This window comes from Trematomus bernacchii, unplaced genomic scaffold (genome assembly GCF_902827165.1).
Source record: "Trematomus bernacchii unplaced genomic scaffold, fTreBer1.1, whole genome shotgun sequence".
Taxonomy (NCBI): Eukaryota; Metazoa; Chordata; class Actinopteri; order Perciformes; family Nototheniidae; genus Trematomus; species Trematomus bernacchii.
In genome coordinates, this window is record NW_022987705.1 from 12,868,653 (window position 1) to 12,940,741 (window position 72,089).

Below are 72,089 nucleotides of genomic sequence, written 5' to 3' on the forward strand. Positions count from 1 at the left end.
TGTCAACTAGGTTACCTGTCAACTAAGTTACTACAGTTATTACAGTACTGGGTAACTCAGTTGACAGGTAACCTAGTTGACAATTTCCCTATTTTGACCCATCATTTCAATGGTAGGCCTTGCCTGGATGACCACATGTCATTTTCTTGAACAGATTAACATCACATTTGAACATATAATTGAATTAAAATCATTAAACAATTGTAAACCATAACAATGTACGTAACATTGTTGATTGTCAATGAGTATATTAATTGACCATGTGCTATTATACATAAAATATTGTAAAAATTTAGAGGACAATCACCACAGTGTGTTCAAAATGTCTGCCAAAGAGGAACATGGCATCATGTGATGCTGGTGACATGGTATTGGGACAAACAATTTTTGAGTTAAAGGGGGAAGTTCTGTTAGTAACATAGTTGACAGAACTTTTGCGGACATTCATATATTAAGATATTTAAATTATTTAAAGGGAGAAATCAATTAAAAATATGTTATTATTCTTTAGTATTTAGACTTTTGAAATAAATGAATCATTTTTTAAATTTACTTTAATGGTTTTTATTCATTATTTTGAATCCAAGACACCCTCAACTGAAAAACGGACATAGCAAAAACTGACAATTTAAGAACATCATGACACATTTCAAGCTAAATAAAGCATAGGATGCACATAATGTTTGTGTGATATTATAACATGCTTTCCAATAATAGGCAAAATATGATATTTTTGAAGAAAATAGTTAGAATAATTATAATTATCATCAATGGACATCAATGGACATGGAATGCACCCTAAATTGTAGAATCACTCGTGTACGGAGCTCCGCGCAGCACCGCAGCTGAGAAAAGATAAGGCTGAGTGAGTGTGTGTGTGTGTGTGCAGAGCTCCGCGGATTGGACCAATTGGTCCATTTGGACTTTGTTACGTCAATAGGACCCAGAAGGAAAATATGGAAGAAAAAAAAATCTCCAACGAGGCGTTCTGGGGCAGCATGGACACGTCTTTTCTGTGTTAGAGTTGTACTCGCTACAGGGTGTACTTTGAGGGTTTGTGACTCTGCAGACCGTTTACATGCAGAAAAAGCTACATAACACACAAGGGGACGGGTAATAACCAGAAAAGCATATGATGGGACCTTTAAATGATTGTGAGCATATTTGTGTGTGTTTTTTTATCTCTGGGATCTTACAGGTGTTGGTCATTTTTACAATAGGTGTGTTTATCGGTTGCTTATCTGGTATTTGTTTATTTCTGGTAAAGGTTGTTGTGCTTTCTGGTGCTGTCCCTGCTTCGCCTGTAAAACAACCAAGAAATATGGGCAGTGTCTCTGTCTCCCCCTGTTGGACATGTTTGGTTTTGTCCCTCCCGCCACCATGTCCATGAGGGTCTCCATGAGGCAGCGCTACGGCATCAAAGTAAGACACGATTCTCTTTTGTTGGTGTCAGATGTATGGGCATAGATATGTCTCATAATTATTTGTGTGAACATAAAAATTATTTGTGTGTAAATATGTGATTTGGAAATGTAAAACACCATCCACAAATGCATTTAAAAGATTTGCAAACTCACAAATAAATTTGCAAATGTAAAACGGATCTGCAAATACGCTAAATATGTTCACAAATAAAAAAAAGATCTGTGAATATCTCTTTAACATTTACAACTTTCGATCAGGCATTTGTGAATCCATTTTGTATTTGTCGACCAAAAATGCGCTTGTGGATCTCAACTCTCTGCTCGTGGATCTCACATTTCTGCTTGTGGATCGTCTTTTTACACACACGGAATTTTGAGACAAACTTTCCTCTGGTCTCAGCTAAAATCTACTCGTGTAACTCGGTTATTTTCGGAAACCACGTGATGGCCTGCTGATGACGACATTTCCGCATGATTTCAAAGTAAGAGCATGATGGCTTGTTTAATGCTCTGTTTTTTTATTATAATGAACAGCGAAACGTTAGATGCATTCTTTATCACCATCATCATCATCATGTTATGGTGATACAGTTAGTTTGTGTTAGTTTATTGGTTCAATACAGCATATATCGAGCACTTTCGTAGGCATTGATGTTGAAGTACAGGCTACGCCACTTCGGGTCCCGGGGGAGCAGCTGGCAGCGAAGCAGCCCAGAGGAAACTCGTTCTTCATTGTTTTTTGTGTATTCAGTCAAAGTTACAAAGCACTTCACATTTTATTAATCAGCCTAATTTTACCTTACCAGTGCAGTAATAAAGTAATCTGTAGAAAAGCACCGTATTTAGGTCAGCCTTCATAGTAAGGCTACATTAAATGTTATAATATTCATCGTGTCCTTTCTACTGTATATGCATATATTCCTGTCTATTGCTTTCATTTGTATTTCATGTTATTATGTTTATACTTGTTTCCACACATTTCACAATTTGGGATGAATGAAGTATCTATCTATCTATCTATCTATCTATCTGTCTGTCTGTCTGTCTGTCTGTCTATATCTATCTGTATATCTATCTATCTATCTATCTATCTATCCATGATATCCATCTATCTGTCTATCTATCTATGATATCCATCTATTTATCTGTCTGTCTGTCTGTCAACATCAATGCCTACGAAAGTGCTCGATATATGCTGTATTGAACCAATAAACTAACACAAACTAACTGTATCACCATAACATGATGATGATGATGGTGATAAAGAATGCATCTAACGTTTCGCTGTTCATTATAATAAAAAAACAGAGCATTAAACAAGCCATCATGCTCTTACTTTGAAATCATGCGGAAATGTCGTCATCAGCAGGCTATCACGTGGTTTCCGAAAATAACCGAGTTACACGAGTAGATTTTAGCTGAGACCAGAGGAAAGTTTGTCTCAAAATTCCGTGTGTGTAAAAAGACGATCCACAAGCAGAAATGTGAGATCCACGAGCAGAGAGTTGAGATCCACAAGCGCATTTTTGGTCGACAAATACAAAATGGATTCACAAATGCCTGATCGAAAGTTGTAAATGTTAAAGAGATATTCACAGATCTTTTTTTTATTTGTGAACATATTTAGCGTATTTGCAGATCCGTTTTACATTTGCAAATGTATTTGTGAGTTTGCAAATCTTTTAAATGCATTTGTGGATTGTGTTTTACATTTCCAAATCACATATTTACACACAAATAATTTTTATGTTCACACAAATAATTATGAGACATATCTATGCCCATACAGATGGCAGACATATGAGTTTTATTTGCGATTTCTGTTGATCCACTATCATTTTTTATTTCATTGAGACTTAGGGAGACATGTCAAGTTACATGATTTGAACTTGTAAAGCAAATGTCCAGAAGTGTTAACAATCACGAGTGTCTGATTCGACAAAAATATGAAAGTGATATTCAAGATTTTTAAGATTTTCAACACACAACAATTTCATTAAGGGTTGAAGACAATAAAGGTCCACACAATAAACTCTTTGTTAGAGTTGGGAGGAAATCATGGCTTGGGTTTAGAAAGCAACTTTTTGAAGGTTTTGTGAACCTTTGGTAAAAGAAAAAAAAAAACCTCAGTCCTGGAAGGAAAGCTATTTCAGGGTTTTGGTATCCCTACTTTTCAAAAAATTACTTTAGAATTACTTCTAAAAAATACTTTAGAAAGGTAAACCAAGTGTATGAATAATTATCAGAATCAATGATGCAGCCTGTAAATCCTATTTTCCACCTGACTGTATTTCCTGCAGGACACCATGTGTAGGGACTGTCTGTTTGCCACCTTCTGTACGACCTGCAGCTGGTGTCAGATGTCCAGAGAGATGAGGAGGAGAAACCTCCAAGTCGTCCTAGTCAGTGCCAAGAACACATGAGTTCTCTCCTGTCTCCTGACCACCACCAAGGCTGTAACATGTTCCATTAACACACAGCCTGCTGCGGCTTTTCTAACACATCTAAACATTATAAATACACTGTACACTGAAGCCTATGTGAAAGAGACGAGCCTACATTGAAAGAAAATAAACGTTGACTTTAATTGAATGTGTTATGTCAACAGATTGCACATAACTGCATCATGTTAGTTTGAAGCAATAATATTAAGTTAACTTAAAGAACATTAGGTTCAACTTAATATTATTGCTTTCAACTAACCTAATAGTCATGTCAATGACTGAAAAGCAATATGTGTGCCTGAAAAACTAATTTAATAAAATGAGCTAAGATGATTGATAACTCCCAAAGCATAATACGAGCTCTGGCAGCAGGGAATGTAGAAATAAGTTATTTTTGAAATGTATTACACCCCAATTGTTTTATACGTTTTATTTTTTCTGCCTGAGACGAAAAACGCTTACTTTTACTGAAAAAATGGTATCTGATCTTGGTTAAAGGGAACTGTCCGCTGACTTTAAGGCAACTATTCTTGAAGAGCCTTTTTATGAATTACATTTTGTTGTACTATGTTTAAGTTTTGTTTGTAAGCAAAACCCAAGCATGGGTTTATCATCATGACAAACGTTTTGTAAACTAGTATTGTTTTCACATACTAATATTATATCTGCCAAAGTTACAATGTATTAAACAGACTTCAAGCAATTTTAACAATGTGCCATATACATAATGCAAACAACAACATCAAATGGTATTGATTTGATATTATTGATAATAACTGAACTATTATTAAAGTAAGCTTGCTCAACATGAAACAAAGTCAAACCTGCTTACTGTATTTTAAAATGAATGGCTGTACCCTGATTTTCTATATACAAATATAATAGAAATACATCATTTAAGAGCAGGTCAAATCACATGCACCAAGTGTTCACAGATGGAAAACACACAAAGAGCATATTGCTTTAATTAAATGTACTTGAAATACTGATGTGACACCTTACCTAGCGGCTAGAGGGAGCCACATTCTTCACAATGAGCCAACACTTTGTATAGAGGGTTGAGGCCATGTGGGGTCACAGTGGATCAGAAGCATGGACCTGACAACCACCTGCACAGGAGAGGGAAAATAACCAAAAAACCTTACAATAAATGAAGCTTTCCTGCGCTCAATGTCAGTGTTTTAAAGAACGGTTCTGTATTAGCACAGATAGTGAATGTCTTTCTGCCTTTGTAAGTTGCATAATGCTGCTTTCAAACCTCACTCGTGAAAATTCTCTCAAACTCTCAGACCTCCTTTAAATCTGAGACATACTGCAAATTTCATTTCATTTCATATAAAATGCAAATGTGTCTACAGGAAAGACATTCACCATATATAGGTAGTTGCATTTCCAGTAATAAATACATAATGTATTAATAGTTTTATTTACAGGAACATTTTGTTTTTTTCAATAATTGGTTTTAAATTACATAGTTCTTAATTATAAAAACATTTGGAAATAATCTTAAATTAAAACACTTAAAATAATTAAGTTTTCAATAACAAATACTCTCAAGTTGCTGGTTATCATGCTGAAATCAAGAAAGTGTAAACAATATTTCTTTGGCCAATTGTTAACATTTTTAGCCTTTTGTTTTGGTTTTTGTAAAATAATTAAAGTAGTTTCGGCCACCAACGGAAATTGGCTTCCAGTTCAAACAAGCAGTTATAGAGCCAGCTTTTTTGAAAGGAATGGTTGGAGACAAAACCAAAGCTAAAACAGAGCAAATATTGGACTTTATATAGTTGTGGCTATGTATGTCTGCTTATTGTTGTGCTTGTATACCCTCTTGTGGCCATACAACAAACAACGGCTGCTTTCAATAACAACACCTGTACTGTGTGGTCAGCTACATGCTTGCCAATACCCATTATATTAAAAGAAGATGGAGAAGAACAGATGTATTATTTGTTGTTCAGTTCAAACAATACATTTACGGAGTCACTATCATGTGAAATGTTGTCAAATGATGCCCAATAAATGTTCCTATTAGTCCGGTTTGCACTCCAGCAAAGGCGATCCCTCCCCTCTGCTGGCACACTTGGCCCTGGTGTTCACTGTAAATTGCTCAGTGGGTTGTTTTTAATGGGATTATAATGACAGTTATGGTTTGCAAGAATTGATGTTTGTGACTTTTACGAGGTGTGAGTGAAGGGGCGGGACCAGGCGGCTCATAAAGGCTGCAGGAATGTTAATTGGTCGAGGCCACTGCTGCCCTCTTTGTTCTGCTCTCTCATACTGGGCTTCTGTTGCGCCCGTTACAGGCCAAAGAACTGATTTAAAATCTGTGACTTTAACCCCGCACACCCTCCAACACCCCCCACGCACACATATGTACACAGCTTATCCCACCTACAGCCCCCCTCGTTCATCCCCTCCCATTCTTTCTTCTGGGGTTTCCTCCTGAAAATGGACCCCTTTGCTTCTCTCATTTCCTCCATGTTGCTTAATCAGGTGGTTGGCATCCCCCCCCCCCCTCCCTGCTGGGATTGATCCAGTGTTGGGGGAGTAATTTTATCACAGCTTTTCTTTTTTCTTGTGGTCACTTGGCCGGCTGCACTTCAAGCCAGATGAATGTTCTAAGGTGAGGGAGGTTTCCGAAAGCCCAAATGGGATTAGTGTCATTTTTTATTATTTGGAAACATCGAATACATTTGCTAAATTAAAAGAGTTATTATTTATTTATTGTTTAGGAATTCACTGTGAATCTGAAACATTTGAGGGCCTATTAAGACTGATTATTTTTTCTTATATTTATCCTGGTTTCATCCTTAAATCTTCATGCCGATGATTTCATTTGACTTTGTTTTGCCTTGTTTTTCATATTTAACTGTGTTCTGCTATTGTGATCTACGTAATTTTTTCTTTCTCCAACATGTACACATTCACATCTCAAAGATTTTGGAACAGTTTGATTAATGTGGTTCACAGGTTGTAATATTTGTATTGCACTTTCGTCATTAGTTTTACAAAATAAGGTTTTTATGATGTCTTCAACTAATTTCTGTTATTTTCCTAATTTAGGAAGTATATCAGATCTCTCCTTACAACAAAGGACGTTGGTTCAAATAAACTACAGTGTCCTTGCAGCAGAAGGCACCAACTTTTCTATATGTGTGGGAATAAAATATGCTCTTGGAAATCAGTTTAAATCTGCTCTTTAAAAAATTATCTTTGTATTATTCAACTACAATTGTTAAAGCCGAAAAGGATCATCCTTAAAGAATACTTCAGTAGGGAATCCTTAAATGTTAATCAGAGGTCATGAGATGGATTTGAACCTGGAGATCATGGAATCTTCCCGAGTGTCATCCTGTCTGTCGGAGGTTTCCACCATGACAGATGGAGACACCGTCTATCTGTCCATAATTTCCAGGGGAAGTGTTCCTTTCAAAAGACAAGGTTGGAGTTGCAGGGGAGTCGTCTGATAACGGCTCAGGTTAAGATGAGGCGGCAGGGGCAGGCGTAGTCCGACACACGCTATCAGACGACGGGCCTTAGAGCAAACAAACAGCTCTGACCTCTCAAAACATTGGCAGCAGGGAGCAGCTGATAGTGAGAGACGGCTAGGTGGAGGTGGGTGATGTAGCAGTGTGAGTGTGTGTAGGGGAGGCAGGGGCAAAAGGGCACGCAGGGCAAGAATTATCTGATCCTTCCGTGATCTTAGTGTCTCAGTGTCTATTAAAATCTGAAGGGTGTGTCTGCATGTGTGTGAGGGGTAGTTATCTTTATGTTTGATGAGTTGCCATGTCTTAAAGAGCTGTTAAACCAAAAATGATTTCCACTTCCCCTGACATCAAGATCTTTTGCATCTTCAAAAAAACATAAACACTAGCATTTTCCAATCCTGTTTAAAGGTTTGTCTGCATTGACCTTTTTAAACAATGGAAAATAACTTGCTGATAAGCACTATCCATACTTATCAGTTATTATAATGTGTAATGTGTTAAGCTCTAATGCAGGTATTGCTGTGATGATTATATAGAGCAGCGAGAAGCCTAAATGTGTTTTCCAATTCCTACAATACACTCTCGTACGAGAACTATTGCCATTTCATGACAACCATCTTACCATGACGTTAATTTTTTGTGATCATAAGCTCTAGTTTAGTGTAGATAGACTAAAACCTAATTGCATTTTTGGGGACATGGCCTGCCTTCTGTGTACATACATTCATTTGTCTGTGACACATTCAGACAAATGAGAAAAGAGAAGGTCAGGAGGTGTAGCAGCAGCAGGGTGAAGGGGAGGAAAGGGTCAACAAATTCTTTGATTACTGAACCTTGTCATTCAGATAGCAGAGGGCTTGAACACTTGGCGAACTCACCGGACAGCAGCGAGGCAGAATCAGAAGACTGAGGACTCTCCTGCAGAAACTTAATTAATTAATTTCTACTGGGCAGCAAGATCTCTACAGTCTCATTAGAAGCTATATCAATATAAGATAAATAAATAATGAGTAGATTAAGAACCAACCGCAAACTATTGAATGTTTATGTCATTCATTGAGCAAATATTCCAACAATTGTTAAGGTTCAAGATCTCAGATGTCTGGGTTTGCTGTTTATTTCTGTTTTTATATCATCAAAAATAGAACATCTTTGGTTTTTGAATGTCTTGACAAAACAATAACTTTGAAGACATTATCTCGGGTTCTGGGAAGCAGTAATATAAAATATTTTCTAATTGTATTTTGCATTTTATAGACCAAACAAATTGTGAATTGAGTAACATTGACAAAAAAAAGACAAAACATTAATTAGTTGCAGCCCTAAATGCCAAAGTAAAAAAACAACCTAACCCTAACCCTAACTCTAACCCACCATTTAGGTGGAGCAATAATGGTTGAGTTGTATTTAGTCAACACTGCTCTTCCACTAGGGGGCATTACTGGGAGTTAAACCGATACCAGGCTCCTGAAGAGGATCTCCACTGTTGTTAGCCTTGATATACGGCTGCTGGAAACAACCCCTAAGTGCATCTCAAGGTTCATTGAAAGGGTGAATAGGATCTATAACTCTTGAGTGGATGTAGTTGTTCATCTGTTGTGTCGGACAGCGACTTTACAGACTTGTTTAGTTTCAGGAAGAAAAAAAAAGTGTGTTACTTTGTTTGGCTTAAAAGACTATAAACACAACACATCTACTCACCCACTGTCACACTAACAATATTAATACCTTACTACTTATATTTTTGACAATGTGTTTAATTTGCGTCTGCAATTAGGAATATGTTTTAATTGGTTTAAAGCTTAAAAGAAAATAGAAGACGATGTATATTTTCGACTAAGAGCATTGGAAATATTTTTAGTTTTTTTCAGTATCAATATCATCTAATACTGAAAGTGAACCGTATAAATTCCTTTTTTATACTTGATGACACAAGGTTTACACTTGCAAATAAGGAAAGAAATTATCACATTTCTTCCTGGGTAAAAATGCACCAACATGTTCAGGTTTTATTTGATATTAACTATAATCTATTTTGGAGAGTGAAATAGGCATAAACGTATTTTACAGTGATTTATTAAGGGAGTACTTTAAACAAATAATAATAATTGTTTCATCTTACCATATAGATATTTTCCATCTCGAATGTCCTCCTCCGCCTCGTCAGATGCCCTCTAGGTCTTTTCTGCTCTGTGTGTGACATAAACATTGAGGAAAATTAACATAATGCAAAACAAAAGTAGTCGGTCACACCAAATCCAAGCTTTTGAGCAAGAGATCAAATATATTCCCAAGAGATTTACTCGATATGTGACATGCCACAGTGACTCCAACATTTGAGATTTGCTGAGAATTATAGTGTCTAACGCTAAGACTGCAGCCTGTGAATTACCTTTCAAAGGCTGCAGGAACTTAAACTTTCCAGAGCAGCTGCATGGAGACTGGAGGTTTGTGTGTGTGTGTGTGTGTGTGTGTGTGTGTGTGTGTGTGTGTGTGTGTGTGTGTGTGTACGTGTGTGTGTCACACCTTTTCCAATCTAGATTTTGGATACTTGGAATCTTGCTACTGGTAGATTTTGGCAGATTTTTAACCCAGCTACTTACTAAAGAAGAATGTCCCATTTATTAGCATGAAAGGATTACGAAAAGTCTTATTTGACAGTGTTTGCCAAGCTATACTGTATATTTTCTTGTTACATCACACCAGAGATGGAAAAAAGTAATTGTATTGCAAGTAAAAAGAAAGTGTCAACCTTTGGTCCTGATGTATTGGTCAATTCCCAAGTCCAAACAACCCATATCCTAACTTCAATTCCAAAAGAAGAGTTCCTCCCAAATGAAATGCTTTGTAAAAAAATCGGCCCAACATACTTTCATTTAAAATCTTTTGACAAGTGTAATATTTTACATATTGCCAAATATTTGTGATGTCTAACAGTTTTTGCATCTAGAGTTAAATCAATTTAAAGTTTCGTTTGGTTCAAATCTCTTTAATTCCACGTATTCACCATCATTTTCTTGACTAGAATTAAAAAAATGTTTAAGCCATGCAAACTTTTAATATCCAGTTCGAGACTTCAAAGTTTCTCACAGGTGGCCCCAGATAGAAAAATCGGGACTTTGAAATCTTACGATATATTTTTAGTACACTACACATGGCACTTTCATGTGCCGTCCAGCCATACTGTGACACTAGGCAGCTGTCTCTGCATGCAGCACTCAGTCATTATTAAAGAAAATGGGTTGTTTGTTTGGTTTCTTCTCAATTGTGTCACTTCCTGTGGGAGGAAAAGTCCTAGGTAACAAGGCAAAACCTACAATGTCACAATTACAGAAGAACTTTATGAGGATTTTCATTGCAGTGCAGTCCTGCCTGACCCACGACACCACTAACTACTCTGACCCCCACCCCCTGCCTCTACCTCCACCCCCCCAAACCTAGACTCTTTGTCACCGTGGTGATTGGTAGACTAAACACTGTGCAATATTCACCAGATCCACAACCCATTGGATCATTACAAACATTAAGACGATACAAAAGGAAACAAAACTCGTGACCCCGCCCCACCAAAGTGTCCCCCTGGCCTCCTCATACCCTCTATTTTAAGTGCATGGTCACAACGACATAAAATTGCAAACACACATATAGACTGAAGCCTATATTCTTAACATTCTTCGGCCAGTAAACAAACGGGCCGGACAGATGCATCACCCCCAGCAGACACGCAGATTCGAGGGCTGGGAATGTTTACACGGCCCTGTCGCCCTCCGAGGCCTCATCCAGAGCCGGCGAGGACTCAGACAGAGAAGAGAGCCACACTTAGAGACAATGTTCATCAGGTCATGAATTATCACTGATAGTGCATCTGATAGGACTACCAGAAAGTGCTCAAAAACCTCTGATACACCTTTTTGATACACTTTCTATTTAAAAAAAAGACCATATACCACCATTCTTTGATCATTATCATGTCCAAGTGCCGCATAATGCGCATGAAGCAGAACTTAATCTGGTTCTGTGTGGGGAGTCGGCTCTATTGACTTTCTCACTTTGGAGGCCATTGATGCCGCAGAGAATGCAGATGCAAAAGGATATTACTTATTACTAGACATACTTTCTACCATGTAAAACCACAATCTGATTTATTATCCTTATCCACGTTTGGAAAGATGACATGTACCAATAACCTGTTTCCACAACAGTTTTTTTTCCCCCAGGAATAAATTCAGTACAATTCAAAAATGTTACTTACATGTAGTCCCTGGACTGGATTAACCATGGCCTAATTAAACTTCTCAACCATAGTTCCTGATAGCAAGAAAATGCAGCTCTTGGGAGTGGTACTTTCAGGGCAGAGGTTTTAGTACTTGACATTGCTAACAAACAAGAAACATACTGTAGTAACTACATTGTGTACAGCTTCATCTACAAGGTAAACAAGCCTTGAGTGGTAATAGTATCAAAAAGATGTAGCAGAACCAGAGATATTGCCTTTTTTAACCTCACATGTGCTAGAAGCGGCTAATGTAGCCTTAAGTTGTTAGCACACTTACTCTTCTTAACTCCACACCGTCACTTGTTTTGCATTTTTTTTTATTTAAAGATAAGGCTCTAAACAAGCTTGACTTACTGTATATGCTTTACTCCAGAAGACCTGTATGCCGATTCTGATGAGTGATACAGTATAGTTTCTCTTTAACCAAGTAGGCTAGCCTTAGTTCCATTTACCCTAACCAAACTATAGTGGTTACAGATTGGAACAAAAAACACCTACACAAAATGTTGTTACAAGGTACACAAATACCTGTGCATCTGTTTTATGGACTTGTTCTTTTTAAGATAAAATAAAACGTAATTGATCCAAAGGGGCAATTCAATAAGTGTGGTTTTCCAGCCTGAAAGTAGAAAGTTTGGGTCCATCACTGTGAATTTTGGGGTTTGGTTTACTCGAAGTTAAGAGCTGATTTGTTTGCAGCACGTAGTTGAGTCATGGGACTGAATAAGAAATATCCAGCAGACATGTTGGAGTCCCCGTGGCCCCGGATACGAATGAACTGACTGCATTCTAACGTGACTCCACAACACACACACACACACACACACACACACACACACACACACACACACACACACACACACACACACACACACACACACACACACACACACACACACACACCACACACACACACACACACACACACACACACACACACACACACACACACACACACACACACACACACACACACACACACACACACACACACACACACACACACACACACACACACACACACACACACACACACACACACACACACACACACACACACACACACACACACACACACACACACACACACACACACACACACACACACACACTCCATCAGTCAAGTCCTGTGGCCGATGAACTTCCATCGTCTCCAAGGTTGATAACAAGCCTCTTAAGCTTGGCGGCTAATCAAGCTCAAAGGAGGGAGAGAAAGAGAGATAGTGGGGGAGAACAAGAGCTCTGCCTGTAGATGCAGTGAAGTCTCTCTCTCTCTCTTCCCTCTTCATTTTCAATGTTCCCTTATCTTCCTCTCTCTACAGGGGGAGGCGGAGGGCGGCCTAATAGCCTGCGAGGGGGGCTCTCCAGAGTCTCTCTACATACCAGTCATTTACTACAGGAGAGAGAGAAGGGGGGGGGAAAGAAAAATGTCTTGATAAATCATCCAGGGTCACACGGCTTCCATGTTCCCCAGAGTCACGGAGATAGAGCGAAGGAAAAAAAAATGAAAGAAACCCCAAAGAAAATGAAAGAAAAACCAAAAACTATCTATCTCAGACGTCTGTCTCCTCTTTGAAGTCTGTATCATCACACAAACAGCACGAAGTTGAAATAAATAGAAACAAGTGGCTGCTGCTGCTGCTGCTTGTTGCACTTGAGTTCAACTGTTTTTATATCAACAGACTTCCTCTACATGCTTTAATGAGCTCTACTTGACATGAAAATATCAGCTTGGATGAAAATGACTGCTGTGTTTAATGGAGGAGATCCACTGTTTATTTCACAATCTACTTTCTTGATGTTTGCAGCTGTCTTTTCGAAGCACTTATCAGAAAGCTTTTTCAGTCTTTTCTGTGTTTGCCAAATTCATGTTTCTGCGTCCCAAGAAGATTAACACATCCACTGATCGAGATGTTTGGTCTTTTTTTTTCATTTGACCAATGGCTTAGTAGGGAATAGGCTCGGAGCCATGGCAGCAGTGTTGTTTTGATGCTGACTTCCACAAATCTTTTTTTCTGACAACTCCCTCCTTTATTCCTAATAGTTTCCTCTAAACAAGTTCATGGTATCATCATGGACCCGATCCATGACAATGATATAATGTGGGGACATTTGCAGCAAATTCCTCAGAAATAACACAAGTGAACAAAACAGTCATGACCAAATTTAGATAAGGACACCAAAAATGAATTGAAAAAATACATGGAATTGCAGTAATGTTGGGGGTGTGAGTGGGAAGTAGCGTATGCTGGGTTTGCGGGCAAAACCAAACACAGTGAATGGAAAGATTCTCCCAGGAGAGAAGTAGCAGCTTATACTGGGAGCACTGGGCTCAGGTGCTAGATGGCAACAGAAGGTTCCACAAAATAAAAATAACAGGCTAAAGGGCCATCACAAACACACATGAATCAAACAAGACTATTCAACTACAGCCATGTTAATGTCTTTGTAATGCTGTACAGCTAACATGCTGGCGTTTAGCAGGTATAATGCTAATCATGTTCCTCAGGCTGCTACTTAGCACCAAATCAGAACAGCTGAGGTCATACCATAGCACACATTTGATGTGATGATTGTGGTTAGAGAAAAAGAAAAATGTTGGATAATTGTGCACCTCAGAATTCACATGCATTTCTACCATTCGGTGTTTAAAAGATAAAGTAATGCGTCCCTCTTTGCAGCAAGGTAATAAGCTATTGGGTGTGTAGCATGCCTGAAAAGTTCTAATTTAAACTCAGACCTGCAATTAACATTCCACTTTTTACTATAACAACAATCTTCCCCCGTTTGAATTGCCAAACCCTACCAATACTTTAACAATAATTAAATTTCTGTAACAACAATATTTCCTTTATCCTAACCAATACCATATGTGAAGATATTGTAGAAAGCATTGATTAAAAAAACATTGCTGACAGACATTGAGGTTTTTTACCACATCTGAGAGCACATTGACCATAAATGGGGCATCGGGGGGGAAATGTGCAAAGTCTTAAATGCTACATTTTATTTGCACAACTGTAATGCGCCACTAGTGTCTGTGGATCCTATTAATTATTATTATTATTATTATCACACACCATTGAATTCAGATGGAGGGAGTTAGGAAAATTGTAATTATACTTCCACCTGGTCCCCTGTAAAGGCTCACAGAGGTCACAGATGTACAGATTGGTAAAGTTCTCTGTCATCACTTTTCCTCTTCCTCTGTCACTCTCTCTCATCTTTCCCACGACTCTCTTACCTCATGTTCTCTCCTCACTGTGCCCCCGCCTCATCTCTCCACTCTTGTCATCCCTCCGTCTCAAATCACCTCGTCTAACCCTCATCAGCTTCTCCACCATCTCTGCTTTTTCATTGTCTTCCTTTAAAATACATTTCCCATAACCAGGAGTATCTTTTTTGTGTGTGACTTTGTTGAACTGATGACAGGGAAACAGGTGAACACAAGATGAGGTCCTTCGTGTATGTGTGTGTGTATATGTTTTAGGTTGTATTGGTTCTCCTGCTGTTAGTGTGCAAGGAAAACATTTGTGTTTAGGTTAAAATAACTATGTATGATATGTAAGAACATTGTGCCATTAGTTCAATATGTAAGTTCCTAACCAATAGTATGGTTAAATAAGTTAATGTTGAGTTTCAGACACAAACAGCAATAAAGTGTGGGAAAGTCTTGTTAGTTTTACCCGCTCTCTCTCATACACTCTAAATGGTGCCTCGATGACCAACCGTCTGCATTCTGGGCATTAGGAGTGAGACCAGGCCGCAGAACTGACTTGTTTAAACAATGCTCCATATACTAGAAATTGGCAAAAACTACTTTATTCGAAGGTTGGACAGTATAGCCCAAAATCCATGTTGTTGTTTGTCTTTTTCTAAGAGTATCAGGGCCTAATTTTTCAAATGTTCTGAAATAAATGAAAAGCTATTGCCATTTTTAATAACTTAAAATAGGATTTACCCTGACGGAAATATTTCTTCTGCGTCCATTTGTTCTGCTCCATGTTAAGCATTACATGTGACAAACATAACGATTCTAAGAAAGCCCCTCCACACACACACACACCCCTCTACCTCTCTATCTGTTGTCCCCCTCCCCTTGCCTCCCTCTCCCCCCCACCTGGTTCTCTAACGTCACTCCTGCAGTGCAGATAAGGCTCAGCCAGCCTGTCAGCGGACGGCATGTCTGTCTCACACACACACACACACACACACACAAACCTGGCACTGACTTGGAGTAATATATCACTAAATCAATAATGGGTCCAATATTGTCTTTTTGATTGCAGTGTAATCAGATACATCTTACCAATATTAAGGCTGAGTATGCCCTCAAGATGCACTTAGAAAGGACTGTAGTCTGATTGTCTAAACCACTCTTAAACATGTTAGCTGCAAACCATAGAACAATATGTGTCTGCAGTTGATACAATTGGGAAGCAGAACCAGCAAATCTTTTGTTCTTTTTTCTGCACAACATATTTTTCATGTTTGGCAGAAATTATGAGTAAATACAATAATTTGCTTCGCCAAATGAACTTTGGGTAGGGTCAACAGTTTTGTTTCCAATGAAGATTTTAGAAAACAAAAGCACTCATTTGTTTAAATTCTTGGAGTAAAGCATGCTACAAGTTACTTTTGACTTTCAGGTTCACTATGATCTTTTACATTATAATACATAATGATAATCACCATCAAAGTTCTACTGTTAGAATGGATATAGACTCATTTTAGTTTTTTATTTTCATAATAAACTAAGCTAAATGACCAACACTAAACCAGCTCTAACCATTAATATAGGTAATGTGACATAAAATAAATGTCATACAATATGTACGGATAGTACATTTTAGTATTGGGACACTGAGTGGACACCCTTTTTTGTTTTTGTGTGCTGTGACACACACACACACACACACACACACACACACACACACACACACACACACACACACACACACACACACACACACACACACACACACACACACACACACCACACACACACACACACACACACACCACACACACACACCACACACACACACACACACACACACACACACACACACACACACACACACACACACACACACACACACACACACACACACACACACACACACACACACACACACACACACACACACACACACACACACACACACACACACACACACACACACACACACACACACACACACACACACACACACACACACACACACGACATTATGCCATTAAGGCGGTCACTTATCATGCTCAACCTTTTTCCTCCACATGTCTTAATGTGTCTCAACTAAACCCCCCATTAGTGGGACCCCCACCCCCCCCAAACATACCAACACGCGTCCTCCCCCTACACCCATAACATGAACTAAAACATGTTATGTTATTCCAGGATTCTGTGACTGAAAATGTATCATACTTTACTTTTGACTCCATTTAACCAAAACATCTGATACTCCAAGTGGTTGAAAACAATCACTCAGACTTAATTACAATTTTGACCCCGATCTGGCTCTACTTAAAACCCCATCCCCTCCACGACCCCCATGTCCTCATCCTAAATGGAGTCCCTTCACTGCACTAAATATGCAGCAGCGTCTCTGGAGTAACTTTTGTGAAACTGCAGTCTCTTAAAAAGCTCAAGGTGTTGCATATTATCAAGGCTTAACACGGGAGGTGAGTGGAGCAAAATGAGAGAAAAGGGGGGGGGGGACATTTGAGGGAGAGTGAGGCAAGAACTTCTAAAAAGGGACAAAAGTAGCAATAAAACGGCCAACAAGGAGTGAAAAATCTCAGATGAAGACCATAAAAAAGGTGAAGGTTCAGGGCGTGCAGGGAAATGTTCATTTATTTACTCTCCATTCTAAAGCATAAACTGATAATAAGTCACTCAGCAGGAGCTTTTGGATCTCCGTCCAGCCGTTTTACAGTAAAAGATTATGGGTCATTAAAAAGAGGAACTGGATCAAAACAATGTGTTGCGATGAAAAATGGAGACGCCTCCCAGACTCAGTGTAGCAATTACACCAAAACGCAATGTACTTCCGTGCGTGACCTTACAAAATATACATGTGCGGCCCCCTCGCACGCTTTGAGAGCTAGCCCAGGGCCTTAATATGTATCCCATGATTCTTTGGGTGCCATCACAAGTTGCTCGTCTTGTAAACGTCAACGGTGCAGAGGGGGGAGAGACATGGTGTTAAATCCTCCAGAGGTTGAACCCCGCAGAGAGACATTTTTCTTTTCAGCTTCACCTGCTGAAAAGTAAATGTTTAAGCGAGCGGGATAAACACCTCTAAATCATTATCGGGAGCTGTGAGCGCACACCTTATGGGGGGACAGAGGAATTCTGGTAAATGATATTTGTCCCTTGGCTGTATCTCTGGCTGAATCATGAGTGTGACAGAGTTCAGGTGTGTATGGAGGGAATTCTAGTCCCGGGTAAAAGACATAGACATGAGTACACACCAATTTTTTTTAAACCGATTTTGTTTAAGCTTGCACTTGCCAGCTTCCTGGCAGCTATCCCTGTGGATGTTCACGGAGATACGACAGCAGGGCATCTATAAGCTTTGCAGACATTGCACCCTTTATCCTGGCTGCACAGATAGAACTGCAGAAAATTGGCCTCAATGTATTTTAACACAACACGTCTGTGGGAAACATTATCTCGTCTGATTCATAATGAAAGCAAATGCCTGTCTTAGCTTGGGATGTAAACACAGATTAGGCTTTTTATTTAACAATGTATTTGCTCGGCTTTCCTCCGTCTGTCTTGCTGAAACCCAAACAAATCATTAACGTAATCGCAGTTTTCCAGAAGGACGGCACTGTGTGGCCGTGAGGTTACACACCACAGTTACAGTAGGAGATAGTCGCACTGCAGTTTCCACTAACAAGGGATGTGACCTGATGGTGATACTGAAGGTCACAGTAAACAAATTGTTATTTAAAAAAATTGGGGAAGACATCGCTGTTAAATTAAGTTCCATTGGGAATCTTTAACTATTTGCAAACTTTGAGGCCATATTCATGACTCTAATGGGAAGTTGTAGATATATTGTAAATAATATGCAGATACTGCAGTTACTGATACTATAGAAGATCTAGAGAATGTAAAGCATTAGAATATTGCTTTAAATGAGGTTTAGTGATGTGAACGAAGAAGGGAAGCCTCTGTGTTGGTTTGCAATTTGAATGAAAAGGAAAGAAAGACAGTTCATTCAAACAGACAAAATACAACAAGGAACTTCAACACGCTAGATTAAACACATTCAATCGAATTAGGTTGGATGACATTGGGTCAAATACTTAATTTAGGCATACAAGGTATCTGTGACTAAAAACATGTAAAAAAGGGTCCAAATTCACATGTGACTTTCCTTCCAGTATTTCATATTTGATTTTCTTTAATTAATGTGTGCTAGCCTCTTTATTTAATATTTTACTCTACACCTGAATCTAATGTTTGCATATTTTCTGCAGTGTCTCTTTGCTGTCTCAATAAAATGTCCCCTCTGTGGGACAAATAAATAATTTCTTAGATGTACAGCCTATTATACGTCAGTCGTAAATTCATAAGCAAATGAAAGTGACTTTAAAATGTACAATTCCTATATTTTAACCAGGCATAAAATGTCAATAGGAAAATAGTTGAAAGTGAAAATCCTGCCACCCACTGGCTTATAAAAACACTTCCCTAAAAAGCAAGTAAAGTCTGATTGTTAAATAAAGGTACTCCTGGTTGCTTTCGCCTCACCTACAGCAAAGATCTGCAATAAGTGGAGTATATTATCCTATTTGGCAGTCATATGGGGCAGCGCAGGGTGCTGGCAAGCAAACCCCTCCATCAATACCCCCCCACCACCACCACCGCCCCCTACCGCACCACTTCTCCGTCTCCCCCTCAGTATCTCTCAGCTCCCAGGAAGCTGCCGGGCTTGGCTGGAGCCAGAGTTCTGCCCCATCCATCATCCTTATCAGGGAGAGTCTGGCTGTACTGAGGAGAGAAGAGAAGAAGAGAAATAGAAAGCTTTAGAAATAAGAGTAAAGGCAGTATTTTTACCAACAAGCAAAAAAAGTATAAAACATAATTTTTGTGCCCAACTTTTCACAGTCTTTTTACTGCAGTGTGTGCTTATGTGGTTGTGGTCAGGAATCAGGATGGGGGTAAGGTGGGGGAGTGGGCAGTGATAAGCACTGATACAAACAATAACACAACAGGCACCATACAGCCACATCAAAGACCCCCATTTAGATTTGGGGTTTTCAGTGGTTGAGGGGGTGCACAGATGAGGTTGGGGGTAGGTGGTGGTGGGGGGGTGTAGGGGTGCTCTGCAGTTACAGTGGCTCATCAAAGCCTCGGCAGCAGTCTGACCCCGCACCAGGACAGTTTAGCACAACTTTTACAACTCTGTGTCAAATAAACACAACACAGCGGACAACACAAAGCTGCTTTGGTCCTGATAAAGAGTTTATGGTCGAGCTGGTACTTACTGCGGTGGATAAAGAGCGACATGCCATAACTGTCACTGGGTCCTCAGATGTCAGAGGGAGCGTTACACAGACTGGAACTGTCACTTTCAAAGCACTGACTGAAGAAAATGTGTTGTCTTTTATTAGTTATATCCTGAAAGTTAGAAAGGATATTACTAATCTAATCTGTGCAATTCTTATATTAAAAATGTTGACATTTACAGAGATATTAAATATGTTAATACGTTGAATGTCAAACATATACAAATCTTAATAATTATAATATCTTCTAATAGCGCAAACGTAAAACAAATTATTTGAACAGTATTTGTACAAAAGTGGCTTTTAGGATACAACGTAGGAAAATGTTAGAAATAAAATATGGGAATGAGGGTTATATTACAACTTATTTAAAATGTATATTTCACATATTCCTTTGTGTAATGGCTGATAACATAAGTAAACAGTCTTTAGAAGGTGTTCATATGATTCAATGTTCAATTTGCATATGATAGTTCCATACTTAATCCAGAAAAATGTACAAGGATGTTTATACTAAAAGCTTTTTGAGTAATACAGCATGAGCAAGAAGCCAACTTAACCTGATATAGCCTCTTACTGTCAAACTAAAGCTGAAACAGCAGTAAAAAGACATCAGGATCAAATTGACCAACAACAGATCCCCTTTTGGAAATCAAGTACATAGCCTTTAGTTATATTATTTTACAAATAGATTAAATATATTCTGTGGTACCATCAACCTCTCCTCCAGAGCCAGAGGGAAACATAAACTCATCTATCTTGATGATCACAAAAAGAACAAGAGCAATCCATCTCACTGAAGATGAATGGGCTTCTCCAGGGCTGGAAACGTAATAAAAGTGGCTCTCTAATGGAGTATAGTTGTATTAGGGCCCGTTTATAAAAGCCATAAGGCCATTGTCAGACCGGCAGGGAAATACAGCATCATTACAGCTCTGTACAGACGTGGATCAGTCTCTGATAACATTAAAGCAAAGCTTCCTTTGTGTGGCGGTGGTCTGCTCTGCACCACTGTAACTGGTTGTGGCGTGAGCCAGACGAGCAGCAGCTTTGAAGCTCGCTGTGTCGCAGGGCCGAGACTCAGCTGATGTCAGAGCCGTGCAGCTGACAGGATGAATGTGTGCTGTTTGAACTGGAGGTGCTGCTCTCTGGGTGATGTAATTAAAGCTACATCCAGCAAGAGGCTTCATTTGGTCAAATAAAAGGGCTCCATTGCAGGTGATTAAAGGGCCATGCCACGGGTCATTAACGTTTCCCTGATTCACTAACAAGAGCACAAGGAAATCAAGCACACCAGAAAATAAGATTATAAGATTGATACAAAATGTAGAACTCTGCTGGTGTTAGATGTTTACCACGAGTCACAAATAAATATATAAAAAAGATTGAAACACATAAAAGTTGGCCGTAGGTGTGGGGCCTGAATTAACTACAGTCAGTTGAGAGAATTTTAAGAAATCTCAAATCTCCTTTTCATGCATGTTAGCATGTTAACTAGAATCATGATAACTATTTCACAATGCACCATTCAACATTTCAGCTTCACTCACGAACCAACATATTAACACATGTTCAGTTGGCATGCTTATGTGTCTAATATTTGCATAGTTTTGGGGGGAATGTAAGGACTCTATTTGAGATGTCTTGGGTTGGAAAGTGATGAGAAAGAGATCAGCAGCGACATGAACCAGTGGTCCCTAGTTGGACTAAAAGTTGGGACATTTTGTTTTAAGGTCATTTCTCCAAATACCAAGGTAACAAAGTACAACTGAGGCTGAATAGATTCCCTTCCAAGCAATACTAAGTCATCTACAGTATAGAAATACAAAGTCACTTTTTAAAATGTAGTTTCAATCATGAAGTTGGGCTTAATTTCCTCCTTGGGTCATTAAAACCCCCTACACCAGGAGACAACACTGAGGTCATGACTTCTTCGTCTTAATTAGAAGCTATGGCGCCGAGTACAAATCTGTTTAACGTCAGACCTTAATGTTGCGTCATGCGTTAGTTGTGTGAGCTCTATCGTAGGTAAATAAGGATTTTGATAACACAAACTAGAGAAAATGGAAACAAAAGCCTGTGACTATCAACATGTTGAACAGACAACCTTTTACAGTTATATCCACATCACAAAAAGACATTTTAAAGATCCCCCCCCTGCATCATTTTGTATATGATTTAGGACAGAAGAAGCTGAGACGTGATGACATCCTCTGACGAGCGTGAAAAGCTGCTCCTGGCTGCAAACAGTCGAGTGGGTCGGTGCCGGTCTGACCGCAGCGCCCTCGCCTGCTCTTGTGCCGCTCGTTGTTTTCATAAAGGGCAAAGCCTGGAGGGCCCCTGACAGATACAGAGATGTAATTGGAAGCGTCTGGCATTGTGTGTCAGCCTACAACCTCAGTGCTTCTGTCTTCACGTACAGAGAGATTCCGACCTGTACACACACTTAAAAGTCAAGTCACAGTATATCATGACCCAACGTCACAGGTTTGCTTTTACACTGATCTATTGGCTGTGAGAGACCGTGGGAGAAGGGAGTATATGCCTGTCTGCCCATAAGGCTCATCCACATTTGGTTATGAAGAAGTAAAAGATAATAGAAACTCCAAGGCATTTCAGGAGCCAAACTAAACCAGGAGGCACTGCGGTTTGTGTAGACTTTTGTTATTTATGTGACTGAGATTTGGAATATGTTTTTGGAGGTTTTTAGGGAGGATATTTAGATGTTGTTGGGAATATATCTGTGGTTAAAATGTGGTTATCTTAAGGCACAATTTGGAAAGGTTTAAGAAAAATCCTTGTGTGTGTTGAAATACTACTTCTATTAGGGGATCTGTGATGGTTAGGAAAAGACTGTGATCATGGTTAAAAGAAACCAATACTCACTATCTGAAGGGATTGAAAAACAAACAGTGGTCTCCTGTGCCAAAGCCCAACGTTTGGTAATCCATCCATCTGTGAAACTCATTTTCCAGATTTTGTAACAAAATCCAAAACCCATTACCAATGAAACTCCAAATGTAAAACGTGTTGGCTTTCAAAACATCAACAGTGGGCTGTGGTGAGGTTTGGGCTTAGAGGTGATGCTACTGTAGGATGGCTTCTGAATCAAACACCTATAAGGCAAAAGCGTTTATACTTAAGGTTAAACAAAAAGCTAAATTTCCTTCGGCTTAATCCCACTGCCTCCCCAATTTATTTGTATTATGTTGGTCTTTTTATTCTTGACAATCAATGTATAACCGGTGTCACTGCACACTTTCAGACTTTTTCTCAGCAAATGTAATAAGAGGTTGGACTAAGTTGTTGACACTAAAAGAGGCGGAAGTAACTATGTGGTCACTGCGATCAAGTGGCTATTGTATTTTTTCAACAAATCTAAAGAAGGAATTAAAATATATATATATATATATATATATATATATGAAGGGTTTGAAATAGAATATTTTATCTGATCTAAATAGCTTGAGAAACTTTATTGGTATTTTTCTAAAATATATATTTCTTTGTTCTATTATGAAATGAAAAAAAAGGTATAGGAATATGTGAATATGTAAGAAGCATCAACACATAAAAAATGGAGTTATAAGAAAGTCACCCACACTATATTGTGTATAGACAAAATGCATTTTTTTTTAATTGTAAATACATGTAATTTCTTTAAAGAGAAATAAAGCTCTGTGGAAAACTGTTCACTTGACCATTCATATTTTAGGTTGCGTTCTTGTTATCTAGATGTGGAGAATCATCCAAGACAGCAAAAATTAACACCTTCAGCTTCAGAGCCACAGTGCGCACATATTACTTAGACTTAAGATTATCCTGATGCAGAGAGCATTACACTTTGGCAACAATCCCAAACATTATACAGAGTGGTACCAGCATGAGATCGCTGATAGGGAAGCAGGTCTAAACAACATGTGACACGAGCTGAATGAACCATAAATCCCATCCGGGGCTCAGCGAGAATGAGCAGAAATGAGTGGCTGGAGCAAACGGCCAGATGTGGAGCGGTGCTGCTGAGGAGGAAGACAGATTTATGGCCTCTTCTTTAATGAGGTAACATCCTTTTCTCTCATAAGACCTTTAAGAACTGTTTTTTTTCTCTCCCACATGTAAGAAAAAGCAGTTCTTCTCCAACAAGGGAAGGATGTAGAGGAGAAAGAGCAGGGGAGGGAGAATAGAGACTCAAATGTAAAATGTAACTTATTTTTCTAACGTTATAGAATCAGTGACTGCATAAGGGAGTTTTGGGATTGAGGGGGAGGACGAGAGAACTGATTAATACTTAAACAGCAACATAAACTGCACAATTTGATCTACAATGCCTTATACTTGCATATGACTGATTTGCAGTTTTTATCTTTGCAGATGGTGTGAAAATTACAAAATGACAGCCTACTCTTGAACTGTTCTAGACAAACTTGCAGAAGTGTTTAAAAATGAAAAAATGATATCAAGAAAATATAAAAGAGAAAACTATCAGAATTGACTCTTTTCTGATTTTGTAGAATCAGAAACAATTTATGCTTATTTAAAATGCATGATTCCCCAGAGCTTTTAACGTTGGGATAGTTGTATTTTAACTTATGCATCTGCAGTATGTTATTTGTCAAGTAAGTGTGTTTAACAGTGCTGTTAATATTTTTTAGCTTGCCAAAACTCCAGGTCAAGTAACAAATGATGTGTTCAAGCTTATCCGGCACCAAAACATTGACCAGTCAGTAGTGCTCACAGGAGATTTTACTTAAAGTTATAACAGTGGATATTAAATTAGTTTTTGTCATGTCCATCATGAGGTAAGCAGTTGAAATGGGCAGTATGTGTACCCTGCCAATCAATAAACGCAACATTCTGCCTAATGATGTTCTCAGGTCCAACGGTTTTCCTGGAGGTCTTTGCCGTTTTCTCCATAAACCGGTACATCAAATGAATAAATCCATGCCCTCAGGATCACCTCTTATCAAATCAAAGCCTCCACTATTAAAAAAAAATCCAGAGGGGTGATTAGGGCCGGCAGCAGATTGCATCCTATAAAACCAAAGGGCCTCTGCTTGTTTTTGCTGAGGCGGTGGGCGGCCATTTATGAGCTGCTAACATGAATGAAACAAGGTTTTTAAACAGAGTAGGTAACAGAGGATTTGTGTGGCTGGACTCGAGGGCCTTGGCCTGAAACACTGGTGCAGATTGTGCTCGGGCTCTGAATGGCAGAGTCATCACCCTCTAACTCCTCTGCTCATTATACAGCCTCTCCACCTTCACTCAGCGGTGTTTGAACAGCACTGAAGGACCCTACGAGAATGAGAAAACACGCCACAAATTTCATGAATGGGCACCGGCCCCCCTCGCAAAATAAATCAATGAGAAAAAACAAGGTGGGTAAATACTGCCGGTCCCAGCGGTTTACTGAGAGCGACAAGAGTCAAAATTGAATTTCCGCGGAAGTGATGTAATCCGCTGGTCCGGGTCACACCGAGATGTTATTATCTTAATTTGGGGTTCATTAATCCCCGGTGAAGCAGGCTGATGACAAGGTTTCCACCTTGTCCCAGCTGCCCGGAGCTGCCAGCTGATTTAGGACGGCTCCCTGCCTCGGTATGTAAACCATTTGCAGCAGGAATGTATAAGCAAGCTGTAAAAATAGGATTCAGGCCTGAGACATACAAGACGGATCGTGCCGTAAAACAACGCGTCCCATCTCCACCGCAGCCTGCCGGGGGCGGTCCAGTTGTTTTGGGGGGGTGGGTCGCTGGTTAGTTCTCACAAGTGTAGGGAAACCCGCAGGTTCAGAGTTCGGGCCTTGGCGACAGGCCGTAGATTTGAGGAGTAAGGGGGGATGTGTTTAAAAATGAAAATGGATTATGGGCTCCAGAATGCTGTAATCCTTCTCACAAATAAACAATATATAACGTACGACTCTCACGAGGGGGCTTAGGGAGGAGACACTTTCCCATGCAGGCAGGTAAATATACACTCACATTTATTTCTTCACACACACACACGCATACACATATCTCTGCAGTCCTGAAAAATGGACAAGAGAGAGAGTTCCCTGCACTACATCTGAGACGGTTCATAACACTACCTGTTAGCTGAGCAACCTAATCATAAAGTACAGCAAAAAAGCCTTTGACAGAAAGCTTTGTGACAGCACCGGAAGAAATATTGACAGCATGATGTGAGGAAGCAGTGCAGCTTACCGCTCTCACATCATTCTGAAATCACATCTGAAAAAATATGTAAGAGCCGGAGAAATCAAAGGTGGCAGATTTGAAAATAGAAGACCTTACAAAGGAATAAACAACAGTTGGTATTCCAGGTTTTGGACAGATTTAACAAATTCAGAGAATTAGGAAGAAATGTAAATACGGTATGACATTCTGTCTGACAGACTGAAGTGAAATACATGGGCAGAGCTTGTGCTCAGATCAGAGTTATGTCTGCACAAGAATGTTTAAGAAACACTGACTTAACCTTAATCCTAACCCAAACAACCCTGTGCAAACTTTGGGCTTCTTCTAAATTGAAGCAATAGAAAACCAGCCTTCAATAGTTTTCTTCAGATGGGTAAATAAGTTGATGCAGATGCCTATATTTGAAATGGAAAGCAAAACAAAAGATAACTGGGATGATGGAATTTTGGGCAGATTTTGCATTGGGAATCCTATGATCACAGACAAATAGATATTCACTGTAGTGCCCTGTGAGATTATTGGAAAATAAAAACGAAACAATATTTCCCTAATATGGTTTACATATGATTTCAAAGTCTTCTCTACACTTCCAGATAGTAAGTCGAGGAAATACTGTTTAAAATGTAATCATTTTTTGTATTTTGCCTAAAAACAGTCAGTTAAAAGATATTTAGTCTAACGATATATGAGATTCAACCTCAAAAAACCCCACATGTGTAATCGTGGAATGTAAACTTCTCTCTGGGTCATTAACCCCCCGAAATGTCAAGAAATATTACAGGACCAGAGGCCATGACCTCTGTGTCCTCAGAAGCAGCTTTAGAAAAACAACATGACTCACAGTACTCTTTTTTTATAACAATATGTCTGGCTTATTTATTGATATATGTATTATTTGCTATAGTTTTACAGTTATGCTGTTAGATGGTGCAGCATTTTGAAGTCACAGCTATTCATTGCAATGTAAAGAAAACGTGTATTGTTACTGTGTGAATGCATGGTGATTATTACAACTTCAAACAGCGAAAATAGAATCATGATAATAATTGAGAAGTGATCTTTGTGGACATGAAAATGGGAAATATATCCCCCAGGTTTTGCTTATAACAGTTGTTTTTGTCACAGAGAGAGAAACTGGCTAAGTTGAGGGATGGTTTACAAAACAAAAAGATTTAAACTAGACAAACTGACAGGGGCAAAGTTGAGTTTGGTTTACAAAGTGTACCAGGCACATGCATGTTTGAGGTTAAAAAATGTCAAGACCTGAGCATTTATCATATGGCTGTGTTTCGTGTGTGCCCTCTGGTAGATGACATTGTTCAAGATCTATATCCAAGTCTTTACACAGACACTGTTGAAGGACGACCATTATATTGTTTACTTTTCTAATTACCATAGCATAAAGACATATTGAAATGATGGTTCAGTCTTGCTAATATTTCCAGTCCCATGTTCCTTGATGCCACCATGACTGCCAGTCCATTGCAGAAAAGGCCAATAACTGCGATTTAATTCTTAACACGCTGTACTAACTGAACTCCAAATAAACTATGTTGTACGATTTCTTGTAAATTTCATGTCAGGACAGAGAAAGGATAGGAATTTATTGGATGTCATCTTGTGTGCAACCCTTCATCTCTTCGAACTCATGAAGGTCTGGAGAAATTCAAATGCAACTTTTGTTAGAAATGACCCGGAGACACAGCGGCCCTTGTTATAATTTAGAACAATTAAATAATGCTTCCGAGAAGTGGTTTGTTCCATAACAAAACGTCAACCAGTAGAGCTGTTTCCGTTTCTCATTAAACACACATTTAGCCAGATTTATGTCTTGACTAAAGGACTTACTTGACAAAATAAGGAGAGGTTATATATATTCAAAAAAGCCCAATATTGACGCTTGTAAACTTGGTATTTTGTCAGCAAGTTAGCAAAGAGGAAATGGGATCAAGGACAGCCTTCTCCAAAATATTTTTATTTTACTTAAAAAGAATAATGCAATAAAAAGGCTCAAAAAATGTCTCAAAGATACAATCAAAAGTATTTTAGAGAGCTGTATATCTCTGAACTGGTCCAACACAATCAACAGAAAAGACCATTTAAGAACCACATCAAAATGTATTAGCTTTGGTCCTACAACTTTTTCGATTTTTAAAAGATGTCTACATTGCATCATGAAGCGACAGATTGGAGATCTTATTCTGCAAATGAAGTACACATTTTCTTTCCAATGGGTGAAACGTTTTCTCATTCAAAGTTGCTTGTCATCTCTTTAGTGGTTTTGCTGATGTGACTATTTTGGAGTCATAATGGCAGCATCAAATAAACGCCTGACGTCATTCACCTGAAAGTCATGTGCAGAGAGAAATGGGAGGCCGTAACTAAACAAAAAGTTGCTCTGTTGTAATGAGTTACTCCCTCACTTCCCAGCATCGCTCATAATTTTGCCTCCGTTATTTAGATTGAGAATAACCGCCGGTGTAATTCGTTCAGCTCGGTGAAGGGCAGCGCAAATGCTTCTCATGCAAATGAGGTAAATGTGTACTCTAAATTACAGCTTGTCATCTTTCATAACGCAGCGGTGAGCCGGACAATCGGCAGAAGTGATCAGCCAGACAGGGCAGGAATAAGAAAAGAGCTGAATGAAAATCCTCATGTGGCTAAGATGATTTCTTACTCTCTGAGGACGCTGTTTGATTGGATTATAGTACAAATGTGTTTCGTAGGAGATGAATCAAAATGCTGTTATCACCGCTAAAAAAACTGGCAGAGACGAGGCGCCAGGCAGTTGGGACACAACATGCACATCCAGAAACTCATTCACGTACTTTATCACATGTTTTATTTTGTTGTGTATGGCTGTGTAGATGCAGTATAATGCATGGCAGAGGTCATGTGTTAGAAGCCCTGCCATAAAAAAAGCCCAAGGGGCAAAGTGAGAGAGAGGGGGGGGGGGGGGCTGGGGGGAGAGAAGAAAGCCTGTAGAGGAGGAGGAAGGGGAGGTGGGGGGGAGGCCGGCAGCAGAAGAGGCGTCTGTTTTTCCTCAGGAACGAGGCTGCAGAGCGAAGTAGACGTGGAAAAGCCAGGGAATGGGAAAATGGTGCAGACGGCGGCTTGATCGCGCCTGAGCCGAGCTCCCAAACCCTGCACTCAGTTTTTACTAAAATCAGTTCTAGTAAGTTGAGTTTAGTTATTGAGTCCACTTCGTCAGCTCTGAAGTTTCCTCAGCATGAGCTCCTAGGTTGCTTTGTCTCCTGGAGTTAACTGCAGGATTGAAAAGATCCAAATGTGGTCTTGGAAATGTAGGAAAACAAACACTAGAGTATAACATGTAGCTGTAGCTTAGCTAGAACACAGAGAAACACCAATGAGTTCAAACCAGTCAAGCAGTCTACTCTGCATTCTGGTCTATTTCCAGTTCCTGTCAGGATACATTTTGGAATAGTGCTGCAACGAAGGATTATTCAACATCACAGTTTGCTAAATTGTCTTTAAATGCCTTTTTTTTTACTCAGGTAAAATGTTACAAATGTAATATCCTCATTTAAGAAGTTAAAGAGGATGTACTTTTCAGATGCTCTTCTGCCTTTTTTTGATAGTTTGGATTTCAGCATTCTTCTGACAATACAATGTTTTGTTTGAAGTGTTTGTGGAGATACTGGGTTTGGTTTGCCTCCCAGTAAAGACAAATGTAATTACTTAAAGATAATTGAAGTGCATGATTTGACATCATACCTGACGTCAACACCTGAGTTTCTCCAAACAACTGAAACAAGCTGCAAGTCCTTTTCTCAGACTAACCTGGGTCTGATGTCAGCGTGTCTCAGGGTCTGTCCGGGGAACCAGAGGGTCCACTGGCACCAGCAGGGCTTAGCACAGATTGACCCCAAGCCTCTCATCTCTGTTTTCCCACAGGAGGACTGACCTGCGCAGCCACAAAGCACTCATGGTCAGATTTATGTCCCGGCCTCAGAAATAAACCCTACAATTCTCCGGTCATCTCTGTCCAATGTGTTATCTTTTCAAGTAGTAATCTTTAGAGCTTTTTAACATAGACATAAATGCCTATTTTTATTTGGCATTGTAAGCATGAAAAATTAAGTTTACAACTTTAAACACCAAGCTTCCAGACAGTTAAAAAAACAAACCTTTTTTTACATGTCTGGCAGCAGCAAAGATATTTGTTAAGGAATAAACAAAGGTTAGTTGGCACCATTAAAGACAAAGAAAATAATGCAACATAAAGCTTCATTAAGAAATCCTTGAAGGTGATTGGCTTACTGAGAACTCTGTTACCGTGTTCTCTTTTAATGTAACATTAAGTGTCTTTGACTAACAGTGACAAAAAATGTACAGGTAAAACCGTCAACAATAAATACATGTATACTTTTTAAGGTGTCTTTTTTAGTTTAGTCTATTTATGATTATGAATCACAGGTTTTGTAGACTTAATCAGACATAGGTTAACCTTACAATGCTTTATAAAGATCGGAACCACACACACGCACAAATACACACACACACACACACACAAGAAGTCTGAAGTGAGAACATCACTTAGATTATTTTATGCGTAGGCTCCAACAATCATTGCTGATTCATGATGTAAGATATCTTTGCCTCATTAACCTGAAATTCCCCTCTTAATGTTCCTTAAATGGTGCCGCAGCAAAGCCCTTGTAACTCTATATTAATAGTTATTTGGCTCACAAGCCGCAGGTGGAGAAGCAGCCAAAAGGTGTGACAAATATCAGGAAAATTCCAGTCGCTGCCGCCTCGCCCTGCCATGGCATCCCAGGCTGATACTGTAAAGGTCACTCCATCAGCCAACAACAGGATATGGTTATGATAAGCATCCAATCCCGAGCTCACATTGCTGTGATAAGCATCCAATCTGAGTGTGAGAGCTTGTCGCTGCATTCCTCAGGCTGATCTGACACTATCATGAGGTCTGATGCTGGCTGGGACACAGAGCTGCAAGGCTATTTCTGTCTTTACAGATAGGAGGGAGTTTCAACACAAGCAAGACAAACTGCTGCTGCAGTTCAAACGTGTTACTTTAACCCTCAAAACTGTTTAATACTTTAAACATATCTACTATTAAAGGGCCGTGGTTAGAACAGGAGATACTACACAAAATGCTTTGCATTGTTCATACATCTGTTTACATAATTAAACTGACAGTTAAGATGTAGGGTTAAATTAGCTAATGGTAATATGGGGTGGACTTTTGTCACAGCGAAATCTGTAATTGAAAACTAAACTGATATTATGGACAATTTAGGAAATATGATGAAGCAGTCTCCTTCTCCAGCAAATTGACTGTGTGTTCTGCGTAGCATTTTTCTAGGTAAACAGGTCGTAAAATGTGGTTTTTGAAGCTACACTCCTTGATGTAGCCATTAGTCAATATACATTAGTCTCCATCTTGTTCACGGTTGATTTTATCTTCTCACTTGGTCATCAGATTCATACTGAGTTTGTCAAAGAGGAACATGCCTTCACTCAATGATGAGGGTGCATTTAGACAAGTTATTTTCCGACTTAGCGCATGAACTGTATTATAATTTATAAATGTTAAAGTTTCATTCTTGCAACATTCATTTGTTATCTTTTCATTTCTACCTGATGACTATAAGGCCCTGTTCTGCATGCCAGAACAAATCAATTTATTTGGCATATTCGAATTGTCTGGAAAAAGTCTGGACAACTAAAAATAATGAAATGCGCTTTTGGCAAATTGGTTTTCAACCATTTGGAGGTCAGTTTAAAATTAAATTCCAATCACATTAACTAGAAGGTGAAGCAGGAGACTGAAGCCAGAATAAACTCTTTCAAGAAATAAATTACATTTAAGGTTTGAACATTAACTTAAGGTTTGGTGCTGGAATTTCACCAACAGACAGAACTTCCAGAAAACCTAAGTATACTAGTAATACTAAGTAATCTGATGAGAGGATGAGATGCGGTGGACAGGTTAAACTAATAAGGGCAGACAATCAAAGGCGGGAAAACTCAAAGACAGGAATTGAAAACCAGACATCATAAAGTGAATATTCTTACAAAATAAAACAGGAGACAAATAAAAGAAAAGCCAGGTTCATGACATTCACATTTCTACATATGTGATGAGAGACATTAGCCCTCTGGGTCTCGGTGTCTTTTGCAAAAGTCATGATTATGATTTCCTTTTATAGTAAGCGTACTAAGGGGCCTAAACTATAAGCACAGACCAAACAAGGCATGTGGACGTAGGACCACCTACTTCTGCCTATATTGTGTAGAAACCTTGTGTATAAGATAACTTAACACACAATAATAACTTTCTTCAATTATTTGTGGTTCTTCTCCCAAAAAAGCCTGTTAAAACAATGAATAACCTCTGCTGGAGATTAGAAGTTGAGCCGATGCTCTACATATTGATCCTATAAGCAGAACCAGGTGTAAGGGATCGCTTTGTTGGACAAAGATTGATGCGGGACTTTAGAAGCAGAAAGAGCAGATCCTACAATTTATGTTAGTATGTCGTAAAATACCCCGGAGCCTGTCTTTGAGGACATCTCAAACTGGCCGTTTTGCCAACCTGCAGCAGGTAACATCTGTCGGTGGACGGACACGTCTAGCAGCACCGTGGGTGAAAACGTATTTAGCCTGGGTGGCCCCAGCGGGGAAACGAAGGCCCTCACCCTGGTGTTTAACTTCGCTTCCTAGCTTCACCTCTCCCAAAGCTCCATCCAGGTAAGACTAATGGCCGACTCCACATCTGTGGGCCATTCACCGTTTTAATGAGCGGGAGAGAGAGGTGGAGAGAGCTGAGCATGAATGGACAAGCAGGAACTTTAACTAGCTGCCTCTGCCATTAAGAGCCTGTGGGGCAATTATGTTACCAAGTACAATGACCTCAACACCGTTACAACGTGTTACTATACACAACCGCCTGCACACAGCTCCATCTGATGTATTTCTTTATAGATCTTATCGTGTAATTGGAGAACAGATAAGTTGTCCGACGTTAAGGGTAGCTACTTTTAAAAACTGACATCAGCAAGGATGCTATACAGCCTCTTGATATCGTCTGTACATTTATTTTACTTCATCTACTTTATTTTGAACGTCTAAGCGAGAGAAGAGAAAAATATTAAAGATTAAAGATTCGAAGTGGAAAGAAAAATATTCTAAAAATAAACACTTGCATGGACCTAAAAAAGTAATAACAATAAATAGATTTTTGTTTCTTTATACTCAACTTAAATTTGAAAATATGTTTTTGTGATCTTAAGGTGATTTCTTATACAAAAATCAACCAAGGTGTTGACATACAGTAACTCAAGATATTATGTGTTTATGTCTGAACTTACATCACAGCTTTGAGATTTCTACAATTTGAAATGACAACAAAATTCAGTGTTGCAGAGAAGGGCAGGGTTTTTTGTTGTTGTGTGTATATATATCTATATATATAGATATATATATAGATATATATATAGATATTTGGCAGCAGTAGACAAAACACTTAAAAGTAAATGTACAGACAAATTTGGAAAGTGTCCCATAACATAGTCGCCGTAGTATTGCATGTTGGAAAGTCGTTATGTTTAAACCTCGTTTTCAAATGCCTGTTTAGTTTTTAAAGCTGCTGCTCCCCTTCATCAGCTTAATTTAGTCTTATTTTGAAACTAAACTTAAATAAAGTAAGCCACAGCGTAACAAGAACATTGCTATTGTATTAGCTGTGGACGAACATTTGTCATGAATTAAACATGTTATTTAATGGACATTTTTATCCATACACTATAGAGTTTACATATGTTTGCTTTGTACTGCAACTGTGCAAATGATAACAAGTTCATCTAATTCAAGTTGAGATCATTTAAGATAAAACAAGATAAGATTGTCCTGGAAAACTTAATATATTTAGAAAATGTAAAACTATAATAGTCAAATTTAACAAAACTAATTAGTAAGATACAGAATATTAAACCTTAGTTGTTTTGGGCAACATTATTATAATACACAGGGTGTAAAAAAGTGCATACAAGGTACATGTGAGCTCATCCAAATGTCACTGTTTCATACTCCAGGCTTATGAATGTCGGCTGACGTTGTTCCCTTTCAGGATTAAAACACTTATTACTCACACTTTCAAATATTCAGCGTTGCAGCCTCAGTGGTGTTAAAATGCTTTTAGAGAAGTCGGTCCCTGAACGTCTCCACCTTTAAGATTTCTCAGGGTCAAACCTTTATGTCGATGTTTTGACTGTCAGCCTTTCTAAACCCTCTGGGGTCGTCTGACACAGAGCAGCCACCCTCTGTTAAATCTGCTGCTGTGAAATCATTAGAGCCGACCTGCCGGTGGTCCGCGGGTCCAGAGCACAGGACCTGGCTCTGTGTGTGTGTGTGTGGGGGGGGGGGCTTGGTTTGATGCTCCTGACCAGTGTAAGTATAAAGAGCGGATCAACGTGGATAAGGGAAGCTTTTGATTGATGCTGAACTACACGTTCTTCTGGGTAAACTCTACACTGCCGTATGGTTTTATATGTTGGATCTGTAACCTATCCTTTCAATTAACCATCTATCATACAGTCTTATAGAGGTCAGAAATATGAATATCAAAACAATTGCAAAGACTCCTCATGTTTTCTTATGATCAATTTTCAGGTTAAAGAAACATTCCTCATGTAAAAAAAAAATCTAAAACAAAATGTAAAAGGTTTGAAATGATAAAACAGAGACTTCTCCCTTTTTGTGAATTCACATTTGCAACAATTACTAATAGCTTACATTATTAATTTATTATCATTACTGAGGAATAACCAATAGATGCATTGTCTCAGCACTTACAATATTAATGTTATCTTGCCAGGCTGTTTAATAATCCCGGTGTATCAGAAAGATTATTATCTGTTCACAATAATGATCTCTGTTTTAATGAAACCACTAGTAGATTGTAAAAAAAATACAACAATTGACATCAAATTTGAAAATCGGTCAGTTATCGATCAGCCATTTATACGGCAAAACATAAAATATGATCTGGTTCCAGTTTCTGAAATAGCCTATTATCCTTTATCTGCTTTATATAGGTCAACTGAATGTAAATGAATAGAGATCAATTGATTATCAAAATATTCATTCTAGTTTCATGTGAATAAATTGACTTTAACTTAAATGAAGTGTATTATTGTTTTGTTTAATTAAACAAGTAACAACTCTTGCTTAAATATTTTTTTAAATGCCTACAAACAAGAGAAAACCCATCATGAGCTGCTTACAGGTTATATTAGTACTGTTATAAAACACTTTGAAGGGTACAACTGACATTAGATTATATAAAAAGTGCTGTATCATTGCTGTCGAATCTATTTTCCAGGAGGCAAAATAAAAATACTTAGTAGGTTCTTACGGAAAGTGTTGGAGTTTATGTCCATTTACGTCCCTTCATCCCGTCACTGTCACCTCTCTGCTCCACATTCCAGCGTCCCGCTCTTATCTTTATTGGCTGAGGACGGCAGAATTACTGCAGTTAGAGGACAGTTACTGGATCTGAACACACAGATGTTCAGAGACGACAACCACATATCAATGGATACATGACAGAAGAGAATAAAATACGTATAAGAGAAGAAGGCATCCTGTCATGGTGGGGACTTCACTGTGTGTAATGAGACTAGAAAGTGAGAGATAACTTTAAAGAAACAGGAGAGGCTGTAGTAAAAGTAAATGGTCTGGTAAAGCTCTAAATGACGAACAATAAACTTTGTCATCTTTAGTCTCAACTTGAGTTGTAGCTTGAGACGAGTCAGCTCAGACCCAGCGCCTGATTTGTATATTTATACAAAGACAAATGTAATACTTTTTATATTCTGTGTAAGGAACACTGCATGTTTTATATGCTTTATATTTTACTAATCCAATCCACAAAAACATCGTTCCACCTTAAGTCATTTTATGTTAACCTAAAGCTTAGTTAATTCTTATTTTGACAAATGCTAAATACTGTGAAAAGAAAACAATAGACATGGCTGATTGTTCACAGCCACATCATATTATGCAGGCTGGATAGGGTCAGGCACACATAAAGTCAATTAAGCTGCTAATTTGATGCCAGACTTCTTAATGAGATAAGCAACATGTGAATCATATTTCACCAAAACACACGCGTCGAATAGCTCAGAGATATTAGGTCTTAGCTCAGAGTCAACAATGGTTGATTGATTGAGTGTATCTGATTTATGGTAGAAAACGTGCAGAAAGCTAGCTCTCTTTTGCAGTCAGTTTTACAAATTGCATCATTATGAAGAAAATAATTGTTGCTGTAAGTTATGAAAAAAATGCATTAAAAACTAAACGGGCAGAAAAAGACATCGCAAAAAGATACAATTTAAAAATGTAAATTTAACGTACAGTAAGATGACACACTGATAAGAAAAAGTATTATTTATTGCGGGGGGGGGCGGATAAAACGGGTCTTTTAACCCTGTTCCTCTTATTTCAAGAGGTAAAGCTTTCCAAGTTTGGAAATATCTACATTTATATCAATAATTGCTCTCAGCACAGCTCCGTTACATCTTAAAAAACTCCAAAGTAAAACAATTTTTATAGAAACATTGTCTGTTAATGCCAATAATTCAAAGACTATAGTATTTTTGGTGAAAAGATTATAAGAAAAATTATTAGAAGAGTGCTATACACAAGGACTGAGATAAAGCCAAACAATGGGACATAAAAACAATTCTATATTTGCATGGCTACAACTTAAGGCAACTTTTTGTTTTGTTTTTTGAAATATGTGAGAACGGAGCCTTACATCTTATCATTTTCTAAAAGAAGACTGCATTGAACATTGATTTTGAGAGCAAACCAAACTGAAAATGGTGCATATTGTGATTTGAAACTTCTTGAAATCAGAATGGGATGAGAATAACCAGAAGTTGCTTTACGAGCGCTGATCTGGTTATCCCAATTTTTGATTCGATTTTCTCCAAAGCCATGTTCTGTTAGCTTGATGAGATGAGACCTGACCTCACCATGACCTTGAATATTATAGAATCGAGCAGGATATGTATTAATTGAATAGAAACCGTATTTACTGCACCATGTGTACCCTGGCTTACTCTACCACAGCCAGGCTTAGGGAGGACAATGGGACATGTTTTCAGGCTCCCATCAGGCATTGGGCCTCTGATGGACTCCTAGAGCTCCATGGCATGACCTAGTTTGCCCACATTTCCCAGAATGAGGAGGAGCCGCCATGTCTAAATTGTACCCAATGGGTTTAATTAGCTTTGCGTGTCAGTGTCGATGCACGCCAGAGGTGGATATATATACTGTAACAGCGGCTGCATGATAAACACTGGGGGTTGAGCGTGCTCCGCAGCATTTGCTCTGCTCGGCTTTGAATCAGGGGGAATATTTGTTTGGAAATGTAGAGTTTAGGGTAAGCACTCTGAAGAGGAGGGAAGCAGTGTCTATTGAAAAATCTACATGATGACACAAACAATTATGAGGAGAATTCATAACACAGCCAAAGATGGCTCCCTATATGACCTATTTTGGATGTTTCCCCTTGGCAAAGCTGCAAGAGAGAGAGAGAGAGAGAGAGAGAGAGAGAGAGAGAGAGAGAGAGAGAGAGAGAGAGAGAGAGAGAGAGGAGAGAGAGAGAGAGAGGGAGAGAGAGAGAGAGAGAGAGAGAGATGACTGGAGCCTATTGGGGTTGAAAGCAAAATATGAAGAGACTATTACTGCTGCCCAGGTCTTTCAGCACCTCCAGTGATAGCAAGTGAAGAGGAAAAAAGAGAAGGAGGAGATCAAATAGAGGAAGGGTTCTGGTTCAAAGTTTGGTGGAAAGTGAGGCATTGAGAGACAGAATGGAAAGAGGTAGAATAAGAAATGGAGGAGAGAGTGATGCAGAGAGAGAAGGAGTAAGAGGGGGATGGGAGTATGACCAGTATTGTATTTCATCTCTGTGTAGTGGACGTCTTAATCAACAGTGTCAGGTTTTCTTTCAGGAGGCTGCATGGTGTTTTTCATGCTGACAGCGAGGTAGCATGTGAGTGGCAAACAGGACGGAGAGGAGGATGTGCCCTCATACCGCTCATAAGCAGCAACAGCTTGCATTCAAGTAACTACAATGAATGTCCTCCCTCACAAAATAAAACAAAAGGTAAAAAGTGACATCAATGTTCAAAAGCTTTTGTATCATTACAAAATTGCAAAAATTAGGGATATTTAAATGTCAAAATGTATTAATATTCAGCTTTTGGGTTACATCAGGTTTTAGGAACCAGGGTATACAAATACTATTACAGGGTTACAAGTGGCAAACAAATATACAAACATACTAGGAAGTCGGATAAAAACAAAAGTATTCAAGCGAGTCGGGGATACTGCTTTCATTTAATCATATTGTGGACATGTAACCCAGACCTGTTTAAATACTCTGTTACTTTTTGTTAAGGCTTTTACTGTGGGACAAATAAAATATGTCTGGTTTTGAATAACTTAAGGCAACTTTAAAAGAAATGTCTTTTAACAAAGGTATCTTATGTATTGCCTATAGTGTTTTTCAACTCTTTAGGATGTTTTTCTTTGAATGTTCCAAATTATTTCTTGTGTTGCAGTTTGGGCATTGAAGCATTTTATTTAGAAAAAACAACAACTAATAAACTAGTAATAAAAGGCTATTATTAACAGTTATTATAATGCCATTATAAAATGCTCCAATAATGCTTCTATAGATGTTACTGAAGTAAAAGTCACAAAATATGTCTCTGAAGTAAAAATGCTCATTAGGAAGGGTTCCCTTCTGAGTGTTAAATTAATGATGCATTAAATTGAAAGCAGCATTTTAGTGTTGCTGCACGTGGTGTATGTAACCCCTTTGGGTAATTGAAACTAATCCATTTTATGAGTTATGAGTTTATGATGTTTCGACTTTTCAATCTGAATCTGCGGAAGAAATTCATTACTGCAGAGAAGTGCAGTCAAGTCATATTTTTTATATATATAAATGTTTTTAAAGAGTAAAGTTAAACAAAATATATAGACTTAAATTCCACTGTTTCATAATGAGAAATGAAACAGATTTTATTGGTTGAAAAATGTTGGTAATATTGAATGATAACACAAGAATCACTAATATTAACACTACACTCAGCTTCAAGACTATTATAGATGTATATATATTTATTGTTATAAAAACAACATGGTTCAAATATGAAGCATTATGCGCGTTTATGAATATGATCTGAATGTTTCCTTAGAAAATGCTGTGCATGCGTGTAAAATGAGAGATATAAAGTTGTGACTGATGACTATTTATGATGAGATGGTGGACGGTGAAATATGCCGCAAAAGGCCGTGATGTAAACAGTGCACAGGCCAGGAGAGCTTTTATGGAATACATGCAGCCCTACAGCCGGTGACACCACCTGAGTTATGGCTGTATTTAGATAAGACACGGCCGTAAATGGTTTCTAAATAGCGTCAAGGTCATGCAATGTAATGGGATAATGTTTTTGGGCGATGGAGACAAGATGATAATGTTTAGTGTGTAAGGAGCTGCGAGGAATTAATGCAGAGATAACGCCGATTTTCCTTATACTGCTGAGGTATGATGACAACAGGCCGGTGGAGCGTGTCTGTCCCAAAAGTACCAAATAATCCATCAAACTGTTCATTTACACTTCTCAGAAAGCTCTGACATACGCTATGTTATTACAGAAAACCAGAGACTGATAACACTGTCTGAATTTGGTCATGTAACGCACAAAACCATCATTACGCGTTTAAGAAAATATAGAAAATCCGAGAAAATGTTTTAAGAAAAAGCAACAGACTCAGGGAGATTGAAAGGAAATCAGTCATGTATAGCGTGAAGCAGTACATTGCAGTGAAACGCAGATTTTGTTGTATATTGCAATGTTTTCATCTCCAATTAATGTATTAATCGAAGTTTCGTTCTTAAAAGAAGAGGTACTACATCTCAATACATTAGCCTTTATAGCAAATGTGTTCATTCAAAATGATTGCAATTGTTACTCACAATTTCTTTGTCTCACAATTTGTGAGACAAAGCAAATGACAGTTGTATGTGTTATTCTCTTATATGAGCGCAAATTCAGAATCAAATGGATTTAGAGATTTATTTTTAAGTGTTTTAATTCATACTGTCTTAATGTCAATTTACCATATGAGACCAAGAATAAAATAGAAATTATTTGCCTCTGGATTTCCAAAAACACACAGGTAAACATCCTATAAGCCATATTGAGTGTGCGTAAAATCTGTGCGTAAAATCCCTTCAAGCATTTGAAAGGGCAAAACAATTTAAATAATAATCAAACCATTTACTAAACTTTAGATAGTTAAACCACTTTTTCATGTCTCATAATCTATGTATCCAGCAACGAAATCCAACCATCAGATATTTGCTCCCTGTGTATTGCTGTGAGATTACAGCACCATGGAACATGTTATTGCAAACGTCTCTGGACTCTCCTCCCACCCTGGGCGCTCTCTTCCATTGGCTGCCTCCTGACCACGCTGACATCCAAATCATATAAACCTTGGGCCTCACACCTTCACCAGGGTCAAATTTCTTGAAGCAAATCAGAGCAGCCTCTTCAGGAAGCGATCGCAGGAAGCTGGAGCCCAACACATCGCCGAGATTTGTTCTTTGGAATTATAAACTTTTTTTACGGCCTCTTTCGTTGAAAACACTTTCGGAATGACGACCATGTTAAGTTAGTGTGCGCTTTGCTTGACTCGTTAACGCATTCAAGGGAATACATATATAAGTATTGAATGAGTTCTGTTGGCTGCCGAGCAGAGACCGTTTTGGGACAGCACCGGAGACAGACCGAGGGCGAGGGAAAACACGGCAAAGACCACTTTCGTTAAACCGCTCAACATGAACCTCATCGGGGGCTACCAGCATCACCACCACCTGATGCACGAGCCCTTCCCGTTCGTCCAGCGGTGTCACCAGGATGCACCGTACTTCCAGAGCTGGGTGGTGAACCACGGCGAGATGCCCCCGGACTTCCAGATCCAGACCCCCTACCCGGCCGCGGAGCACGGAGCGCCCGGAACGACGCACGACGCCCGGCTGGAGGGGCTCCAGGCGGGGATGGGGAAGAGGAGAACGTCGGGGCCGAAGAAGGAGCGCCGGCGGACGGAGAGCATCAACACAGCTTTCTCCGAGCTCAGGGAGTGCATCCCAAACGTCCCGGCGGACACTAAACTGTCGAAAATTAAAACTTTACGCCTGGCCACCAGTTACATCGCCTACCTGATGGACGTCCTGGCCAAAGACACCGGGGAGACCGAGGGCTTTAAGGCCGAAATTAAGAAATTTGAAAACCGGGATCTAAAGAGGAAACGTGATCAGGTAAGTTATGAGTGTGTGTATCATGGCTATCAAAATTAGTTCATTCCGAAAAAACAGATCAGCAAGTTTAGGTTTCTAAGTAAATGTAAAAAACAATTGGTTAAAATAGAAAAAACTATATTTTACGCAGAAATTGAACCATAGGCTCTGATTTATTAGACGACAGCTATACCACAGGGTTTAAAAACATAAGTGACTACGATTTTTGCTTTTCGAGTCTGATTATCATCTAAATTAAAAATAAAATTCCAATCAAAATGGTTATTCAATTATATTCTAGCAAATACATCCAAAATAAGAATTTGCAGTGCAGCCTATTTAGTAGTATTTATTTTTCGATTATGCTTCACTATAACGCGAGAGTAGGCTCATCAAAGAAGCTGCAGCTGCGTATAGAATCTATAGAATATAAGCATGATGATTAAACGTGTATAGCTTTATTCAAATTGGTATCACTAAGTCACATGTTGACTGTAATGTAGCAGTAACAATATTATACTACTTTTCCAACTATCTGTAGCTATACTGCTCACCATATATCGTTTTTGTCTGCATTAAATTACAGTTAAAAATAAATAGTCCAATATTTTATATAACACTCACATTCTGCTTTAAATAATAGCTTTGTTTATATACATTTAAAACCTGCATATACAGATTACATAACGTGATATTATACATTGTTACATATTTGTAGAATTATTTAAGTTAATGTAAGTTAAACCTAAATAATTAGCCTGTAATGGCCCCAACTGCGTCACTGCAGTAGGCTTTTCAGTGTATTTCAACTTTCTAAGGAGTGTAAACCTAAATTATAAATAGGACCAACATGGGGTAGAGAAATAAGCAATATTGACTCTCTTCAAAGTTCGCTTAATCTGAAGTTAGTACATTTGAGCCTTGCTCTCTGATGGTAGCTAATAATAATAATAATGTGTCTTTTCATTTTGTATTGTTGCTGGTACAGCCTGACGGGCTGCAGGAGGCATTAGGAGCCGAGAAGAAGGCGAAGGGCCGGACCGGGTGGCCGCAGCAGGTCTGGGCTCTGGAGCTCAACCAGTGACCCCCCTCCTCCACTCCCACCCCCCTAAAAAACCCCGAGACTCTGGATTCAAATCAGATAAAAAACCACTGCCTGACTGAACCTAAACACACCGCTGTGCAAGTGCAATGAAGCACAAAATGAGAGAATTAAAGGACAACATGCTAACAAGGTGAGGAGGAGAGCACCATGGACACTCTGTTGATCTTCTCTCTCCCGGTGTGGTTCACTCCACAGACAATTCTGACTGTAGGTGTTTGATATCTGTGGTATTTCTGTTTTTTGATGTTTGTACTGTAGACCAGATGTTGCCACGGTGTCAAAACACATCTGTCTCCCCGGAAAAATGTGTTTTTATCTGGTGTCTTGAGTGGTGCTGTTTTACACATGAGGACGTAAAGCAGAACATAAACCGAACAAATGGAGTAAATGTAAGATGAGGTCGGATAGGAACAGCATTACAGATTAAATCACAAATATTTTGTACACTTATTTGGGCTCAGCTGGGTTTTTTCTGCCTGAAATTCTTCGTAATTTATGACAAATTAGTCACACGAGCCGCACGGCAGAGTTTTTGTGCAATAACAAAGCAGTTATAAACCCAATTATCTTATAATACTTTGCCTATAATTATAACTTTGAAAGAATATTCTGGCATAGACTACTTTATTTGTTTTGCTCCGTGATGCCAGCCTTTAGTAGAAATATTCAAACTATCAAAACATTTTATACAAATCGGATTTAGTTTCATTTTATTACAATGCTCAGTAGAACAGTTTTTAACGGTTCACATTAGAAAACTGACGTGGTGTTAAATCACACAAACCCATTCAACTATAAAACTTCTATGAATTAACTGATAAACTCATTAAAACCCAGGCAGGCCTTGTTGTATATGATGTCGTGTAAAACGGATATGAAAAAAAGAAATATCGAAAACATTTAAAGTCCTGGTGGGAGCCGAGCCCAGAGGAAACACATTTTTTTGGGGAATCTTTTTTATTTGTTGTCACTGTTTCTTCCCTCTGAATTTGGCAGTCAGAATATTTACAGTATTATTAATCAAGTATTTCCGGTTAGATATGTTACAGACAAACTCAAATGGAGTCTTGAATGTAGTCTACACTTTTCCGGCTGTTGTTGATGTTTCTTGTTGAACATTATTGAATTTACTGAATCTACCTCAAAATTAATGTCACTGTCCGTCCTGAGACACAGAATGTTCCGTTAACGCACAGCTTTCACTCCGACAAACACTAAAAACTAAAAAAAAGGTTTATTTCTGTGCGACATGTTGATTGAAATGTACATTGGATGTGAAGTTATATATTGTTCCGTAAATAAATGAATTATTTTAAGTCACTTCAGCTATGACCAATGTGTTTTCACTTATATCATTAATTAATGTAATATTCAACAAACAGTACACACCAATAACCAAACAATGTCCTCGTTTTCTTGCCGTTACGGGTATAATCATCGGAAACAATGGATCAGGAATTGCTCTGGAATTAACCAAATAAAAACCACTTGGTTAAATTATTATTTAAAATACAAATGGACTATATAAATGCTTAACAAATTCACAAGTCTGAAAACTTTACGTATTGAGACTTTTATGTTGTTAATGAGTTTCATTATGGGCCCACCTTTATTTTGCAGTAGCCTATATCCTTGCAGGATCCTTACACAGTAGGCCATTTTAGCATATTTTAACATATTTGGCACAAGAATGGAATATAACAAGCAGATGTTGCGTCAAAGAACCTCTTTGGATTGGTTTAATGTTTGCAGGCCACTTGAAATCATGATGTTTTATCTAGACGCCGGTGGGTGTGACTTCATATTGTAGATCTTTCCATGGATCAATCAATACATAAAATAATATATTATGAATGAACAGCATACGTCTCTTATGCAATTTTGAAAGCGTTCATGTAAAGGTGTATGGATACATTAATAAGAGCGTATCAGGTAAACCACACTTACCTGAGCTTTCCTGTGTTGAATTCCGTGCGCGAACAAAAGTTTCCCCGGTGAAACCAACACCTATTTATCGTTCCGGGGGGGTTCATTCTGGAGTTAATACATGTTAGATATAGTGGTGGAAGAAGTACTCAGATGATAAGTAGCAATACTACAGTGTATAAATACTCGGTTGCAAGTGACAGTCCTGCATTCAAAATTGTACATACGCAAAAGTCCAAAAGTATATTAGCATCAAAATATACTTTTAGTAAAAGTAGCCTACTCGTCATGCACCAATAAGCACCATCGTTTTAGTATTCATGTATTCATGTGATCATAACTTCAATGTTGGACTTGGTAAAGGTGGGTTTATTTTTAATTATTTTAAACACACACTGTAATCTTAATCTATAATAAAATACAATAATATATTAGAGATTTTATATTCTAATTATATTTTTATCTTATTATTTAAAACTGCCAAGTCATAGTCATAGTACCTTAATCTGTAAAATACATGAAGTGAATAAAAAGTAACACATTTGCCTACAAACTGTAGTGGAGTAAAAGTATAAAGTAGCAAAATGGAGAGTACTTGAGTAAAGTTAGTTACATTCCACCATTGGTTAGATGTATGTTTAGTAGCTATGTTGTAAATAAATCATTGATAGTTGTTTATGTTTATATTGTTTCAGTATTCTATGTAAAATCGGTCTGAGGCCCCCATGTTCTAGATAGCACCTTAGGGTGGCTCGGTCTGTAAGTTTCATTTTGTGCCAGGCAGTGCAGGTGGCAGTGAGTGAGGGTATGGCTGCAGAGTACTACATGTTATTCATTCTATATAAATGCCCACATTTGGGCATTATGTCGTTTCTCGGCCTCCTTACTTATGGCCTTGACCAATCCACCGGTCAGTCTAACAAAATATGACAACAATAAAATAAAAATAAAAGATGTAAGGACTGTTATAATCTCATTTGCCAGTGCCTTAACCTCAACATTTGTGCATGTATAATTTGAAACACTTTTTTAATGACATAACATCATTTCTCCAGTGACGATTAGTAATTTGCAACATTTATTCTGTAAATCCACATTTACAATTGACAAAGGCTGGATTGCAAACAGTTGTATTTATTGGCTCAAAGGCACCCGGTGGGCTGCAGTCTTCTACTCTTCCATAGTAATTTAAGTTTTTTATATTTTTGTGATATATAATTTAACAATACACCAACAAACAAGTTTTTCCGCCTAACAAGTTTAATCTACTTTTAAAAATGTATTTTGCTGCTGCCTTTGGGTTGATTTGAGTCTCCTAAAGTCTCTGGGTGTTTAAAGCTCCCTTCTCTCTTCCCCTCCAACTAATATGAGGGTCTGTAGCGACACCTAGTGGTTATCGATGGCAGTTCCTGAAACAAATCCAACCTAGACATTCTTCATGTTTAATTTGAAAAGGTACAGATATCATTTTCATGGTATTAATTGGGTGTTCCCATAACGTATTGTAAAATCAGCTGAAATATATACAACATTTGAGCAGTATGAATGAACAGAGACAAGACCGTTGTTTCTATCTGTACAATACATTTATTATTATAAGGAGCAATAAGCAGCCATATTTAAATATGTTTTTTTCTAATACAACAGTAAGGTTAATGTGGCATGGCCTATATGTTAAAGTTGGGTGTTATCTACATGACACTAAAACCTACAAGCAGAACTGAAAATATAACAGACACTAAAATAAAAATATAAACCTTTGTTGAAGACAACTCAGTTCGGTGAACAACCTTAAATAAGATGTGTGACAGAGGATGCAAAGTGATTTTAAAAAATCCCTACAGAAATCCCAAACTGTGTGTACAATGTAGTCACCACAATGAAAACAACAACAAAGAATTGGACATGTAGAAGAGTTGTTGTTGTTGTGGGAAGATGCAAAACGTTGTGTTAGCTGTGAGTTAGGAATATACATACAATTTAGTTTTTGAGCAGTTTTAGATCACACCAAATGTTGCAACAGGTGACACAAGTGGCTACCTGCCAAAGGCTACTTTCCCCATAACAGTTGTGGCTTAATATTATTGACAAATACGATCCAAAAAATGACAATTTATCAAACAGTGAATCCATTGAATATAAACCTGAATATAATAATTGCCAAGATGCAGAGTCACTGAGCTTCATTTCAATTAACACAGTAAATCATTTAATAAATGGTCAAACTCATAAAACAAATCCTGTTTAGTTGTGATGTGACTTTTGGTGCCAAACTAGACCTTTCCTTTAAGACATTGAGGGTAATACTGTTAATTAGAAGTGCTAATTCAACTGGGAATACAAATGAAATAACTTTTAAGAGCTCATTAGCCAACTTCTACTGACATTTAGATTTTTGCTGGCCAATATGGAAGGCACGCATCGATATCTTTTTTTGTTGATATATGTAATTAATTATTCAAAAAGGCAAAGGGAAAACCCACTTTTTTTAAATGCATCTGGGTATTTTAAGTATCAAATCAAGACTTCAGTCCAATATAAACACAGCTCTTAAATATTAAAATGGCGCAAATAATTACTCTTACACCCCTATCTCTCACACACAAAAGTTCCACTTCTGGTGGAAAAGAAAGATGGGACAAAACAATTCTAAATCATATATGCACACAGACTTTATACAACTTGAGGCTGAACTAAAACATTTAGTAGAAAACTGGGTTACAAAGAAAAAAACCAAGCTACCAACACCTGTGATGTTTGTGTTGTTAAGTACATTAAAGAGCTAGCAATAAGGGGAAGAGTGGGTCATAGCTAAATGCTACATCATTCACCACCATCGGTCTTCATATGCATCACATCCAGTTGGAAAAGGGCGAATAAAGATTAAAATGTAGGACTGAGATCAGCTTCTTTCTTTTAGACATTATTGAGAATCAAGAATTCTTGATCTGGTTAAACTGACCCTGATCCCTGGATGTAACTTCAGCAAAGGCAGCGCCCCTTTCCAACAATTAATTAATTCACGTTTAAAAAAAAAAAGAAAATAAATCCCACTCAACATCATTCAATTCCAACAAACGTTTCTGTTTGGCACAAGCATTCCTCTCTGTGAAAGTGTTAACAGTCTACTCGGCAAAGAAAGATTCCCCCAAATTTACAGAAACACGTTTCGTTTTTTTTTACTCTTAAGGCAGCTATATTGTACTTTGCAGTCAACCAACTTACTTAAGATTGGACGCTGTTCTTTTGTACATATTGACAGATTACATTACAGCATGACAACATAAAAACCCTGTGGAGTGAGTCCCGGGACCTCAGTCTGGCTTTTTTCGGAGAAGAGGGAGAGGAAATGACCATTGTGACAACATGCGCAGAGACAGTTTTTATATGAAAAGAGCATAATAAGCAAGAGATATCTCATCCCACCCTGAATTCTCCTCCAATTCAGTGAGATGTCCTCTGAGGACGACAAGAGTCTGTCTCTACAGAGGAGCGGACGGTGCAGGGTTGCAGTTGTTGTTGCCGTTAGTGGTGTCCGGGTTTCTGAAATAGCTGTAGATTATTGATGGTTTTGTTGTAGCTACTGTGCTTTGTGTTGCGAAGTTTAGTCCAGCGGTTTCCCGCCGTCGCCTTTCTGGTCCAAGCGGCTCTTGCTGCTCTTCACCATGTAAATAAAGTAGGTCAGCGTCTCCTTCTCGTTCACCGGGATATTCCTGAAGTGACGACTCACCGTCTGAAAAAAAGGAGAAAGAGGTTAAAAGGAAAACTCTGAAAAGATCTCTCATGTTAATTAACATATCTTTTTCAGAAATGTTCTGATGTGCAAGTTCCTGCTTCCCAATAGGGCTGGGAAATGTATGGATACTATACCAATATCATGATATGAGCGATATCGTCTCAGCTTTTAAATCAAGATAGTGCATGTGTCTGGTTTTAAAGGGATGCATTACAGTAAAAGGATGTCATTGTTTTTACATTTTTACAATATTTTAACTGCCTGTTTTATTATTTTTGCTTACATTTCCTCATTAAATCAACACATATTCATTATCGTTTAAATATTTAATTAAAGATTCAGTATTAAACCCAACAATATTGTCACAATAGAAGTTTGATCAGAAATATAGAATATTAAATAAAAAAGTTAAGAGTTTTTTGAATATAATTTTGTACTGTACTCAGGAAATTGCACACCAATGCCACACATTTGGAACATTTGATTGTTTCTGGGGAACTAAATAGGATAATGGAACTTAAGAGTTTTGTAATAATTGTTTTATGGTGATTTTTTAAGACACTAACAAATGATGATGTTGTTATGGTAGACATGTAATCAATACTTAAATGAAGCATACAACTGGTTGCTTGGATTTTTAAAGGAGCCTCAAAGAGAAGTAAACAAACATCCTCTATGCAGCCTCTAACTGGGTCCCTGAGAGGGGCCGAAGACGGGGCCAGCTGTGACTGGTTGGGGGCTGTTGACTGGTCCTTTATTAATGATGTGGGAGGCTCATTAATAGGGGGGACTGAACCTGCCTTAAAGCCTGGGGAAACATTCAACTAACAGCCAGTTTTCATTCATTCCCACTGTGCACGCCAGCCGAGTCACATCCAAGCCGTCAGAGCGCTGCATACAGGAAGCATTTGTACGGACGAGGGCCGAGCCAGCTGCATGGAGTCCACCTGTCCAGTTGGAAAATCAGTCCAACATGTTCCATGACCAATTACTGCGGAATAGGACCTGTGACACTGTGTATATCACAGTAAATGAGTGACATGGAGCTGAAGGTTAAGAAGAAAGAGGCCGGGTCCACCTAATGAGGGTGGCCTAATAGCTTTCAGTGTTACATAATTTCACTATTAGACAATTGTTAAGAAATAAACAACGTAATTTAAAAGTAAGTAAACAAAGATTCCAACTTATAGGGAGCTGCTTTAAAAGGTTTTGAGAATGAGTTAATTTGACTATAAAGAGGATTGATTTTTAAGTCTTTAAGGTTGCGCTCACACCAGCCTTGTTAAGTACGATTTACTCGAACCCTGGAGCGTTTAACCCCTTGCTGCGGTTCGTTTGAACGCAGAGCTACAAAGAACACAGATGCCTTCTGGATATCTGGACAGAAGAGAACATTTCTCAACTTTGGGAAACGGTACACAAGAACGTGGAGGTCGTCAAAAATCTTTCGCTAAAGAAGGAAGCAGAATGGATTGAACCGGACTGTTGAATAGTGTTGTGCAAAAGTAAAAAAGCTCTGTCACCAATACACGAGTGAGCGACGCAGAAAATTGACAGCTCCCCCGATATTAAAGACAATTGTATTTGGTATGACAAACTCCACAATATCTTGAACACAAGACCCATAGTGAGCCCAACTATAAACATAAGCTATGCTATATTTGCTTTTGTGACAGCTTATCTCTCTGGTCCCCTATGTACAGCAAAAGGGCCATGTTACACTTGCCACCTGTCGTCGTTGAAACCTCCTTCTTACTGCAGAACGTCTCATTATATCCGTTATAATGTTTTTTAATGCACGTTGTACGATTATATAAATCACATGTGCCGTCTGCTAGAGTCTGTTGATATGCTCTCTAGATTATCAGCAGCATGAAAATAACCTGCTCCATGGTTTTACCTGCTTAATGTCTGACCAATTGTTGAACAGCATTTCCGTGCACATTACTTTTGTTGACTGTTTATAGTCTGTTTGAGGTTTGCCTGTGTGAAAGCAAACCAAACCTTCTGAAAAATGAAATAATGTACCAAACTTGCGGCCGGTGCGCACCAAAGAAGCGGACTATTAGGTGTGAATGCGACCTAAGTCAATAGTCTGCTGCTGCTGCTAGAGGCAGGGCATTTCTAGTTTCAGAAATAAAGATGTCCTCCATGCGCAACTGTCCCACAATCGGGACAATCTGTTCAAGGTTCAAGGTTCTTTATTGTCAATCTGACATAGCTACAGAGTAATTATGCAGTTGAAAATCTTATATCACAGGCTTCTCCAACAATGCAACATAATAACATAATAACAATAAGAGCATGAGCAATACAAAAATAATAATAGTTATAAAAATGAAATAAAGTTATGATGTGGAATAGTGCAGTATGAGTCTATATACAAGTTATTGGAATGATATATATATATTAGGTATTAGATACATACTACTGAGTAGCAGATGAATGTTTGATGTTGTTTCAACAGTTCAATTTTTTAACAGTCTCACTGCCCGCGGGAAGAAACTGTCTCCGAATCTTCTTGTCCTTGCCAGGATGCTGTGGTACCGCCTGCCAGACGGCAACAGAAAGAACAGTTTGTGGCTGGGGTGATGGGGGTCTTTGATAATCCGTAGTGATTTCTTCCTGAGCCGCTGGGAGTAAAGGTCCTCCATGGATGGCAGCTCCGTCCTGGTGATGTTCTGTGCAGTTTTCACCACCCTCTGTAAAGCCTTACGATCGAGGTCGGTGCAGCTGCCGTACCAGGCCGTCATGCTGCCAGTGAGGATACTCTCTATCGTGCACCTGTAGAAGTTGCAGAGTATCCTGGGATCCATTTTGAACCTCCTCAACCTGCGGAGGAAGAAAAGCCGCTGTCGAGCTTTCTTGGTGATGGTGGTGGTGTGAAGAGACCATGTCAGGTCCTCAGTGATGTGGACCCCAAGGAACCTGAAGCTTTTGACTCTCTCCACCGTAGTCCCATTGATGGCGATGGGGGCGTGTCCCTCTCCCTGCTGCTTCCTGTAATCCACAATCAGCTCCTTTGTTTTGCTGATGTTGAGATGGAGGTTGTTATCCTGGCACCAAGATGTCAGGTTTTTGACCTCCTCTCTGTACGCCGTCTCGTCATCGTCTGTGATCTGGCCGATGACGGTCGTGTCATCAGCAAACTTCACGATGGTGTTGGAGCTGTGTGTGGCCACGCAGTCGTGAGTGAACAGGGAGTAGAGGAGAGGGCTGAGCACGCAGCCTTGAGGGGCACCGGTGTTTAGAATCAGGGTGGAGGATGTGATGTTTCCCACCCGCACTGCCTGGGGTCTGCCCGTCAGGAAGTTCAGGATCCAGTCACAGAGGGCGCTGTTGAGCCCGAGGTCTCTGAGCTTGATGGCCAGCTTGGAGGGCACAATGGTATTGAATGCTGAACTGTAGTCAATGAACAGCATTCTCACATATGTGTTCCTGTTCTTCGGGTCCAGGTGTGAGAGGGCAGTGTGGAGGGTGAGGGCTATGGCGTCGTCTGTGGACCTGTTTGCTCTGTAGGCAAACTGCAGGGGGTCCAGAGATTCCGGGAGGGAGGAGGTGATGAATAATTTGACTAACCGCTCAAAGCACTTCATTATGATGGAGGTGAGTGCTACTGGGCGGTAGTCGTTGGGGCAGGTGATGGTTGTCTTTTTGGAGACAGGAATGATGGTGGAGTGTTTAAAACATGTGGGGACTACAGACTGCAGCAGGGACCTGTTGAAGATGTCTGTGAACACCTCTGCCAGCTGAACTGCACACACCCTGAGAACACGGCCAGGGATGCCATCAGGTCCAGGAGCCTTGTGTGGGTTAACCCTTTTAAAGGATTTACACACATCTGCCCTATTTAAAACAAAAGGGCAGTGTAGCTCCTGGTCCCTCTGTACCTCCACAGCCCGGCTGCTCTCAAAGCGTGCAAAAAAACTGTTTAGCTCATCTGGGAGAGATGCGCACGCAGACACTCCCGCAGCACCCCCAGCTGCTCCTTTGTAGTCAGTCATTGTCCTTAACTGTTGACTGTTTATGGATGTTTATTTCAAATGTATGATTGAATGAAAACAGAAATAAAGTCCTTTCTCTCTCTTTGTTTTTCTCTGCCCTTCTCTTTTCTCTATCATATAACAAAAGATTACGCTGCTTTTAACATAAACCAAAACCAGAGTTGACCCGAGTTCCTTAACCTTTAGAGTTCTACCCTTGTTACACTTTCCAGCTTTTTTTAAATGGTAACTGTGATGAAAAGGGGCTAATATGCAGCATTCACATCGTTTCAATGGCTCCATCGATGGAGAACACAGCAACCCCTTGAACTGTACAAAGTAGGAAGCACCATATATGTAGTGGAGAATATCTCAACATTCATTCAGTTCTGAGTGTTTTCTTACCTCTGCCAGCTGGGCCTTGTTGAGTCCAGGCCGGGTCTGCAGCTTGTAGTGTCGCTTGTAGCGTCTCAACGTGTTCACTTGCAGCTGGAACAGGTCCACCTGAAACCACAGCAGAGACAGGGAGGCAGTCAGTCAGTGAAATTTGAAGGACGGTATCTTTTCAGTCCGCTTAGTCTTTGACACATTTCAATGATTTACTTAACCTGTTAAGCCGTGAGCCTGTTTTTCAGGTCTCAGGCTCGAAAATGACATTCCCAGAACAAATGACTATAACTTCACTTCTAAAAGGGTGAAATTAATAATCTTTGTTCTCAAAGCAATGATAAACCTGTGAGTTGGATGTAGAAGAGTCAGTATCAATATAGATTTTTTTTAAATTTTAAAGTAAAAAAAAATTAAGTTATAGTGTCCGTCCAAAAAAAAAACATTACTGATAATGAAGACCACCCTTGAATGATGGGATAGTAGACTAAAAGCTTTAGGAATCCAAACATATAATAAGTACCCTGTATCAAGATTGATGCAAAACAAGTGACATTTGACCTTTTTAAGAGAGGTTTAGCAACAAAAAAAAACACTTCTGTGGTCATTTGGGTGGATTTTCCATATCTATGGCCCCCCTCGGTCGATTTTGATGATTGACACCTCTTTTTCACCGTTAGAGCCAATAGATTCGAGGGGAAGTTCCTAAAATCCATCTAAACATTACCCATTGGTGAATGAGTGATGCGTAGCCAGAACGCCCAAAACCGGAAGCTCTCATAGCAACTATATATGAAAACTCCGTTATTGACATAAATATGAAGATGGATTATCAGTAATCATTTCAGACACATTGGATTAACCTATGGATTAACCTTCAGCAGCGTTTTTATCGTTTTAATGCCATTGAACACAACTTTTAATCAGAACAACAGCATAGGTAAGACAATGTCCGGTTTTTGCTCCGTAAAGCTGTGTTGTGATGTCTGTTTTTGCTTCCCCTGTCGCGAGTTCTGATCGCTCAGTGATGATACTTATACCCGTAGAATCTGTGGAATCTCAGCTTGCTAATTGTTATCTTGTTTGTGCAGATCCGATATGTAATAAGGGTATTTATACCTAGAGTTCTGTGCTAAGTGTGTTAGCATTTTTTCGCTCAGGGCTCATTTAGAGATGTGAGACTTGTGTTTTGTTTCGGTAAAAATGGTTCGTATTGTCAGTTAGCTGAGTTTCTTACGGAGCGTCCACACAGCAGCGATAAAAAAATCTTGGACCGCTTCTGCCCATTCACTTTGAATGGGGTGACGTCACTTTGCCTCACTTTTTGCCGAACTGCATTGTGGGCAGCAGAGCGGAGATTTTCAGGATTCAAAGTTGAGCAATGTTCAACTTTTGAAGCTGAGGTGGAAGCGTCAGCCTATCAAATCCTGTGTATGCAAATCTGACAGTTCAAGCACTAGCCAATCAAACCGCATGTATGCTGGGAGAGACATACCGCAGGTCATTTCCTCATATTCCAAAAAATGGAGGAGAAATTAGCGGTAGGGAATCACCCGGTGCTTTATGACCAGACCTACCGGGATATAAACCGGAGGAGCCAGGCATGGAGGGAGGTGGCAGAGACAGTGGTAGGTTTTCGCCTGGGGAGTTTATATCCAGTTTACTTCGGGCTTTTTTGCTTCGTATGTCGCGGGCGGGAGATTCATGTGATTGGTTGTTGGTCGCCTTGCTCGCAAAAAATCCCCAAGCTTCAGATACGCCCACCTCCAAGATTTTTTTAACGCTGCTGTGTGGACGCTCCGTTACCGTTAAATGGATATGACACATTAATAGGTTTTTAAATGTTAAGAAGCCCTGAGACAGTTTCGTGAAAAAAAACGGAGGCCCCCGCCACAGGTTAAGACTCAATGAGGCTTTTGCTGCCTCTTTCTCTCCTTTTAAAAGCGATGAAACGTTAATATCTCTGTGGAGAAACTGGGTCATTGCCGTAATAAACACTCAAAAGCAAACAAACATAACTGAGTACACAATGAATTAAATTTGATTTGATTGAATTTGTTGTTGTTAGGCAAGCATATTGTAACAAAAATGTCACCATGAGTTGGTGTTTTTAAGGTTTTATATAAACTATCATCCTAGTTTGTTATGTTCCTCTGCAAAGCCTTTGGGGCTGCTTCTTTTTCCATTGTGCTTCATCTGTGTTGTTTGCAAGAAAGATTTCAGTCCCGTTACCTCAGGCACCTCCACGTCGTGATCCGGGGACTCCCCTCCATCGTCACTGGTCTTCCTCTTCCTCTTGTTGCGGACGCTCTGGATGAAGTTCTTATGGAAGTCGCAGATGTAGAGGTGTCTCACCTATAACGATAATAACGGGTATTAAAGGAGGAGTCCAACATCAAAACATATGTTTGCTCTAGCAGTAACACAGCGTAGGACCAAAGCAATACCCACTGCAAGACTAGATTTGCTTTCATTTGAAATTCTATAATACCAGTCTTAATACAATATCCGAGCAGCCATACAAGAACATGTCCAAGATAAACTATTGTAAAAACTGGCAAATACATGGTTTTAAACAAGAAGTATGTAATGAAGGATTTTGACACGCATCTTAAAACAGACGTAGTGTTGAGATTTGATACCCAACCATAACTACAAATTGTCTGTTATGTCAATATCTGAACAACTGAAGTTTGTTTATATTGGCATGTGCTTCTTCAACTGCAGCTCCAAATCAACCATTTACTCTGTCCTCTTGATCAATGTGCATGTATTCCCTGAGCCACAGCCACAATACGTGACTAATCACATGAGTTTGGCATGCCTGTAAAAAACAGGCGTTTGCTTTCTGCTGAGTTAATTAAAGATACTGTGTACTACGATATTACACCATGTAAGCTTAGTACTGAAATAAAGAACGGCTAGATTGTAAAACTGAGACTATTAGTCCATTAGTAGTTGACAATTATTATAAAAAAATGTTTTGGTGCATCTTCTCCAATGTAATGCTTTGTACATACTATCACTTTTGGCCAAACAAACATTGACAAATATATTTCAAGATGTCACTTTGGGTTTTAGGAAGCTGTAAGAGATATCGTCTGCAGATTTGTGACAAATGCAGTGGTGCATAATCTTAAACAGCTTCGCTATAGATCAAATTACCACACAGAGAAGACCAGGTCTATGAGGCCCCTTGAGGTCTGGGGCCTTTGGGACATTTGCTTGGTTGGTGATCCAGCCTTGGTCTATGACAATTAGCTCCACATGTGTCTTTCATGCGTCTTCCTTTCAAGGAAGGCCAGAACACGTTTGCCCAACATTGGTTGTTTGTCAAAAGTAAGCCAAAATGAAAAACTAGAAAAAATAAGCTAAATTAACGTGGAGCATGTTTTGGTGTTCTTTCTAGCAAAACAATAGTGTGTGCCACTTCAAAATAAGGCAGGGTACTTTAACTGACTGAGGTTAAACAACACAGAGCTCTGGCTTCTCTGGCAACAGCCATTTTATGAAGAGCTGCGGAGGCGTCTTGTATGAAACTGTTGTAATGAGCTGGAAGTTGGTGTGGACAGGAACCTGTTGTCCTGCACGTCGTCCAGGCAGCTAGCACAGTAAACGTAAGCCTGACTTGTTATAGGTGTGAAAACAGATACAGCTACAAGCAACAAGATATAACTCTATGACGGTGCTCTTTTGTTTATTTTCGTCAACCGTCGCCGACAGGCTACATAGCATTAGCTGACAGCTGAGAGCTAGCTAACTTTGAGCTATCGTCTGGCACTCACAATCACTGGTTTAAACTTCAAAACAAAACAATGATCATGTTATTTAACTTACGCTCTTGTCAATGTCAAGCTTGAGCTTCTTTTGTGATATGCTCTTCTGGATCCTCTTGCTGAAGGAGGCGTTTCCAGCTGACCGGCCGCAGCGCTCTCCGTCCTCGATCAGACAGCAGCTCTGTCCATAAAACGGCGGAGCCGGCGGTCCATCATGACTGTCTTCCTCAGTGCTAAATCCATTCATCCTGTGCTGTTGTAATGCTCTTCGTGCAAAAGCTCAATAAATAAAAAAATAGGGAAAAACGCGTTAGTTTGGCTACAAAGTCTCTTGTTGACGGGTTGCCCTTTTGTCAAAGACAATCCCGTAGCGTTAACGTTAGCTAGCTAGTTAGCTTGGCTAAGTCGCTAGTTCGAGGGCTAACAGCTTGTTGTTTATTTGTGCACTCTAGTCCCTTATGTCGAAGCGTAACAGCCTCCGGTTGAGGACATATTCTTACAGATTTCCGTCAGATTCACGCCACAACAGAGCTGCAGCTAACGTTACCTAGCCACGGTGTTAGCCGGACCGCAAGGTGGCTGAGCTGCCGCTAACAAATTCCTATGGTGAGACCGTCGCACTTCTTCCCAGTAACAGTCCGTTACCCTCCGGACGATTTATATGCGACAACAATCTCATACGATTTTAAGCTAAAAGACGACAAACCGCTACGTCTAATGTTACAACTTTGAAGAAATCACGCACTTAAGATACTGCAGCTCAACAATCGCGGCACTCTTTCAGAACAGCTCGTACAATGGACATGCTCCGTCTCCGTGGCGGAAGTTCCTGTCCCGCACGATGATTGGACAATTTTGTATGGAGGCGGGTTTAGTGGGGAAATTATGCCATTCCATTGGCTGAAAGAACCGTCTACCTTTTAGCGTCTCTTCCTGTAACACTCGGTGTAATGTTTTCAACTTGAAAGGGAGTTAAATGTGGTATCGCCGACGGTTGAAGCGGCTTCTAACTACACAGCAGAGTTGTGATTTTCAGAGACAGTTTATAGGAAATCTTTCAAGGATTTTACAACTCGACTACATACATCGACCTAATCGTAGGCTATGAACAGTAGCCTACATCCACATTCAAGTCGGAATCTGAACTATGAAGACGGCTCTTTGGGACAGGCTGCTGATACAACATCAGCATAGTACTTATTTATGTCATACAGATAATTGTTTACCATTTAAAATACTTGAATATAACTTTAGTGAATGGGGGATGTATGATCAACAAGACAAGAACAAGCTGTTGACATCGCCACGTGATTCCACCTATAACCACGCGAGGGAGATAGATATTCACAAATAAGAATGCTATAAATAAAACTTTAAAAACGGACAATTGTAATTCTATAAAGGAGGGAGCATTTAAGACATTAACAGATAAGGCTGTTTAATTGTTAGTCTCTAATAGCCTAGTTTCAAAAACACTGGCTCTTACAATTAATAATAATAATGGATCTTACAATTCAGATAGTGAATATCAAAAGAGTTTGCCATTTAACTATGCCAATCTGAAAAATGTACGTCGTTCAAATTTCCATTCCCATTTCAAGTGTAAAACTTTCGTCAAATATTTATAAGAAAAATATTCATAGTATCAATATAACTAAACATACCAAAGGCTATGGTATTCAATTTGATAAAGCTCCCTCTAGAGGAGAAAGTTGTTATACAACTATTTTCAGTAAATCATAGGCCCTACTTTATTCCCCACCATTGGCCTAATCCTAATCTTAAAGCTACTGCATATAGTTGTATTTTAGACCATATAACATCCTTTGTGTGGAAGAAATATGGGTCTGGTAAGAGCTCTAACATATTTGGGATGAAATGGAACCGCTACTTCAACATCCAGCACCAGTGTCCAATCTCATTAATGCTCCAGAGGCTGAAAGGGAGTAAATCCCTGAAGTCAAGTCCCAATATTTTATGGGGGTTCTGAAACCATGAGAGGCTGTTATAGCAGACTGAACTGGCCACATTATGAGTTGTTAGAGTTCATTTGGGGAGGCGGCCAGTCAGCAAACCCAGAGAGCGAGGAAAAGCTTTAAAGGTCCACTTAAATGTGAAGCCGTTTTTATTATGCAGGTCTCCTAATGATGTTCTTTGTTTGTTGTCATTGGTCTAATGTGATATTTGCTCTCATGTGCACACTCTCTGCCTCATCATGCTCGCCTAATAGCTGAGAGAAGATGGAGAGAGGACACTATGAAAAAATACTAAAGGAGTAACAACAATTGGATTACCTTTTCTGTTGGTAATGGACCTGGGCTCAATAAAGACTATTTAATGGGTATCTTTGACAGGAGTCTGTGGAAACGTAATAGCCTTCTCACCCATGTATGGCACGAGTGGAAGGGAATACTGATTGTGTGCTGACTGATTGACTTTAAAAGTGGTGGATGATGGAGCGCAGAAACATTACCAGGTTTTTCACTTTGCAATTTAGAGGTTTATATTATCAGGGAAATGCCTCTAAGAGGCAATAACATGTAAAGTGGTCTCTCAATGTATTCAAAGTTGTCCCCGCACCTCTCTCTGTCTCTCTCCCTCTCAAAGCTGGTGTGAGAAGTTGAGCGTTATATGACATCCCAGGAGACTGAGGGAAATGGGCCACGCTGAGGAGCAATTCTACTTCAGCCATGAATAAATCACTGCTGGCTAAAAGCTATCACAGCTTGTGTGTTGTCAGATGAAAATGATTATGAGATTAACATTTACTAAAAGTGTGTTTTAGCGCCATCAGTCACAGAGATGATTGAAGTCATAAAGGGGAGGGGAGCAACAGAGGTGACAAGAGAGGCAAATCAGAGAGGGCAAGGAAAGTTTCCATGAAAACACATGGCTTGAAAGAGCAACTTCTTATTGAGTGGAGATGTGAAAAATAGGCAAGGCAAACATTGCAACCTATGCTACATCCCCTTCTATGCTGAGAGACTACGAGATGACTTGGGCGTGGACATTTTTCAATGACATTGTAGGACTGGCTCTCAAAATAATAACCTATACTTGCAGGGTTGAAACTATTAACATACAACCCCCTTAGGACATTCATTGGTCAGAACACATATTTTTCGGACTCATTCAGCACCAACCATTAACATATCCAGCCTGGAAACCAACATCCAACCAACAACAAACTGGTCGCCACCTGGACATAGATTACAGTAAAATAGACACACTATAGAGAAATGAGAGTCATATTATAGTTATGTAAAATGACTTTCACGCACATTTAGTTTAATGTACTTTCTCAGTAAACCAGTTTTTCTACCTGTGTGAACCAAAGGGCTATGTCACATTTTCCTTCACACACATGATCCCCCACACTCCCAACTTTGGTGTTATACAGCACTTTATGAAAACCCGCTTCTCCAGTGGACTAAATGTGACTGAAAGCCAATTATCCTGCCTGTCACAGAGGGGAATGGAACATTTCCAATACTGTCTCATCTTCTGACACTCTGTGGAACGTGAAAGGACAAATAGGTCTGCTCTGTGCGGAGACTATTTCTAGATGGGGATCTGATGAGCTGTCTCAACACAATGACACGGTCTTCAGAAAAAGATTGCAAAACAATCTGAATCTGCTTTACCTCACCATATGTCGCTGTATGTGACAGATTATGCTCAGTTTTTTAGAGCCTTGTTGCTGGAGCTGTTTGTCCATGTAACAATGCATTTGGAAAAACGGTACGATTATCACAAACACATATACATATAGATTATTGACAAACTATTCAACATGATTAGGTCAACGTATTAGTTTATTAATACCAGAGATATATTGCAATAATCAGAAATAAAAATGATATAGCCATATTTTGTGAGTGTGATTAAACACGTAATTTCTGTACTAACACGCACGCACAAATGCACGCACGCACACACACACACACACACACACACACACACACACACACACACACACACACACACACACACACACACACACACACACACACACACACACACACACACACACACACACAAAGAAGTTAGAGAGAAAGGAACACGGCGCAGGCCTTGGAATCATAATAAACATCTTTTGTGCTCTAACTCTGTTGTGAATGTTGTAAAGGCTATGGAAAAGTGCCTCTGATAATGCAAAAAGCTGTGAAATATCAGCAAAGTGCTGAAAGGAGGAGAGGAGAATGCCAACATTAGAGAAAGAAACCAATTTTGGCTCTCCAAGTCTAATCCATTATCTCAGCCATTCAACCAATGATGAAGACACTTCTGCTCTGGAGGAGACAGACCGTAATAGAGAGGCTGAGAAACAATAAAGTATAAACCTATACTCTGAGGTAAGACTGCAGGCAGTGAGGGCAAAGATAAAGCTGTCAACATTAATTTTATAAACAGCACATTTGTGAAAAAAGCAAGGCTATACAGTGGTTATATCTTCTGCTGTAATTATTTATGAGAAGACAGTTCTTACTTTATGCAATACATATAGCAGAGCTACGATCAGAAAACAAAGTGTGAATCTTTTAAGTTGAAAAAGTGTCAAATAAGTTATCACTGTGACAGCCATGAATCACCGATCAGGCCACTAAGAACACACGTTTTCATGTGATCTATCTGTGAAATCAGTTTCTTCCTCCTCAAAGTAATTTAATCAAAAGAGGAACATTTTAAGGTTTTGGAATCAAATAAAGAGATTTAAAGGATCAGTTCTTAGTGATATATGAGATTAATTTTCCGTTATTCTGATGCCACTGTAAGTCTCAGACATGAAGTCCTGAGATCTTGAAGTGTTATAAGACATATGGTACAAGACCCAATGAAAATCATTTTATATAGTTAATAGGTTATTAATCACAGTTATAAGTCATTTTAACAATATTCAGGAGGAACTTTTGGGCATCAAAATAATTTCAAGGAGCCAGGCCGTCAGTTTGAGTTGTCGTGAGTCATCAGACATTGATCTGCTGGGTTCATAGCAACCCTGTAAATAAAAAATAAATAATATAAAAACAGAAAGCATCAACAAGTGTCAGATACCGGCCTGAACTCCGACATCCTCTTTGCAACTTAAAGTGCTGTACATTAAATTACCCACACATTATCATACTGATATTCTGCACAAACTGTGCTGTTGTATTTGCTGTAAATTGTCCTTACTGTAAGGTAATTATTATATGTACAGCACTTTGGCTCGACCAAAAATCGTTTAAAAATGTGCTATATAAATAAAACTTGATTTGATTTGATTTGATTAAATGATAAGAAAACACAGAAGGACTGAATGATCAAGATACATTTCTGTGATATGTTCAGTTTTAAGCTCCGACGATGCATAAGAAAGTGTGCTAAATCAGGCACTCTCGCCAAGCATGGAGGCACTTTGACTTATTGCTATCTGACCTTTCATGGTATTTTGAAAGGGCAACTCTGCAGACAGATGGTGCATATGCATATGCAAATTGATAATGTTAGGCGGTGGGCCATATCAGTGATTCTAATTATTTGCTCTGCACCTTTATAATGCCTCCCCCTGGCATAAATGCCACTGATATTTGAGTAATAGGCTCATTTTCTTGTCACTAAAACATACACTTCACAGTTTTTTGATTTACTGCATAATTATCAGAAATGCAGTCAATCTAATAATAATAATAATTCCTTACATTTATTATTATAGCGCTTTTCCAGATGCTCAATACCCACAGGAGCAAATTCAGGTGAAGTGTCTTGCCCAAGGACACAACGGCTTTACAGACGCAGCAGAGGTGGGTTTCGAACTGGTGTTCCCCAACGCCCCCTTGATCTGATGATCAACGCACAGCCCACTGCGCCACTCCGTCCATCTTCACACCTCAAGGCACTTTACAAGTACACATTACACACATATCATACAAGTACACATTACACACATATCATACATGTAACGGTCATGTACTATGGACAGTACCCACAGGAGCAAATTCGGGTGAAGTGTCTTGCCCAAGGACGCAACGGCTTGACGCAGTGGCGGCGGGTTTCGAACTGGAGTTCCCTAACGCCACCCTTGATCTGATGATCAACGCACAGCCCACTGCGCCACTCCGCCACAATCTAAATGTATTTTATCAGAAACGACTTAAAGGTGGGGTATGTAATGCCTCTTCCTTCAGACTTCCTTACAGAGCCCCTCCTCCAACACACACGAAAGCGCACATGACCAATGAGGGCACGAGATAAGTTTGTGCAGATGGAAGGCTGACAGGTAGGCCATCCAGTTATTTTAGCCGGGCCGGCTCAGATGATTGGTCGTGCTTTTTACAGCGCCACGGCTTCCACAGACGACATTTTTTTATGTATTTATTGTCAAAGCATTTAATATATTCATTGCTATCGGGATGTTAAGAGTATTCCATGGAATATAACAAAAAGTGTTTCTGAAATAAATTACATACCCCACCTTTAAGTGGCTTCATATAAAGAATACTCTCGACATGGTCTGACTGAAAATATACAAAACTGTCAGAATTAATGTTTCATTTTGGAGGTAAAAACACCAGTCCAATGTTTTATATGACATTTTAATAGACTTGACCTTGCTGTCATTAGATATTCATCTCCAGTCAGTTATTTTCAGATGCCAAAGCCCTGACCTACACATTGAATAAATCCTAATTTCAGAAGGACCCTTGACCTCCATTAACATTTATTTGGATAAACAGATAGCGTTGGTGTGGGTTTAATAAACATTAGCTACTCTCAGTATACATGCATACTAAAATGTGAATAGCCATATAATAGGGGTGGTGTTTCAATGTTTCATAACAGCTTTTTTCCCTAGCGACACCAGGTCAAGGTATATGTTTTGTGTGGAAGGCAATGTAAAAGGATGTGTAGAAAAAGTCCTATTAGAGCCATGAGAGAAGCCACATGCAGAAGTATTGTTTTTGTCATTAAAAATGTGGTTATTTCATAATAACTCACTTAAAAATGAAATAAATTACTACATTATCATAAATATCCGTTAAAGGATTACTGTTTCTTCTTTTGTGGATGGTTGTTTTCTCCACATTTACATTGACACATCTGGCTGACACTTTTTTCACAGCGATCTACAAATGTCAAAACAACACAAATTTGTAAAGAAATATAATTTAAGGAGGCAATGTTGCTCATTAACAACGTGATGCAAATATTGCAAATGACTCAAATTTAAAAAAAAGTAAATCCCATACATGTATTACAAACTGATGTGTTAATATCCTTGAAGCTTACTCGCTTGTCATTTGTCCCTCTTTCACAGGAAGGTCAGAGGTCAGGGTCAGCAATATAATGACATCAAGGAAACTGGCCTGCATCTTAGGCAGCTGAATATTTGCTGACAGACCCTTAAGATTCCCCTGAAACATGATCTGAACATGTATTAGCATACGTATTAGTCTATTTCTGATATGAACTCTCAGAGAACCAGAGAGAACAGCTCATTCCTCTCTCGCTCCCTTCATGTGTAACAGCCTGAGTTGTGACAATTCAATCTGTTCAGTCTCTTCTCGCATGCATTATAGATCAACCCTGCAACCTCTGTAAATGGTGGAGATTTACGTAGAGCATCCATGCGCTTTATATTACCTCTCACACACGTTTTCCAGATGAATTGGTAATGAAACATGCTGATTTTATTTACTTTTTTCTATCAACTTTTTTGATTTTATCCTGTCACAAAGAGATCTTCTGTTGAGATACAAGATTACAAAACAGAATTATTTCATGCCGTCATCATGATCTAAACTTACATTTAAATGATATTGTGCCAAAACCTTGACATCTATTTGTTATTATTTTGAAATTGTTTAATTCCTTATTCTTTTCCTGCACAGGTAGTCCAATGAATTAATATATTTTTAGTCAACATCTTATATTTACATTTCTAATTCATGAAGGATTTTATCAAAGTTTACCAAAATGTTCCTTTTTCGTTATTTCTGTTTGGATATTATTTTCAGGTGTCTATTTATTCAAGTGTCCACAAACTCTCCACCACTTTGATTAAATTATTCATGATTAATGACAGTATCAGACCAGCAACATACCTGATTTGTCCAGTGAGGACATCCCAGCTGCAGATGTAGTCATTGGAAATGTAAACGTCCTCTCAGGCATTAAAATAACTTCAGCTGCTACATGAAGCCTGTGACATTGAGAGATCTGCTCTTACATCAGAAACTAGACAAAGTACTCTGTGAAGAAACTGTTTTGCCCTACTGCTTTGTAGGGTTCAGTGTTTTAACAATTTAAATCATTCAGGAAATCACCAGAACAATTATCTGACCTGGCTAATCCCCGTTTAAAGATTCAGAGTTTCATCTGACATGGTCTGCTATAAAATATTTTGGAATCTTAAACTTTGACCAAACAGACTGTGAAAGTCACCCAAAACTCATTCTGAAGCGACTACAAAGTTGGTCTGTGAATAATCTTTTCAGAGCTTTAATCCATGGCTCACATTCCCCCCCCCCCCCCCTCTCTCTCTCTCCCTCGCTCTCTCTGTTGTTGATATTCAAAATAACATGAGGGTTGATAAGAGTTCATCTTCCAGTCTGAGAAAATCTAATTTTGCCTGGCTGACACTGAAAAAGAAGGATAATAGCTCAGGGTCTCTAGCAGTAAGCTGAGGCGAAGATATTTAGTAAAATAAAATTGATTGACTAGCCAAGCCAGTGACTCAACATCGTGACTCACTGCTCTTATTTTGCTCTGTGCGGGGGATGCAGGAAATATTAATTTGGGAATATATGTATATTGGGTAAACATATTCGGGTGATAATGAATATCTTACCTTTTTAGTGCTTCATTTTTGTAACTTTGAGCATAAACTTACACAAAATTGGTATTAAAATATTTAAAATGGATAATTGCTGATGCATGAAATCTACCTGTGTTTGAATGTACATGCAAAAACGATATTTGAGAAGAAATACAAAAACGTTCCAGGCTGCATTAAAACTCCTCATGTCTTCTGTTTTCTGTTTAAACTGGGTTTGTGGGTATATCCTCAGCATCTTGTGTAGCGTTTTGATATATCTGTTTCAATCCCCAACATAATGGAGGTGAATGGTGAGAATGTGTGGCACATCAAAGCAATTCCCTCCACATGTTCTATTTCTATTCTCTTTCTGAAGAACGGATGTCCTAAATAATACCCATTTGGCCCACAAATACACAACAGAAGACACTTCTGAAAGACTGAAGGTTTTTATACTCAGTGGAGCTCCTGGATAAATAAAAAGTTAAAAGAAGTCTGTGTGTGTACAGCGTTGCTCTGTCTGCAGAAAAGAAAATTAGATTACCTTTCTGGAGATTTAGTGAGAAAAGTGTGAAAGTCAGTTATAATAAGAAGCTCAGTCAGTCATTCATAAAAGCCAAATATTACTCTTTCTTGGTGGACAGAAAGTGAGACAGGAATAAATCAACTCAGGAACAAAATAATGTTGACTGTTGGAGAGTTTCCACTCCAGGTTTCTAACACAGGCTGCAAAACTGAGCATTTGCAGAAATGGCATGGTCCAATCATATTGAGGCCGATTTAGTAAACATGTTTTGAGGGTCTAAAAGACATTGGTTATACCCTCCCACCTTGACTGATCAAACTGTTTTAGCGGCAGTTTTGCAACCCACCGCCATAACACGAAAACACCATTAACAGGCTGCATTAAAGTTAATTAAGGTTCACTCAGTCAGGTAGAATTCCTCCACACCGCTCTCTCTTTTTGCCTGGCTTCATTAAAAGCTGAATTTTAATCGTAACCATCACTTTAGAGATGCTGTAAAGCTCTTAGTGATTATTGGGCTGATGGTGCAAACCAAGCCTCTCTGGATTGTGCCTCTGATGTCCCATCATGTGTTTGTGCAGCACCATGAATATTAACTGAGCCGAAAAGTGCCCAGAGTGGAATGACTTGGAGTCTTATGGTGAATTAGTTAACTAGAGGTATGCAAAACTGAGATGATGGTTATGTTTGCTGTGTGAGTCAAGGCCTCCCCTATGACAGTTTGTGGTTGATTATACAGCAAAAGGCCCCTTCTAAATGTGGGTACAGAAGTGATGCACAGAGTTATGGTCTGTACTAATATAATAGAATGTTCTAGGTCTGGAAACTAGATATTGCACAACACTCCAACTGGTAACCTTTGTTTCATGTGACTTCCAATCTGTCTAATTTAGCCATAACCTTTCTCTTGGCAGCTGGCAAAAAAACAAATCCTATATAGAATTTACCTGGAACAAAACCCAACTTTCCTACACTTACAACGAACGCAATTAATCAATAATGCACAATCTTAGCTTTTGTTAAAAAACAAAAATATCTATTAAGACCTTTAATTTCACAATTTAATATAATGTAAAACAAAGTCAGGCATTACAAAATGTACAAATGTCCTTTTTGTTTTGTCTTTTTTGTCATTGGTTTCTATTGTCTCTGTTTTTTATTTCAAATTAAGCATTTAAACAATAATGAATGTATGTGAATGAATAAGTAGGTAAGTAAGTAAGTAAGTAAGTAAATAAATGAATACATAAAAAAATAAAAAAATAAAAAAATAACAAAATAACAAAATAACAAAATAACAAATGCTCAAAGCAAATGACCCGCCCTCCTATGCGCCTGATTGGCTAGTACTTGATACTTAATAGGAAGGAACAGGGACGGCCCGTAGCTCTGCCGTTATAGATGTTCGCCTAGGGCGCCAGATCTGGGGGGCGCTGCGCCGGCAGCTCTGGGAAGGAAACATTTTTTTTTGACCGTTGGTGCTCATCCTAATCTTCGGCCTTGATGGAACAATATTCATAATTAAGTAAATGTAACACCCTTTTCACCCCGGTTACACATTTCATTTGCCCTGTACGATGGGCGCTGTAAGTGATGAAAGTGGGGGATGTTGGCTTATCAGGCGCCCGCAGCTCACAGCCAAAGTGCGAGTGAGCGTGGGAGCGAGCGAGGGCGCACCGGTACCGGTATTGTGCCAAATTATGCCCCCCTGTCATGAAATGCCCCCCTTAAAAATATGCTGACAAAGACTATGTAACATTTGTAAACATATATTTTGATTATTATATGACAAATATGTCAAATTAAACAATACATTTTAAAGCACGTGTATACAGACAGGACGTAACAATAATAACAAAAAAAAAAGATTTAAAAAAAAAAACTGAAAAGGAAGTGACGAATGAATTTCGACACCACTACCATCAAATACGGAGCGAAAAGTTTAACCACAAGAATCAAGACTATATGAGCTACCACTAAACAACTCACAGTCTGAAAATTACCATTAATAAAACCCCTGAACGTTTACTTTTCGTTTTAAACATCGTTTTAAGGTGTAAACGTGTCATTTAGAAATGCGCGTTCCCGTGACGAGGGGGGCATTTCATGACGGGGGTGCATAATTTGGCACAACACCGGTACCGGTGTTGTGTCAAATGATATTTGATGGTAGTGGTGTCGAAATTCATTCGTCACTTCCTTTTCAGTTTTCTTTTTTTTTTATCTTTTTTTTTTAAATGATTGTTACGTCCTGTCTGTATACACGTGCTTTAAAATGTATTGTTTAATTTTACATATTTGTCATATAATAATCAAAATATATGTTTACAAATGTTACATGTCAGCATATTTTTGCCACGTTATGCACCCCTTGCTATCTTACATAATAAAAATGTCACATTCATGAAACTTGTCCTACAACTATACCCTGAAAAATGCTTGAGGGGGGGATTAATACAAACATCTTTTTGGGTGGGGTGCATTTTATGACAGGCCTGGCTATCACAATATGCCCCCCCTTGCTATCTTACAAAATAAAAGTGTCACATTCATGAAACTTGCTCCATTCATTGGTACTAGTCCTACAACTATACCCTAAAAAATGCTTGAGGGTGGGATTAATAGAAACATCTTTTTGGGTGGGGTGCATTTTATGACAGGCCTGGTTATCACAATATGCCCCCCCTTAATATCTTACAAAATAAAAGGGTCACATACATGAAACTTTCTCCATTCATTGGTACTAATCCTACAACTATACCCTGAAAAATGCTTGAGGGTGGGATTAATAGAAACATCTTTTTGGGTGGGGTGCATTTTATGACAGGACTGGTTATCACAATATGCCTCCCCTTAATATCTTACAAAATAAAAGGGTCACATACATGAAACTTGCTCCATTCATTGGTACTAGTCCTACAACTATACCCTGAAAAATGCTTGAGGGTGGAATTAATACAAACATCTTTTTGGGTGGGGTGCATTTTATGACAGGCCTGGTTATCACAATATGCCCCCCCTTGCTATTTTACAAAATAAAAGTGTCACATTCATGAAACTTGCTCCATTCATTGGTACTAGTCCTACAACTATACCCTAAAAAATGCTTGAGGGTGGGATTAATAGAAACATATTTTTGGGTGGGGTGCATTTTATGACAGGCCTGGTTATTACAATATGCCCCCCCTTGCTATTTTACAAAATAAAAGTGTCACATTCATGAAACTTGCTCCATTCATTGGTACTAGTCCTACAACTATACCCTAAAAAATGCTTGAGGGTGGGATTAATAGAAACATATTTTTGGGTGGGGTGCATTTTATGACAGGCCTGGTTATCCCAATATGCCCCCCCTTAATATCTTACAAAATAAAAGTGTCACATACATGAAACTTGCTCCATTCATTGGTACTAGTCCTACAACTATACCCTGAAAAATGCTTGAGGGTGGGATTAATAGAAACATATATTTTTGGGTGGGGTGCATTTTATGACAGGCCTGGTTATTACAATATGCCCCCCCTTGCTATCTTACAAAAATAAAAGTGTCACATTCATGAAACTTGCTCCATTCATTGGTACTAGTCCTACAACTATACCCTAAAAAATGCTTGAGGGTGGGATTAATAGAAACATCTTTTTGGGTGGGGTGCATTTTATGACAGGCCTGGTTATCACAATATGCCCCCCCTTAATATCTTACAAAATATAAGGGTCACATACATGAAACTTGCTCCATTCATTGGTACTAATCCTACAACTATACCCTGACAAATGCTTGAGGGTGGGATTAATAGAAACATATTTTTGGGTGGGGTGCATTTTATGACAGGCCTGGTTATCACAATATGCCCCCCCTTAATATCTTACAACAATAAAAGGGTCACATACATGAAACTTGCTCCATTCATTGGTACTAGTCCTACAACTATACCCTGAAAAATGCTTGAGGGTGGGATTAATACAAACATCTTTTTGGGTGGGGTGCATTTTATGACAGGCCTGGTTTATCATCCGAGTCAGAAATAAAACAAATATGGAGTGAGGGCTAGTCCTGCAATTGTCCAACACATTTACATACACACAGTAATTAATAATACATGTTGAATGAAATAAAGAAATAAAGTGACATATTATCCATTCTAAAATTGTGTACATTATCACACATAAAATAAACATTCATTTTGAAGATTAGAGTCCAGTGACATGGTAAGCAATCAAAGTCAGTGTGAACAACATGTCATATTCATCTTTAACCCTTGTGTTGTGTTCGAAAGCTGTTACCGTTCATGGTGTTCCCGGGTCAATTTTGACCCATGATTTATCTCCATCTCCAAAACACTCCAAAATAATGACCAAACAATCCTGTTGTAATTTAAAGGTTATGATGGAGTTAAAACAATATTGGATGATAGTCATTTATTTTTGGTTGCGTTTCCACTGAGCGTAGTACCGGCTAGCGGGTACTATTTCACAGTTTTTCTGGCCCCATAAAATCGAGGTTCTTTCCGGGCCAACAACCAGGCTGAGTCGGGCTGAGTATGCTAAACTAGAGAGAGAATCGCTGGCAAGGGGGCTACAACTACAACAAGATGAACATATTTGACCGTGATTTAATTGTAATACACGTTTCAAAATGATGGCGAAGTAACAACATACTGATACCGGTTAGTAAAAACCATGAATTAATGCTTTGACAAGTTTGCAGACAGACGGCAGGCGAAAAACCTTTTAAAATGCGTGTTGTCTAAATAGAGATCGGCTAAGCTAACGCAGTATATGCTCCGACCGTCCACACTCACAACAACGGCCTATACAGACATAAAAAAACCAGCGACTGTATTCGCCATGACACAGACAGTCTGTGGTTTGTACTTGTTTAACTTTTGTCTAGTTTCTGAACAGATATGAGGAGCTGTGAGCTTGAGTGCTAACAGCTAACGGCTGATGTTGTTTTTCTGGGGTTCTCATTGAAGATGACGCCTACACTGCGTTACTATAGATACTACCTCAGTTCCTAAACTGTAATGGAAATGCGCCATAAAGTGAGCCAGTCCTAACAAGGTCTCACGAGGCCTAGCCATACCGAGCGAGGCCGAGCGAGGCCATGTAGTGGAAATACTAAACTAAAGTGGACTATCTAAACACTCAGAGTCCTTTACCTCACTGAGCTGTAGTTATCAGCCTCAATCCAACAACAATCCGCGGTACCGATGCGCGCCCTCTCTCTCTCTCTCTCTCTCTCTTGCTCGCTCGGAGGCTCGCTCTAGAGATGGGCGAGTCCTGATTCATCCGGATCATTAACCCGGATCCTAGAAATGAGCTGGTCATGACGAGTCTCCCCTCTCCATTAACCCGAGTCCTTGAGTCCCACACTTGGTGTGACGTACAAATTAAAACTATAAATTGCGTCACTCGCTCCTCTCTTTATAACATGTAAAATCACATTACAACGTACCCCAAGTCCATCTACCTACCCTTTAGCAAGTATACAGGATAGCTGCCAGAAGTGATCGTTTGGCTCAGGGGAGGGGACGCGGATCAGTGAAACTTCCTGCAGACTCGTGGGGACTCAGAGGAGCCGACGGCTCCAACAGCAGACTCGCAGATTCGCAGATTCGCAGATTCGCAAATCCTGACTCGCTGCAACACACAGCAGACTCGTGCGGACTCAGAGCCGTATATAGCAGCAGATCCAGAGATCCAGCAGACTCGTCGTCATGCACGAGTCCACACAGCAGACTCGGATTCGCAGATTCGCAGATTCGCAAATCCTCACTCGCTGCAACACACAGCGGATCAGACTCGTGCGGACTCGGAGCCGTAACCATATAGCAGCAGATCCAGAGATCCAGCAGACTCGTCGTCATGCACGAGTCCACAGCAGACTCGGATTCGCAAATCCTGACTCACTGTGTGTGCAACACACAGCAGAGCAGACTCGTGCGGACTCGGAGCCGTATATAGCAGCAGATCCAGAGATCCAGCAGACTCGTCCTCATGCACGAGTCAACAGCAGACTCAGATTTGCCAAATCGCAAAATAACCCTTTTTTTTGTGATCAACATTTTTTATTAAAGCAAAATACACTGTGTAGCGGAGGTTAATTATAACGTCAGTTTAATTAT

At 39.1% G+C, this 72,089-nt stretch overlaps 3 protein-coding genes across 5 annotated transcripts in view; 2 read left to right on the plus strand and 1 right to left on the minus strand.

Annotated features, from left to right (window-relative positions):
- LOC117490471 (cornifelin homolog B-like) overlaps positions 1-5,034 on the plus strand; it is an 8,504-nt gene extending 3,470 nt beyond the window's left edge. The window contains exons 3-4 of one of the 2 annotated variants that reach the window (XM_034140231.1): positions 1,268-1,422; positions 3,725-5,034. In XM_034140231.1, coding sequence (XP_033996122.1) covers positions 1,268-1,422; positions 3,725-3,847 — 278 coding nt within the window. In that variant the 3' untranslated portion in view covers positions 3,848-5,034. The remainder of the gene's footprint in view (positions 1-1,267; positions 1,423-3,724) is intronic. The other variant, XM_034140232.1, reaches the window with a different exon arrangement.
- A 35,932-nt stretch (positions 5,035-40,966) lies between these two features.
- Positions 40,967-44,155, plus strand: LOC117490205 (heart- and neural crest derivatives-expressed protein 1-like). 2 transcript variants are annotated; one of them, XM_034139819.1, is made up of 2 exons: positions 40,967-41,746; positions 42,705-44,155. In XM_034139819.1, exons 1-2 carry the CDS (start codon positions 41,267-41,269, stop codon positions 42,807-42,809), a joined length of 585 nt encoding a protein of 194 aa, XP_033995710.1. In that variant the 5' UTR covers positions 40,967-41,266; the 3' UTR covers positions 42,810-44,155. The 2 variants fall into 2 exon arrangements, with proteins under 2 accessions (XP_033995710.1, XP_033995711.1); XM_034139820.1 differs by having other exon boundaries at positions 42,714-44,155.
- A 2,165-nt stretch (positions 44,156-46,320) lies between these two features.
- On the minus strand, positions 46,321-57,473 carry sap30l (sap30-like). The gene is made up of 4 exons (XM_034140072.1): positions 56,700-57,473; positions 55,095-55,217; positions 52,881-52,979; positions 46,321-48,489 (listed from the first exon to the last, which is right to left on the minus strand). The coding sequence occupies exons 1-4, from the start codon at positions 56,883-56,885 to the stop codon at positions 48,361-48,363; spliced, it is 537 nt and encodes a 178-aa protein (XP_033995963.1). The 5' UTR covers positions 56,886-57,473; the 3' UTR covers positions 46,321-48,360.
- Between the last annotated feature and the right edge of the window lie 14,616 nt (positions 57,474-72,089).

Excerpts from the sequence above, each read along its gene's own strand:
- sap30l (XM_034140072.1), bottom strand. The coding sequence starts at position 56,885 with ATGAATGGATTTAGCACTGAGGAAGACAGTCATGATGGACCGCCGGCT. Across the intron at positions 52,980-55,094 it reads ACGACGTGGAGGTGCCTGAG|GTGGACCTGTTCCAGCTGCA; the intron begins GTAACGGGACTG and ends CTGTGGTTTCAG. Across the intron at positions 48,490-52,880 it reads ACAAGGCCCAGCTGGCAGAG|ACGGTGAGTCGTCACTTCAG; the intron begins GTAAGAAAACAC and ends CCTTTTTTTCAG.
- LOC117490205 (XM_034139819.1), top strand. The coding sequence starts at position 41,267 with ATGAACCTCATCGGGGGCTACCAGCATCACCACCACCTGATGCACGAG. Across the intron at positions 41,747-42,704 it reads TAAAGAGGAAACGTGATCAG|CTGGTACAGCCTGACGGGCT; the intron begins GTAAGTTATGAG and ends TTTGTATTGTTG.